Source organism: Euphorbia lathyris, chromosome 3 (assembly GCF_963576675.1).
Source record: "Euphorbia lathyris chromosome 3, ddEupLath1.1, whole genome shotgun sequence".
NCBI classification, from domain to species: domain Eukaryota; kingdom Viridiplantae; phylum Streptophyta; class Magnoliopsida; order Malpighiales; family Euphorbiaceae; genus Euphorbia; species Euphorbia lathyris.
Window position 1 is genome coordinate 17,331,791 of NC_088912.1, and position 71,123 is coordinate 17,402,913.

Here is a 71,123-nt window from a genome sequence, read left to right on the forward strand (position 1 = left end):
TCGCGAATGCTTAGCGGCATGGTGCGAGTACTTAGCGGCGGCCGGCGCGCGTTCGACGACAGTCGGACACCCGCTCGACGACGCAAAGCGCGCGCTCGACGCCCGTCGGACGCACGCATCCAACCAGGAATAGCACGCGCTCGACGTCCGAGCAATGCACGAGCTTGGCAGCGCGAGGCGCGCGTTCGTTGGCCACGGGGCGTGTGCGCCCGGCAGCGCGGAACACACGTTCGGCGGTCACGACGCGTGGACGCCCGACGGCGCGGAACGTGAGCTCGACGGCCGCAGGGGGCGTGCACGCCCGGCGGCGTGAGACGCGCCCCGGCGGCCGTTAGGCGAGCGCCCAACCGCGTCGGGCAGACGCCCAACGGCAGTTGGGCGCGCACGCCCAACCTCGCGTTGGGCGCTCGCCCAACGCAAGGTTGGGCGACTTGGGCGACGCCCGATTTTACTCGGGCGTCGCCCATTTGTCCGGGGACCCGTTTGCCTATAAAAGGCACGGATCCCCATGCATTTGAAAAAAAAAGGAGGAGAGGAGGATTCTTTTGGAGCTTTCTCACTATAAACATTTTTAGAGAGAGAAAGTCAATTTTTTGGTGAAAATATTTTTTTTCCCAAAAAAATCCAAATTTTCCCAAAGTTAAATTTTTACTAAAAAAACACAAAAAAAACGGAAAATCACGACTCGTGGAATCAATCGGCTTCAACTGTCAGATACCGAACTTGAGGTATTATCCGAGGACTAGACTCGCTTTATTTTATTTAATTTATTTCTTCCCTTTATTTATTTTTATGTTATAGTTTTTATTTATTTAGTTATTCATTTATTTTAACACGTTTTATTTAATTTTGCGTATTTATTTAATTTTCGTCTCGTGTTGAATAAAATTTGGTTTTGTTTTTAAATAAAAAATCTCGTTTTGATATCCCGATACGAACCGTGATCCGATAAAAAGGTAGTTCGGGTATTAAAAACGTTGTAATTATAAGTTTTAATTTAAAGAAATTTCCAAATAATGTTTTGAAATAAAAACGTCGTTTTAGGAATTTCCGTTATTGACTATGATCCATTTTTGGTAGTTCGGAAATCCAAAACGATTGAATTAGACTTAATTTAAAGCTTTTGAATAAATCTGGAAACAGTTGGAGTAGTTCTGTAATTTTCCGTAATTGCTGTTTACCGACGGATTTTCCGTCGGTAAATCTGCTGGAATGTAAAAAAAATGCTGTTTTGGTCCCTCCTTCTTAACTTTTGAGCTTTTGATCCTTTATATATATATATGTATAGTTATGTAATATATGTTTTCAAATTATTTTTTTTAGACATTTGGTATATATAATTATTTAGGATGTTTGTATATCATTTTTTTATTTTATTTTTAAATATAAGTATATGCATATATATCTTTTCTTTTCTTCTTCCTTTACTTAAATGGTAATTAATCTCATTTTAAAAGAATATTTACTTGGGGTTTTGGGAGTGATTTATTAGTGGATAAATATGTATTATTTTTTACATTTAAAATTACATTAGTTATGTATATATATAGTTTTGGGATATTTGGGTTATATTAGTTATTATTAAATAAAACTATTTTGGGAATAAATGTTATTTTCTTATCTAGGAGTTTTATTTACTATTTTCACATGTTTAAAGTATAAACGTATTATATTTAGTATTTTCATATATGTATTATATAATCTCTTTTCATTAACTTTTATTTCACGCTTCCTTTTTGGATTAAAATGTATATATATATGCTTATATTATTTTCTTTGTTCTTTTGGGCCATTTAGGGGTCCATGTTTCAAATGGGCTTTATTTGGGAGTGAATTTTGGTTTAAATATGTTTATTATTGTAATTATGACTAGTAGAGAATCCATTAAGGAAAAGGGGAAAATAAATCACAAAAAGAGTTTTCAATTTAATTATTTAAATTAATGAATTTTTAGAGGTTCCTAATGTAAATAAATTGAGTTTTCTTAACATTTCAAATCGTTTCTCAAAACACCACGTTTTAAAACCTTAGTCCGTTCCAACGACGGATTAAGCGAACATTGTAATTAAAATCGTTTCTTTGTGAATAATAGAGTTTTGAATTGTTTTCTTAAAGGATTTGTACAAAATAAAATTGACTTGTATGTTTAACCACGTTTTCTTATTAAAGGTTTTTATCTCAACGTTTTCAAACACTCGAGTCGTTCCAACGACGATTCGGGTGAACTTCATCAGACGGTGTTTTAAAGCGCACCTAAATCGTTCCAACGGCGATTAAGGTGCGAACCATGTAAATAAATTCGTTTTGGGGAAATAAGTTAGCATAGAATTAACACGCAACACGAACATAAATCACGTTGTAAATAAATCAATTCTTCCTTCTCCCCCTCTCTTTCCTATGTATTTTTGAACTGATGTAAATGGGTGATTCTTTACCAAAGTGGCTTTTCAATAATATATGCTCAAAACGGTTTTCAAAACGAGAAAGAAAAGGTTTCAAATGAATTTTAAACTTAAAGGAATATACGATTAGTCCGTTATCGCCTAACACGCTGAGTAGGAGGCCGGTGGTTCATAACCGGGCGATGTCGGGGTGCCTAGTAGCCTTTCTCCGGAAAGGAGCTAGCCTTCTCGGCTCGTACCTAAGTTTTCCGAACCCACACCGGTCTCCCGCAAGGGATCGGTGTTCATTTTCCCATTCGTGGGTGGCGACTCTTCCATATCTCCGAGCTCCGGTCCTGCCGAGCAGCTTGATTCCACGATTGGTTGCTTTCGGCGCCAATCACCGCTTACGTCGCCATGAGGTGTCCACCCCCCGGTCCGCCCGGGAGATTAGGCCGCGGCACCTCGTCTAACAAGTGGCGACTCTGCTGGGGAAGCGAGAAATTTGATTCCGGAAGGCGTGTATTAAGCCCTTAACGGGGACGGATCGTATTATTTCTTTTCGTATGCATTCATGTGCATTATTGCAAACCTTTTGGGTAATTTCCGCGAAACCTCTAGCGAGAGTCCATTCGTCGCTCGAAAGAGGCTAGTGTAAGTTCCCCCTTACAGTAAGGCGCCAAAGGGTCCCCATCCATTCGTTAGGGGCAAATTTGTGCGGTCCTGTGAGGTCCCGCGCTCAGCCGTGTCAGCATATAGTAGCCTTAAAAGTTGCCATAGGATTACCCGTTACTATTTTTGGCGTGATAAATGAATCAGTTCGTGTTTTCAAATCGCCATGATACGTGTCTAAATCCTAAAGTATGTAAAGAAAATGAAATGATGCGTTAATATATACTCTTGAGTCGACATACTAATTACCCTAAAACATCGAAACGATTTAAACTAAAGACGACTTAGTCATCTCGTATGAATGAACATGTGCGGTCCGCCTTGTCCCTTTCTGTGTCCCGACGAAGGCACATGTTCAGGAAATGCGTTACGACGTAAGCACGTATTAGTATGCGTCGGTTTGGTGTTAAGGATAGTTACATTTCGATACAAAAGACTATATTAACAGTAGCCGTTATTCACATTCTTTAAATAAATTGGGATAAAACGAGATCATAACGAAACGAAAACGAAGAACATTTCTGTTTCGAACGACCCTGTCATAACGTGAAAAGTTTCGCGCACGTAGCCCGTCCCTTCCGAATAAAAGATGAGCTTTTACGTTATGCCTTGTGTCGTTCTTAAGAGAAATGGACGTGTCCGCAGAAGTGACTAAGAAAAGAAAAGCAAAAAATGAACTAAACGACCAAAATCATTCCGAATTTACGATATATGTCAATCCCGAGCGTAGTTAAAGAAAATAAACCAATGCCGTTGAATGCGTGCCTCAAACGAGTGTATACCCCGTTTAAAATCTCGAAGCCGAATTAAGCCAAACCATATAATTGCGCCATATGGACGAGACTGCGGGTTTTGACTAACGACTCGATCATTTCGACCGTTACCAAAACTGCAAGAAATATGGCCTGATGTATGTGTTTGTTTAATTCGTGCCTAAAGGAAAGAGAACGGTGATATCCTCGCTTTGAATAGGCATGCGATTCAGCGAAACGTTGATTTTCTATAACCACACTAAGATGATATATCCCGTGGATTGGGAAGAACAACGAACTGTTGCTAGCCGAAAGGTTACCGTGCGCTCAAAATAAGACTCGCCGTCTTTTCACGTAGCTAAAATGAGCAAACGGATCCTCGACGCTAAGAACAAACGCGTTACGCGATGAGTCCGTTCCCTAAAATAAAATCCAAAAGTGATTCCATCACTAAATAAACACGTGGTTACGTCTCTCGATAGATCCAAAAGATCCCATTGTAATCCAAAAATTGAGACACGAACCCGCGCGAACAAAAGGGAACGAGTCATTGACAATAACGAACGATTGGACTAGAAGAATAACTCGTACCACGTCTAAAAACTGAGATGCGCTCAAAGGGAGTCAAAACCCGAATTAATGCGTCTCGCGAAAGGACAAAAGACGAGTTATTCCGAAAGGACAATCCAACTTGGTCGATTTCTTAGTCACTGAACGTTGATACGTCAAAACGAACTGTATTGTCTGGTGACTGATCTACTTTTCCGTAATAATCGACGGCATCATGCGTCCCCTGGACCGCAATGTGAGCCCCAAACCAAAATCCTAGGAAAGAGACTTGGACCATCGAGTGTGTGGAGGAATAAGGGTGGAAGAGAGATGTTGTGATACGTGTAATTAGACTAACGTTTGTTCTTCTTATCTTATATATCCGTAAATAAATAAACGCACACACCACGAATCATGCATATAAAATCATGCATACATACTAATGGATACCGTTCGCGCAGACGTCATCATTAAGCGATTGTGGTACCGAGAGAGCAGTCGGCTAGTTAGGCAGTTTGACCAGTTACAGATTGACAGTTCTGAATCGGCAGTTGTGGCTTCGGAATCATCTTCGTCCGAGTATACTCAGTCGTCAGCCAGTATGTCTGCGACCGACGAAAAAGTGGCCGGATTGGAAAACTCTGTGAACAACATTAATGAGCAGTTAGCGGTGATAGCGGCCCAGTTAGCTAAGCTGGCCATGAGAGATGACAAAAGTGGCAGTAAACACGCTGAGAATGAGGTAAATGATGGACCTCGTTTTGGGAATGAGGAAGACTATCAAGATTATATCCGGAAGCAGCTTGAGAAAGAGAAAGCTAAGGAAGAGGAGTGGAAGCAACACATCACGCAGGAGGTGCAGGATCTACGTGGGGGAAGTTCCGGGAGTCAGGACTTTTATAACTTGAAGAATTGTTTATCGGCAACGGCTTTGCCTTTGAAATTTCGGCTCCCTAACATGAAAAAGTTCGATGGAACTGGGGATCCCACTGCCCACATGAATCAGTATGTCGCTGTAATGAAGCACACGATCCTTACTGAGGATCAAGTCCTAGGGCTGTTTAACACTTATCTTGAGGGGGCTTCCCTCACATGGTTTCATGCATTACCAATGGTGACGAAGAGGGATTGGAAGGAATTAGCGAAGTCATTCATCGTTCAGTATAGCTTCAACACCATGCTTGAGGTCACTTTGAAGGAACTTGAGAGCACTAAGCAACAGGCTGGGGAATCTTTTTCCGATTTTGTGAAAAGATGGAGGGCTAAGGCCGCGGTCATGAAACAGAAGCCGCTTGAGCAAGATCAGATTCGAATGGTGGTTAGCAACATATTGCCGTATATCAAGAATGAGTTGCGGTATATGCCGTTTACCGATTTCAATCAGATGTATAGTTGTGCCTTGACGGTCGAGGGGGATGGAGAGCCAAAGAAAGCATACACTAAATGGACGAAGTCTAAGTATAGTGCCGGAGGGCCGAGTGCGAGTGCAGAATCTGCAGCAGTGAAAGTGCTTGATCTTAATGCTATCGAAAAGAGGCGGTTCGCCAAATTTGATCAGACTTACGCAAAGGTTTTCGAACGTTTGCAGAAGAAAGGACTATTGAAAGCCCTTACCCCTTATAACAAAGCTCCACCTACTCCGCAGATACAGGCTAGAGGGTATTGTGAGTTCCACAACAGTCATGGGCATACAATTGAGAATTGTGAGAGGCTGAAACACGAAATCCAGGATTTAATCGAGGAGAAAAAGATAGCTGATCCTTCATCAGCAAACCCTTCCACTAGGCGTAATCCATTGCCTAATCATAGGGTGAGCATGATCGGAGTTGGTTTGACAGAATGCGTAGTGATGGAATCCTTCGAGGAGAACGTAGAGGAGTTGCTGGATTCCGACGAAAGGAACAATGTAGGAAATGGTCTATATGTGTCCTTCCTTAGCGAGGAACAAGAGGATGAACCGATGGAAGAGAGATTGGATGGTGGAGCACCGTATGATGAAGATAGTGCCGAAGAGACCGGGGAAGGGTCGTCTCGAACTATTGTGCCTAATTTGGGTCTGTTTAGTGGAGGGGGGAATCCCGAGGTGCACTTGCGTGAATATATGCGCGATATGTTTGTTGAATCCTTCGGAGTGGATGAGATTGCTCAGTGGTTCCACCATTCTCTGATAGGCGAGCCTTTGGGGTGGTTTCACTCATTACCCGACTCTTGCAAGTATGATTGGGATCAATTGTCAGATCTATTTCTAGAAAAGTATCAAAGGGCTGAGGACAGGGCCACGGAGCGCTTCGCAATGCAGATTGGACCTATCAAGCGTCCGTTGCCGAGGGTTAGCAAATATAATGGCAATAAGGACCCTATGGAGCACCTTCACTTCTACTTATCGGCCATGGCGCCCTTGGGTTTTAAAGAAGAAGAGATCACTAGCTTGTTTTGTAATTCATTGATGGGTGAGCCGTTGATGTGGTATATGTCACTTCCGATGTATGTTAAGACCGATTGGGCGGCAATGATGAAAAGATTTATCAAGGAGTACACAGTATGGATGCTGGCAGAGCAAACCCCGGATTCCCCATCTTACCAAACACCTGATGCGGTGTTAGCGATGCCTAGGTATGGTGGATACCAGGATCCTGTTGAGCATGCGAGGTTATTCCGCAATCATATGTACGACGCCGGATTCCCGCAATGTGAATTACATGAACATTTCCCGGAAACTTTAATGGGAGAAGCCTTGTTGTGGCACCAAGGCTTATCAGAGGAGGAAATAGGTCATTGGATACCGCTTAGGAGTGCTTTTGTGGCGAGATATGAGATGTATGTTCCATGGACGGGATCCCTGGAAGATCTGGATAGGATCAGGCAATTCCCTGAGGAACCATTCGTGGATTATGCTAGGAGGTGGAGGCACCGGTATGAACAGTGTCACGAAACAATGAGTGATAAGGTGCAGCTTATGTGCATACAGAGAGGAGCTATTCCGTTGGCAGCTAGAAGGATGAGCAGAGTGTCCCTCCGAGATTACAATGATCTGATAGGTTGGGCTTTGTATGGATCAGCGGATCCTTTTTATTTGAATCTGAATGTTCCTCACATTATGGATTTAATGATTGTAGACATTTGGGAAAGTTCCTCGGACGAGGAAGATCCTAATCAGAGGATTCCTATCAATATTTGGGATGAATCGGATGATGAACCAGAAATCGCCGTCATGACAAGGTCAGGACGAGTGGCCGAGGGAAAGGCACCTATGGTTGAGACTGAGATAGGGGAAGGGTCGGCTCCTAAGCCCGATGACCAAGTTCTTGAGCAATTGAAGAAGACACAAGCTAAGTCCACGGTGTGGGAAGTTTTATGCCATTCCAAGTACCATCGTGAGAACCTGATGAAAGAGCTGCAGAATTTAGTTATTAGTACCGATACCGAACCGGCAGCACTAGTAGGGGCAATCATGGCTCGAAAGAAAACTGAAATCACGTTTACCGATGAGGATCTACCAAAAGAGGGGAAGGCTCACAATAAGCCTTTGTACATCCGAGCGGAAATCAACGGGAAGAAGACTAGCTATGTGATGGTCTATGATGGATCGGCTATTAATGTCTGCCCGTTGAAACTCTTGTCTAAGTTGGGAGTGGAAAGATGAGACTTGACGGCCTCGAAAACTGTGATTAGAGCATATGATGACAGCCGTAGGCATATTGAAGGAGTCTTCAAGGCCAAGTTGAAAGTGGGGCCGCATAAAGAAGAAACTGAGTTCACAGTGCTGGATATCCCGGTAACCTTTGTTGTATTATTGGGACGCCCATGGTTCCATAAGTTGGGAGGTGTGCCCTCCACGCTCCATCAAATGATCAAATTCCCCTTTGGGGAAGAGATAGTGACAATCAGAGCTGAGAAGTTGAGCTCGGTGGCAGTATTAGGAATTGAGCCACAACTTTTCTCCGGGTTCCAAGTTTCCGGGATTTACGAGTCAAGCATGACCACCGATGTGGTGAAGATGATGAAGGGCGGTTTCATCCCAGGAATGGGCTTAGGAGCACACCATCAGGGGTTGCCAGAATTTCCGGACTTTAAGAGTCAAAAAACCCGGAGGGGTTTGGGATATGAACAGGGAGGTCCGTCCAATGCAAGTAGTGAGGGAAAGGTGGGCCTGAGGAAGTACTTCGTGAATGAGGGGTATGGAAAAGTTTATTCAGGAACCCCCGAGTCATGGACTAGCACAGAAGGGAAGATCCTGCCGGGGTTCGAAATCTTCAATGATGTTGCCGACTGGGGCAAAGGAAAGGCGAGCTGCTTTGTCAAGGAGATTATGGTGCTAGACTTGAATGCCGAGGAGCAAGTCATCACCATTGAAGCAACTGCAGGAGCGGTGGACGAGCCTAGTACCTCCAAAGTTTATGAAAAACCCGAGGACCTCGATGATGAAAATTGTATTACGGCTTTATTTGAATCAGATGATGTACTCGCCAATACTATCAATGAAATGAATTCTGATTTTTCTTACTTGCTTGATGTTGATCGTGATCATTCCATGCATTCTCATTCATATAACATGCCTACATTTGAAATCAATGCAATAGAAATGTCAACTTTCAATCTTGGCACGGATGAAAATCCTAAACTTATACAAATTGCTCAAGAATTAACTATTGAAGAGAGGAAAGAATTTGAGAGAATAATAAAAAAATACGAAATAGTGTTTGCTTGGACGTACGAAGACATGCCTGGAATTGATCAATCAATCGTAACTCACCGTATTCCAACATATCCCAAGGCGAGGCCCGTAAAGCAGAAGCTCTGACGCATGAGACCGGAATGAGCAGATAAGATCAGAGAGGAAGTGAAGAAGCAGTTAGAAGCAGGGTTCATCGAAGTAATCGACTATCCCCCTTGGGTCGCAAATGTGGTGCCCATCGCAAAGAAGGACGGCAAAGTAAGAATGTGCGTCGATTATCGAGACCTTAACAAGGCATGCCCCAAGGATGAATTCGCATTGCCTCATATTGACGTGTTGATCGACAGTGCAGCATCGAGCGTCTTACACACGAATGTGGACAGTTTCATGGGCTACATGCAAGTTCAGATGGCCGAAAAACACAAAGCAAAAACCTCATTCACAACTGAGTGGGGAACATACTGCTACAGGGTAATGCCGTTTGGTTTGAAGAATGTCGGGGCAACTTACCAGCGAATGGCTACAGCACTGTTCCATGATATGATACACAAGGAGGTGGAAGTTTATGTGGATGACATGATGGTCAAATTAGAGATGAGAGAGGGGCACTTTGCTGCACTCGAGAAGTTTTTGGCCCGAATTGCAGAATTCAAACTAAGGTTAAACCCGAAGAAGTGCTTCTTCGGCGTTTCATCGGGGAAAATCTTAGGCTATATAATCGAAAACAAGGGAATTGAGGTAGATCCCGACAAAGTGAAGGCCATACGAGAAATGTCGGCACCAAAGAATGAGAAAGAAGTGGGAGGGTTTCTGGGGCAGGTTCAGTATATCAGCCGGTTCATAGCAAGACTCACCGCAATCTGCGAGCCAATCTTTAAGTTGTTAAGGAAAGACCAACCCACAATCTGGAATGATAAGTGTCAGCAAGCTTTGGAGAGCGTCCGGAACTATTTGTCTAATCCGCCAGTGCTGAGACCGCCTAAACTAGGAAAGCCGCTTCTCCTCTATGTAGCGATTGAAGAGCGATCTATTGGGGCAATGCTGGCCTAAGAGGGGGACACCGGTGTTGAGCACGCGGTGTATTATCTGAGTAAGAAGTTCCTGGAGTACGAGCTCAGGTACAACATGATCGAAAAGACGTGTGTGGCAGTAGTATGGCTAACGAAGAAACTACGGCATTATTTTCAATCATATAAAGTGATCATTATTTCTCGGATGGACCCCGTAAAGTATCTGTACCAAACTCCGTCTTTGACAGGGAAGCTAGCCCGATGGTTACTACTTTTATCCGAGTTTGACATTGAATATGTAATGAAGAAGGTTATCAAAGGGAGGGCCGTGGCAGAGTTTCTGGCCAACCAACCTCTGAATACGAAAGAGGAAGAGATAAGCTATGATTCCCCGATGAACACTTGAACGCAATAGAAGTTATACCATGGAAAATGCTCTTTGATGGAGCAGTTAATTCAAATGGAGCCGGAGTAGGGGTATTACTTATCTCACCAGAGGGAGAAAGCATCCCGATGGCCAAGAAGTTGTCATTCCCTCTTACCAATAATATGGCCGAATATGAAGCGTGCATTTATGGCTTAGAGTCATTAGCAGCACTGGGAGCATCATATGTCGAAATTTGGGGTGACTCCAAGTTGACCATCGAACAGGCACAAGGAAACTAGGAAGTGAGGGAAGAAAGGCTACGTCCATATCTAGATCAGCTAGAAGGGTTGGCACAAAGATTAAAGGAGTGTCGTTTCTATCACATTCCTCGAGCGCAGAACCAGGCGGCGGATGCTTTGGCCACTTTGGTGTCAGTTTGGGACAACCCCCGGAACCTTGCCTCAAAACCGTTGGTATTGAGGAGATCTCACAAACCATGCTACGAGGACGTAATGCTGTTAGGGGCAGATGAAAAACCGTGGTATTTCGATATCGTGAACTTCATGAAGCATGGAACATATCCGGCAGAGTCAGAACCGAGGGATCAAGCTGTGATTAGAAGGTTAGCTCGGCAGTTCATCATCCACAACGACTTACTTTACAAAAGGCACATCGATGGGTTACAACTAAGGTGCTTGGATGCGGGAGAAGCCCGCGAGGCAATGGAATCAGTACATTCAGGAATTTGCGGGGCCCATATGGGAGGAGCAGTGTTAGCCAAGAAAATCATCAGACAAGGCTTCTATTGGCTCACCATGGAAAGAGATTGTAGCGAGTATGCGAAGAAATGCCACGATTGTCAAATCCACGGCGATTGTAGTCATCTTCCAGCCATGGAATTACAGGTGTTAGCACCTATTTGGCCATTCGCGGCTTGGGGCATTGACATCATTGGTGAGGTAAGTGCAGTCGCCATCGATTACTTCACCAAATGGGTAGAGGCAGAGTCGTTTAGCAAATTGGGATCCAAGCAGATGAGAAAGTTCATTGAGAAGCACTTGGTCACCAGGTTCGGAGTGCCTCATCACATGATCACGGATAATGGGGTCCAGTTTCAGGGGGAAGTAAGAAGTCTCTTCCGAGAATATGGCATTGAACATCACAGATCTTCTCCGTACCGTCCACAAGCTAATGGGGCAGTAGAAGCAGCTAATAAGAATCTTAAGAGGATTCTCGTAAAAACGGTGGAATCACATCGGAATTGGCATGAGCAGCTCCCACTCGCATTATGGGCTTATCGTACGACAGTTAGAACCTCGACTGGGGCAACGCCATTCTCCTTGGTATACGGAACAGAAGCAGTCCTGCCGATTGAGATCGAAAAGCGATCGTTGAGAATCGCAATGGAAGCAGAAATCCCCGAGACGGAATGGGTGAAGAAGCGATATGAGCAGTTGGCTTTGGTTGACGAGAAAAGGATGGAAGCCCTTTACCATGTACAGTTATATCAAAGAAGGATGGCTCAAGCTTTCAATAAAAAGGTCAAGACCAGTCCTATCAAAGAAGGAGATTTGGTGCTGAAACAGATTCGTGTGACGCACACCGACCCTAGGGGCAAGTTTAAACCTAACTGGGAAGGGCCATTCGTCGTGAAGAAGATACTAAGCAAAGGAGCGGTGAAGTTAACTACCATGGACGGCATGGAATTCTCCGAACCTACCAATCTGGATAGGCTTAAGAAATACTTTTCGTAAAAAAAAAGAGAAAAAGAAAGAAAAATTCCTGATAGGTTGAAAACCCGCAAAGGCGACCTATGCAACAATAAGGGAAATCCCAATGGGTGAAAACCCGAAAGGGCACTCATTTAAAAATTCCGGGATAGTAAAAGCAGAGGAGGAAAATCGCCGGGATCCGAAAACCGAAAGGCGGGTCCTGGTAACAATAGTTATAACTTGAGCAGTTACAAAAACAATGTATAAGAGGCTAAGTATTTCTGTTGTTTGTAAATAAATAAAGGCATGAATATATTTGACGAGAATGATTGGAATCATCACAATCTACTGAATGTATGGTAATATGAATCATGAGTTATACATTTCCTATCTTACTGTTCATAAAAAAACCTACCTGCTATCCACCCCACTCCCTATACATCAGCTATACATCGGGGTAACTCTAATGAAAACTACAAAGCAATACAAAATAAGCCTAATATGGAGGGAAGTCCCAGTAGGCCTCAAACCCCCTCAAATGCGATGCCCGCTCCGCAGATAAGGTCTCCTCGGTAACTCGGAGCCTCTCCTCAGCAACTCGTGCTCTCTCCTCGGCAGCGAGGCGCCCTGTGGTCTCAACATGCACCCTCTCCTCGGTAGTGAGGCGTCCAATCGTCTCATCACGCGCCCTCTCCTCAACGACAAGACGTCCAGCAGTCTCCCTCCGCATCACCTCCGATCAGTGGTCGTTCCGCTCTTGGTACACCTGGCCAACCCTGGCATCGGCCTCCTGCACCGACTCACTCCGTCTCCGCTCATGGGCGTGAAGATCGCTCTAAAAAAGGAAAAAAACAAAGAAGAAAAAACAGATGTGAAAAAAAAAGAGAAAAAACGAAGCAGCATAGGCAAGAACAGAAATCATACATACATGCATGCATTCCACTACACTAAATAAAGTAAGGATACATACCAGGTGATCGGCGCAACGCAAGCTGAGGCGGTCTCGGAGGTAACCGGACAGTCCCACATAATCTGTACAGGTCTCTCTCGTAGTCAGAGAAGCGTCTGAAGGATCAAATGGGACCCTCGAGGTAAAGATAGAAGGAGCCGCCTCGACCCCCGCATAAGCTGCCCCAGACTCATCGTAACAAACTGTGGCAAAATCTCTCCCGTAGTCCGGTACGGGCATGCCTAGGGAAGACCTCTCCGGTCGGGCGGCTCTGGAGGACTCGCCGACATAGTAGGGTGGCTCGTCTACGGATGTCTGAGCTCGAGTATCGTCAAAGAAGTCCGACAGGTGAGCGCTCCTCTAGGACCCCTCCTGCAAATAAAAACACAATAAATACCGCTAACCATCTCATGAATAAAAGGTAAAAAGCGGAATCACTTACCGGGACCTCCTCCTGACCAAAGACTGCCGCGACAGCCTCCCTCGAAAATACGTCTGCCACCGGATCCACCTCCATCGCTACCGCCGGGGCATCCCTCGCGCTCAACAGAGTCGATAGGTAGGGATCGTGGCCCCCGGTATGAACCCACACCTCTCTACCGACAAACCGACGGGTCAAGTCCTGACGGATGACCGATAGGGGCATGGTCCGCACCGCGAACATGGAAACGGGAATCTCGCCCGGTGTCCAGTGTGCGTCACTAACCCCGGTGATGCCTCGGTCCCCCAAATACCATGCCCGCACGCAGGGGCCGGTGAGCACGCACTGCTGCTCCTGGATCACAGATACATACATGTAATCGGGACCGAAGTCAAGGTCGTCCCACCTGAACTTAATCTAAAAAAAAACACAAAGAGAAAGTCAGAACGGTTCAAACAAGAATCTAGCACGACTAGACGACATCTACCTGTCCCAGGGTCCGCGAGTCAATCCAATCTAGGAGCCGCGCCACCGTCCGTCTTCTCTCGGCGCCTAGGTCAAAATCTCTCCATCGGGTCATGAGAGGGAGCCTCGGTGCTCGTGGCCGAGGCCGAGACTGGATGGAAAGAATCCGCCTCTCATACGCCCAAACCTGCGGTAAAAACAAAGATTATAAGTGTGAAAAGCGCGAAGAAGATAAAATGGGCGAGTCAAGGGCGCGTCACGTACCAGCAGGGCAAAGGTGTAACCACCGAAGTCCTTGCGCTTCCGGCAAGTCAGATCCAAAAATTTATATAGAAAGGCTAGACCTGCCCCCGCCCAATCATAGGAAGCCGCCGTATCCAAATCACTGAGTGCCTGAATAAGACCCGCGTGTACCTTTCCGCCCTTGGTACGGAAAATCGTCTCGCTCAGAGTATACACTAAGAAACTACGAACTGCCAAGTTAGTATCGTCCGTCTCGCAAAAATCCCGGCGACTCAAAAGGCTCGCAGTAGAAACAAACTTCGCCGGAGTAGATCTGGTGCCTGGACAAACTCCCGGCCCAATCAAAGCAGCAAGCCTAGCGAGGTCAACCCGCGGTCGCATCAGGTCAAAATGAAAGGGAACTGGAGTGCTGCTCCCCCGCAGCCCCGTCAACAAAGAGAAATCTCTGGGCGAGATGGTCATCTCCCCAAAGGAAAGATGGAAGGTGTGGGTCGAGTCAACCCACCGCTCGCATAAGGCACATAGGCCAAAACGATCACACACCCCGTTGGTGCGGGGCAGCGCTGAAATAAAGGGCTCGAAGCCCAACTCGCGCACACGGGCTCTCGCTGCGGCGCCTAGCCTATCATACCACGAATGAATCTCGGCCGTAGTCCCGGAAATCTCGATGAACTAGAAAGAACAAGACAGGAAAATTTAAATACGATTCCTAAAGCGTACGATTGATGAAAACGCGTTAAGACTAGGTATTCTTTCATTATCTAACCTAGAGACATCTGGTCAATTAGGGCCAAATTTCTATAAAAGTCTCTCCTTTAGGGTCGCTCATGTAAGGTTTAGTTAATTCGTTAATCCACTCCCGTCCGCATTGACAAGGAGCATAGGTTAAGTTACTATTCACGTGCATTAGTTAAGTTTTCACTATTCACGTTTTTTTACTATTCACGTGCACTATTCACATTTTTACTATTCATGTGCATTAGTTACGTTTTCACTATTCACGTTTTTTACTATTCACGTGCACTATTCACGTTTTACTATTCACATGCATTAGTTAAGTTTTCACTATTCATGTGCATTAGTTAAGTTTTTACTATTCACGTGCACTATTCACGTTTTTACTATTCACGTTATTGTTTACTGTTAGCATGCATAAATTCGTAGGATTACTATTCACATTCATATAGCGCGCATTCTTACGCAGAAGCAAACAAGTGTTACTTGTAAGTGAAGAAATTCATGTTTTCTAGCTAAAGTCTTCTAAGGCAATCTAAAAGTTAGCATGCAAATCATGTTCGGATAGGAATACTAAAGCCTAGCATTTGAATAACGCAAAAGTGAGAAATCACTTACCTCGTTGCAGCGTGTCCGGCTCAGATGCGTCGTAGGGTCGTGGAAAGGGTCCACTCTATCCAGGTTCACGTAAACCTCATCCATGCCTCTCGTGCCATCGCATTCATCCAAATCCATCCCGAGGATAATCCAAATCAAAGTCTAGAGAGAGAAAGAAGAGAGAGAAGGTGTGGGGTTGAAATGAAACCCCACCACCTTATATAGGAAGAGGGAATGACATTCCCGTAAATAGTGAAAAAGTACGATGTGACATAAAGGTAAAAAGTAAATAATTAATTACCAGGTACACAGACCTCTGATTTGCAGTCCGTTTCAGACTGCATTCCTCCCAGACAGCAACCAATACTGTCAAGATATGAACTCCAGATAACAGCCAATTTTTACAGAACAGTGACACCAGTCAAAATACAGACAACAGTCAACAGAAAAATAATCATTAGTCTATATCATTCCAGACCAAAACACGTTCCCATTAAACCTCCGAGACACTAGCTCCAGACAATGGTGTTTTAAAAGAATTCAGAATCGTTAGAAAGAACTTTCCTGCCCTTGAGCCATCTTACCTACGGTTCACGACCGAGGTAGCTTTTTAGCCATCTTACCTACGGTTCACGACCGAGGTAGCTCTTTAGCCATCTTACCTACGGTTCACGACCGAGGTAGCTCTTTAGCCATCTTACCTACGGTTCACGACCGAGGTAGCTCTTTAGCCATCTTACCTACGGTTCACGACCGAGGTAGCTTTTTAGCCATCTTACCTACGGTTCACGACCGAGGTAGCTTTTTAGCCATCTTACCTACGGTTCACGACCGATGTAACTTTTTAGCCATCTTACCTACGGTTCACGACCGATGTAGCTTTTTAGCCATCTTACCTACGGTTCACGACCGAGGTAGCTTTTTAGCCATCTTACCTACGGTTCACGACCGAGGTAGCTTTTTAGCCATCTTACCTACGGTTCACGATCGAGGTAGCTTTTTAGCCATCTTACCTACGGTTCACGACCGAGGTAGCTTTTTAGCCATCTTACCTACGGTCCACGACCGAGGTTGCTTTTGAGCCATTCTTATCCATAGTCAACGTACGCTAGATTCCGAGAGAAAAACATCCATCGACGGCCGATTCAGAGGCAAGGCTGGAAAGAATCGACAAACAACACCGGAGCGCGCAGCGCGAAGGTCAGGTATTCTCCCTCCTACTCTTTACGTGTCTTTTACTTTTTATATGTTTTACATTGCATGTGTGCGTTAGCAAAAAAAACGTTTTCAAAACACACACATCACTGTCAAAATAGCAAAGTAGGGGCAACTGTAGACACCGAGTCGGAGGACCTGTGACGAAAACCTAAAAACAAGACGGTGGAAGCGATTGATTCCGGAAGTTTCGAAAAGAATAATAAAATAAATAAGTTACGGTGGGTCGTTGTTGTTGATTGGATGGCTCGTGAATGCTTAGCGGCATGGTGCGAGTACTTAGCGGCGGCCGGCGCGTGTTCGACGACAGTCGGACACCCGCTTGACGACGTAAAACGCGCGCTCGACGTCCGTCGGACGCACGCATCAACCCAGGAATAGCACGCGCTCGACGTCCGAGCAATGCACGAGCTTGGCAGCGCGAGGCGCGCGCTCGTTGGCCATGGGGCGTGTGCGCCCAGCAGCGTGGAACACACATTCGGCGGTCACGACGCGTGGACGCCCGACGGCGCGGAACGTGAACTCGACGGCCGCAGGGGGCGTGCACGCCCGGCGGTGCGAGACGCGCCCCGGCGGCCGTTGGGCGAGCGCCCAACCGCGTCGGGCGGACGCCCAACGGCAGTTGGGCGCGCACGCCTAACCTCGCGTTGGGCGCTCGCCCAACGCTGTTGGGCGATCGCCCAACAATTGTTGGGCGGCCGCCCAATAATGTTGGGCGACGCCCGATTTTACTCGGGCGTCGCCCATTTGTCCGGGGACCCGTTTGCCTATAAAAGGCACAGATCCCCATGCATTTGAAAAAAAAAGGAGGAGAGGAGGATCCTTTTGGAGCTTTCTCACTCTAAACATTTTTAGAGAGAGAAAGTCAATTTTTTGGTGAAAATATTTTTTTTTCCAAAAAAATCCAAATTTTCCCAAAGTTAAATTTTTACTAAAAAAACACAAAAAAAAAAACGGAAAATCACGACTCGTGGAATCAATCGGCTTCAACTGTCAGATACCGAACTTGAGGTATTATCCAAGGACTAGACTCGCTTTATTTTATTTAATTTATTTCTTCCCTTTATTTATTTTTATGTTATAGTTTTTATTTATTTAGTTATTCATTTATTTTAGGGTTAATACACATATTTGCCCCTGTATTTTCACGAAAAAACAGATATGCCTTTATATCAAATAAACTCACAAAACTATCCCTAAATTTTCGACAAACCTGCAATTATACCCTAAACTAACAGACTTACTTATTAGGGATAAACGGTGTCATTCCCCTAAACATCAGTGAGAATCTTTTTCTCTCTTCTCTCTTTTTTTTCTGTCTCTTTCTATTTTAATTACTTCTCTTTCTTTTCTTTTAGTTTTTTCTTTTCATCTTTAATGTATCAACTGGAGAAGAGGAACGTACAATTTCATAAAACCCATCTTAAAAAACACACAAACGCTTCAAAATACAGATTTCGAATTCAACAATCACAGAAAAAGAAGAAGAGAAATAGAAGAGGAACTGTGATTTGCGAGTGCCGAATGAATGAGACGAAAGTATGAGATGATTTGAGGAAGGGAAGGGTTGATTTGGTATTTATGTGGGTATTTCTCTGCACGTTTGAACTGGTTGTTCAGCAGATGAATTTTCTTCGAATGTGATTTAGAAGAAGAGAGTAAAAGAGAGTGAGTTTGAAGGCAACGCGTGAGTTTTTGAAAGGCGTTTGAGTGAGAAGGCCATGTTCACTGCTTCAATGGAAGTTCTTTTCTTTCATCTTTGCTGAGAGAGAAAGTAGAATTAAGAGGAGAAGACAAAGGAAACAACAAGAAATGTGGGTCGATTTTGCTGCTAGTGTCAATTTTTAATTTAATCTTCAATGTAAAGAATATGAATTGAGGTAGCACAGTGAATCACATTAATGGGATTTTGCTGGTAGATGGAAAAAATGAAGAAGACACAGATGTGAGGGAGAAGGAGTATATTGGGTTTTGTCTTATCATTTTTTATTATTTATTATTTAGTTATTATAACTTTGACACTTGTCATATTTTGAATGGTCAGACACACAGTAAATTCACTCTGTTTATGCCACATTGATATTCTGTTAGATTTGGGTATAATTGCAGGTTTGTGGAAAATTAAGGGATAGTTTTGTGGGTTTATTTGATATAAGGGTATATCTGTTTTTCCGTAAAAATACAAGGGCAAATATGTGTATTAACCCTTTATTTTAACACGTTTTATTTAATTTTGCGTATTTATTTAATTTTCGTCTCGTGTTGAATAAAATTTGGTTTTGTTTTTAAATAAAAAACCTCGTTTTGATATCCCAATACGAACCGTGATCCGATAAAAAGGTAGTTCGGGTATTAAAAACGTTGTAATTATAAGTTTTAATTTAAAGAAATTTCCAAATAATGTTTTGAAATAAAAACGTCGTTTTAGGAATTTCCGTTATTGACTATGATCCATTTTTGGTAGTTCGGAAATCCAAAACGATTGAATTAGACTTAATTTAAAGGTTTTGAATAAATCTGGAAACAATTGGAGTAGTTCTGTAATTTTCCGTTTCTGTCACTAACTGCTGTTTACCGACGGATTTTCCGTCGGTAAATCTACTGGAATGTAAAAAAATGCTGTTTTGGTCCCTCCTTCTTAACTTTTGAGCTTTTGATCCTTTATATATATATGTATAGTTATGTAATATATGTTTTCAAATTATTTTTTTTAGACATTTGGTATATATAATTATTTAGGATGTTTGTATATCATTTTTTATTTTATTTTTAAATATAAGTATATGTATATATATCTTTTCTTTTCTTCTTCCTTTACTTAAATAGTAATTAATCTCATTTTAAAAGAATATTTACTTAGGGTTTTGGGAGTGATTTATTAGTGGATAAATATGTATTATTTTTGACATTTAAAATTACATTATTTATGTATATATATAGTTTTGGGATATTTGGGTTATATTAGTTATTATTAAATAAAACTATTTTGGGAATAAATGTTATTTTCTTATCTAGGAGTTTTATTTACTATTTTCACATGTTTAAAGTATAAACGTATTATATTTAGTATTTTCATATATGTATTATATAATCTCTTTTCATTAACTTTTATTTCACGCTTCCTTTTTGGATTAAAATGTATATATATATGCTTATATTATTTCCTTTGTTCTTTTGGGCCATTTAAGGGTCCATGTTTCAAATGGGCTTTATTTGGGAGTGAATTTTGGTTTAAATATGTTTATTATTGTAATTATGACTAGTAGAGAATCCATTAAGGAAAAGGGGAAAATAAATCACAAAAAGAGTTTTCAATTTAATTATTTAAATTAATGAATTTTTAGAGGTTCCTAATGTAAATAAATTGAGTTTTCTTGACATTTCAAATCGTTTCTCTAAACACCACGTTTTAAAACCTTAGTCCGTTCCAACGACGGATTAAGCGAACATTGTAATTAAAATCGTTTCTTTGTGAATAATAGAGTTTTGAATTGTTTTCTTAAAGGATTTGTACAAAATAAAATTGACTTGTATGTTTAACCACGTTTTCTTATTAAAGGTTTTTATCTCAACGTTTTCAAACACTCGAGTCGTTCCAACGGCGATTCAGGTGAACTTCATCAGACGGGGTTTTAAAGCGCACCTAAATCGTTCCAACGGCGATTAAGGTGCGAACCATGTAAATAAATTCGTTTTGGGGAAATAAGTTAGCATAGAATTAACACGCAACACGAACATAAATCACGTTGTAAATAAATCAATTCTTCCTTCTCCCCCTCTCTTTCCTATGTATTTTTGAACTGATGTAAATGGGTGATTCTTTACCAAAGTGGCTTTTCAATAATATATGCTCAAAACGGTTTTCAAAACGAGAAAGAAAAGGTTTCAAATGAATTTTAAACTTAAAGGAATATACGATTAGTCCGTTATCGCCTAACACGCTGAGTAGGAGGCCGGTGGTTCATAACCGGGCGATATCGGGGTGCCTAGTAGCCTTTCTCCGGAAAGGAGCTAGCCTTCTCGGCTCGTACCTAAGTTTCCCGAACCCACACCGGTCTCCCGCAAGGGATCGGTGTTCATTTTCCCATTCGTGGGTGGCGACTCTTCCATATCTCCGAGCTCCGGTCCTTCCGAGTAGCTTGATTCCACGATTGGTTGCTTTCGGCGCCAATCACCGCTTACGTCGCCATGAGGTGTCCACCCCCCGGTCCGTCCGGGAGATTAGGCCGCGGCACCTCGTCTAACAGCTGCGCAGAAACTTTATAGAAATGTTGTGAGTGACCCCGACACCAATATGTTGGATTCCATGAAGATAGACCTGGCTGCCTCGAGACAAATGTCAATTGCTTTCAAAAACGATAATCCCTTGCACCTGGTTGTTAACATATACCCTAACTTGCTGGACAAGTTATCAAATGCCTAGAAAAAATCTCTTATTGTGAAATTATTGGGACGTTCGATGGGCTATATAGCCTTGCGGAATCGTGTCCAAGAACTCTGGAAGTCGAAGGGTGAGTAGGACATGATTGATTTAGGACATGTTTTCCAATTGATCAAGTTTTTGATTGATGAGGATCATGAACAAGTTATCATGGAAGGTCGTTGGCTAGTCCAGGGCCATTATCTCACAGTGCGTACTTGGAGTTCTAGTTTTTCTCCCTCAGATGCTATGGTCAAATCAACTTTTGTCTGGGCCTGTTTTTCGGAAATTTTAATGGGGTTAGGAAAGACAATTGGTAAGGTAGTGAAAGTGGATACCACTTCAGCTAAAGCTTTGCGGGGGCGTTTTGCTCAAGTGTGCATGGAGTTGGACCTTACTAAACCCCTAATGGCTCAGTTGATGCTTAATAGGAATTTGCAACGGGTTGAATATGAGGGATTATATACTGCATGTACCAATTGTGGTCGGTATGGGCACCTCAAGGATTAATGCCTTTGGCCAAGTGCTCTAGACTCGTCGACTGCTGATCAGGAACATGTGCCTATTACACTTGTCGCCCTTCAACCAGATGCCTCACCTCTTGATAAAGGAGCGTTAATGTTGAACGGAAATAAATAGGAGGTGAAACACACAACAACTACTGAATATGGTGGATGGACGATCACACCGCATCGCAAATACACGGGTAAGAAGCATGTTATTCCTACCATTTTGAGGATTACAAACAGCCGTTGACAATCATCACCATGACATCATTCACTTCTCAAGCAGGTCATATTGACAAACCAGTGACACTACTCTGTGGTGGACCATCGACAGTCCAGAAAGGAAAGGGAGGAATTTCAGGTCATGGGAAACGGTACAAGTTGACCTCTACTATATCCCTGGAGTTGCGACTCACAGCCCGTTTATACAGTTAGAGGATGAAGTCGATGATTCTGAAACAGGTTCTGGAAGTGCCAGACGTAAGGTCTCGTTATCTGCCAGTGTGGCTCCATTTAAATTTGGGAGAAGGGGGAAACGGTTCTTCTCATCAGGAGGAATTACTCCGACATACCATGCCCTTGGAGCACAACAGTCTAGTGTTTCTATAGGGCGTTTACCTCTGATGTTATTATACTGCGGCCTGCCAATGATAAACATCATGCCAGTGATGAGAATATGGAGGTGGAAGGAGGATCTGATCCTTTTGTGCAACCGTAACTGGTGTTAGTTACTCATCCTCTTATCTCATCTTTTTTATGAAGATTATTACATGGAATGTATTTGGAGCCGGGGGAAAAGCTTTCCAGCATGCTCTCCATCACTTAAGTTAAATAAGTGAGTGTATAATAAAATAGTTTTTTTATATGTAAAGGTTGTTATTACTTATGTGATGGTGGATATACTAACAGAGGGAGGTTCCTTACACCATATAGAGAACATCTTTATCATCTTAGAGAGTGGAATAATGGTCTTCGTCAAGCTCAAAGCATCGAGTAGTATTTCAACTTAAGGCATGCATCACCTAGAAACGTGATTGAACTATGCTTCAGGTTCCTGAAGGGAAGACAGGGAATTCTTATAAGCCCTTCTTAGTTTAGTCTAGAAACACATGGTCACATTGTACTTGCATGCGCTTTATTACATAACTTGGTAAGAGATGCATGCCCCAATGATCGTTTGATAATGACGAAATGCTTGAAGAGGTTGAGAGTGATGGTGATGATAGTGATAAAGATCATGGGGATGAGTACATAACCTCCATTGATGTATCTAAAAAATGGACAAATTTCAAAAATTCATTGGCTCAAACCATGTTTAATGACTAGAGAGCTAGAAATCATTGAGTCTAATTTGTGATTTCCCTTGATATTTGGAACATTTTGTATTTGTATTAGTTCCTTTTCTACACTTGTATTAGTATATTTTATTTGAACTTTTGCTATATTGTTGTATTTGGATTTGTATTAGTTCCTTTTTTTTAGACTTGTATTAGTATGTTTTATTTGAACTTTTGCTACATTCTTGTATTTGGATTCACATTAGTTCCTTTTTGTAGACTTGTATTAGTATGTTTTATTTGAACTTTTGTTACTTTGTTTTATTTGCATGTTTTAGTAGGATGGATGAAAGCATTTCAAGTGGGGATGGAAGAAACGCTTCTAGACTTAAGAAGAAGGTAAAGCTCGTGTAACTGCTTTTTCTGAGTTAGCGACTGATCCACATTGAAAGTGTGAAAATGGAATTAGGAATGAATATATGATTCGGTTAGAGGAGGTCATTAGGAAGGCCCTTCTTGGTTGTGGTTTGAAAGCTTGATCACACAATGATTCAATGCTTAAAACACTTGTTGCCAAGTTTAGAGCTATTGTTCAAATGCTGAATGTACGTGGTTTGAAGTGGGATGATGAGAAGACTATGATTTTGTGGAGAGAACGGTGTATGATGAATATTGCAAGGTATGTTTATTTTGTATTAGTTATATATTTTACTTAACATAATTTATAATTGTTCATTTATAATAACTCATCCTAACTGTAAAAATTTATATGGGCAAGTTTTTCCTCACTTGAATGTTTTGATAGTCATTTATAGTAAATACTATGCCAGTGGAAAATCGGTTGAGGTTTTTGTTGATGCAGTTGTTAATATGGAAAAAAACTGCTCCCGCTCAAGTTATGCTTCATTCAAGTGATGAGAAAGATACTACTGCTAGTGGTCATGCCTTTCAATCAGCAAAATCTATCCCTCCGTTAAAGAAAGTGAAGAGAGAGAAAACATCCAAGCCTAAGAGAGGTAAGAAAGAAAGTGATAGTGTTAGTAATTATGAAGTTAGCTAGCTTACAAGGTTTTATGAAAGACATGAATGCACATCTTTCAAACATGACTAATGTAATATCCCATATTGATGAATGTGAGCAACATGCTTATGACTATGAGCAATATGTAGCTGAGAAAATTGGTGAAGTACTAGATGAGCTAATTTCTATGGCAGGCATAACTTTTGACCAAGTTTTTGATCTAATTGCACAACCACATTTCTAAGCATCCAAATATTTTAAGAGTCAATTATGGCAAACATTTTCTTTTGATGAAATTGACAATGAAAAATCTATCAGCTATCGAAGTGTCATTATGCTTACAGAACTAGTAAATTACATTATTTATTTTTTAGTATGAACTATGATATGTTTATAACTTATATTTTATAGACATATAATCTATTTTGGATATTTTTTTTATGCTTATAGTTTGTATGGATATTTTCAAGAAGTGATATTTTGAAGAATTTTTTTTATCAACTAGTGATATTTGAAAAAAGCATAATAGGTTAATTATTTAAAACAAATCCAATTATATAGTTTGAAAAAGAAAAAATAAATGATGAAACAGGTTGATTCCTCGTCAGAAAGTTCTGCATTCCCTTTTGAGACGGATCCAAAAAAACTAAGGAATTCAAAATCATTCCTTTCCTTTTCCTTTCCCTTTGTCTTTGTTTTCCTTTTTTGATTTCTTTCCATAAGCCAATGCTTCTTCTCGGGTCCGAAAAACGGGTGTCTCCTTATCTAAATGTCCATAGAGCTTTGTCCAATAAGCAGATGCTTCTTCTCGAGTCCGAAAAGTCCAAATATGGGTTTTGGCTTTAGCATCTAGCATTTCCTGCAATTTCAAACTAGTTTCAGGAATATGACAATGAAAATGGACAAATTATGCACAGGAAAAAGAAATTTCAAGGTGCAAGATTTTCAGGGACTGTGAAGTTTTGGGCCAAGAATAACATATAAAATCATATATAACAATATGGGATAAGTTACAAATTTAATCCTCGAAGGGATTTAGTCTTCGCGTACAAAGTAATGCAATTTTAAGCCCAACGTTTAATAGACGTGTAATTTCAAACGTCATTAATGGAAGAAGAATTTATTTTCATTAACTAAAGATGTGAAATTTCAAACCTTATTAAGGTGGCACAACCACTGGAGATTGGAAGGTGGCCAGAACATGAAATTGCAAAGGAAGAAAACTCCAATTTTCGATAATGAAGCTTGAAATTGTACGTCTGATAAACTTTAGACTTAAAATTGCCCTGTTTTGTGTATGGAGGTACCCCAATAACCATAAGACTATATTTGTAACATATCCCTGATATTAATATTTCTAAAATGCGGCAAGTAATTAAATCCTAAATCATATCCAATAACCATAATCTTAATCATTAACATTAAAATGCATGAAATAAATTCCAAATTAACCACTAACTTTTCCATGACCATAATTCATGATAAAAATTCTAAATTTAAACACTAAAGTTTAACCAAATGCTTAAGTTAAATAAATAATAGTTTAACAACTACTTTTCATCAAGACTAAAGTCTCCATTTACAATATTTCTGAACTCTTCAAAATAAAGCGGAGTTTTTTTGTTGTTGTTGTTGTTCTTTGCGATATTTCAACCGTCCAAATCTCTTAATTACAAGTTTACAACTATAGTCCTCCAACTATCAGAATTGAACAAAAATGTCATACATCTTAAATTCTTAGCCAGGAAGCCATCACCAGTTTATCTTTGGTTTCACCCATACTGTTTTGTTCGGAAACCAGTAAACACATTAACTGAAGATTTCACGTGATAACATGTCATCAAACTTTTGTCACATGTAAAATAAAAATAAAAAGTTGTATTGTTTCCAGGAAAATTTTAGAGTACTCATGGAGTAGTACTCCCGACCAATGCATTCACGACACATGCATATATTTTTTTTATTTTCCACATGGCAAAATTTAAATTGGAAGAACTGTTATCAAAATGGCATCTCCGGTGAATTTATGCTAGACAAAAGGACCATTGATAGCTTTCTCATAAAGATTTAAAGTTCATGGCATTTCTGTTCCATTTTTTATAGTTGGAGGACCATGGATGTAATTAACCATTGAACCGAACTGTTTCATGCCAGTAGTATGTGACTTAATGCACGGAAACGGATACGGACATGGACGCGGAAATAGACACCCGTATGTTATTTCTAAAATATATCCTTCATAAAATAGTTTTCAAACAAAAAAAAGACACTGATACTGACATGGACACGAAACAGAGAAGTGCTAATATGGAGAAGTGTCCGTGCAACATAGATCGTCAAAGTATGAAGGCAATTTCACCTTAGATTTCACATATATGATACCAATCTAATCAAGTCAGTACAGGAAAGAAGAAACCACGAGGACGAGTGAGTGAAATAAATAACAAATTGAGTTTATATTATAACTTTACCGCTATTCACTTAATCTTAACTGCTATATTCCGTTCCTACTTTTATCCCAACCTATGTAGGGTTAAAAGTGCAGTTCATTACAGATGTGAAAAGAGCTGTCAAGGAAATTTCAGCAGATGCTCATCAAACCAGCAAAAAGAAAAAAGGAATCGATGGGGTAAATTATGTGTAATTAGCTTGAGATGGTGGGGTAAATTATGTGTAATTAGCTTGAGATGATGGGGTTTTATTGTTTATGGACAGAAAATTGCGACAAAGAAAGGGATGACAATAAATGACCAGGGAAGGGAAATGAGACATGGAAATGTTTCTCAACATGTGCCATTCAATGTCATGATAAGATGATAAAACAGGATTCCGGTAAGAAAATCAGCAAAAAATGATGGATTTGGCTTCAGTGCAATGTAAATGAAATACAACGGTTTTATTGACACCATTTGAAATTATAGGACAATTGTGAAACATTCAAGTAAATTCGAGGTGCTTTTAACCCAACATATGTACAGTAACTTGTACCTAGAGTCCCTCTAGTTTTCTTGGCTGTCCATTTTGTTTTTCAGTGAAACACACCCACATTCTCAGGATACTAGCTTTAATGTTTTTTTTTATTAGGGACTCCATATTTCAACTTTGAAACCTGAAGTTGTTTTCTTGGACTAACTTCTTTACCCATGCCCATTCACAACAAATATACATCAAAAGAACAAAATTGAATTCGAAATTTTAACGAGTCAGAGAACCCTATGTTAGAATGATTTGGCAGTTCCAAACTGAGATTCTACCAAGCTATGAAAAGACTACAGCTGCACATCAAAGCAATTCCAACTCTACACTTCAAGTTAAGCAGCTGAAGCATGATCAAGGAAGTACAAATAACTAGTTAAAATAGCAATTCCACTTCGTTAATGGCATCCAATGTGTATAACACATAGTTGTGAAAGGCGACCGAGGCGATCGCCTGAGGCGAGAGGCGGCCCAAGCGATCAAGCCTCCGCTTTCTATAATGGAAGGCGGGCGAAATTCCAAAGGCAACCGCCTTTCCACCGGAGGCGAGAGGCGGTCGCCTTTGATACTCAGGCGAAAAATTCTAGTTTACCTGCTATAAAAGTAGATATGTGAAATTTAGGTTAGAAATTAGAGGACAGAAACCGACAGTTCAGGATAGAAAGGCTTCTTCTGTCCACTTCGAAGACTTCATCTCCTCCATCGAACGTCCACTTAGGAGATTTCTCCTCCATCGCACGTCCACTTCGAAGACTTCATCTCCTCCAATAGCACCGCTGATCACAACAGAACAACGTTCCTCTTCTCTTCGTATCTAACAGGTATGTACGTCTCTGTCTCTGGCTCTCTCTTCTCTGTTCTAACTTCTATTTCTTATTCCATCTTTTCTTCCTCTCTTACTCTTCTCTGTTATAACTGTTATGCTGCCCAAATTCTTGTGACTTTGTTTGTTCCAAGTGTTATGCTGCCGAAATTTTTATGAAAGTTTACGAAGTTTGTACAAGTTTATTATTAGTTGTTGTGTTGTGCAAGTTTATTATTAGTTTTGTTAAGTTTATGGAAGTTTATTATTAGTTATTAATTCTAAGTGTTATTGCCCAAATCTTGCAGGCTTTTGATACGAGTATTAGTAATTCTAATACATTTGAAGCTACAAAAGGAACCGATCCTTGTTGGAAGTATGTGCAAGAGGTCAAACCCATTGCAAAAACGAATCCTTGATCATGAGTATTAGTTATTATTTTGTGTTTTACAACTTTAGAAGTTAAACTAGTCATTTTGAGTTATGATTTTATTTTTTGTGTTTTCTAATTTTTTTGTCGCCTCAAGTGCAAGAGGCCGTCGCCTCGCCTCGCCTCGCCTCAAGGCGATATTTTACTATGGTATAACATATATGTGATTGTAAAACTTTGATAAGGTTGAATTAGTAAGCTTTCTCATAACCACAAAGATTAAAATCTGCTACTTTTTAGCTTCTCAGGTACTACATGTGACACAGCTCCTCTAAGCTTTCTCTCATAACCATAAAGGTTGAAACCTGCTACTTTTTAGCTTGTCAGGTACTAAATGTGACACAGTTCCTCGGCATAGGGGATAAATTTAACAAGCTATCCTAAAAACTCGACTAAACTGAAACGGAAACTAATACCGGGAAAATAAAGTTTAGCTAGGAAACCGTAGTGGAAAGGGAGAAACAAAAAAGGACACAAAACACGGAAACACTAGTGAAGAAGAGTTTCCATGCAACATATATGGTTATTAACAATACAAAGAACAGATAATTCTTAGGCAATTTCAAAATTAACATAACCCAACACTAACATCTCCCCATTACTCCAGATTCAAAATTACAAACTCCTTAAAAGCTCAAAAAGATGCCAAGACGAAATATGACCAAGCATTCATTCAGCATATAGACAAAGGTTTCCATTGATCAGAACAAAGTAAGATAAAAATAAAAATTGCATGAATACTTTTAAAATGGTACCTGCACTTCGGAAGATTTTTTGGTCTTGAGAAGTAAAGAGTCCATCAAAGCCCTCCATTTCCCCGAACAGTTATCGAGATACCCTATCCTATAATACTGCTGCAACTGATGAACCGGAGCTTCTCACAGTAAAACGAAATTCCAAATAATTTAATCAAAAATAAGTTCTAGAATAAAATTAAAATTGATAACAAAGGCATAAATAAGCGAACACAAATTAGATCTTAAATTCAAGTGACTCGTTGAATTTGTGTAATATAATAATAAACAAAGCAATAGAGAAAGGTAGAAAGATTAGTACAGTAGCAGAACCAGAGATCGTCGAAACAGGTTTTCAAGGATAATTGCCGCCCGGCAGACGATTTTTCGTGCTCTGAAGCCATAATATCCTGTATTACCCACTCAATTGAATTGACTCTCGGCCTGAGTAAACAAAAAAGGTCCTCACGTTGCTGTTGACGGCTACGTAAAAGGGCTGATATAAAGCACAAACAGGACTTGAAGAAGAACACTGGAACGGAGACTATGGAATGGTGACTGACGGCTAGGTAGAGGGGCTGACAAAAGATCGGAGGATGGAGGTTGAATCGAGTTGGGAAGGGCAACGGATTGGGCAGCTCGACCTAACAGTTTAGCTTTTTTTTTTTCATTATTATTTTTTATATTATTTGTGATAAATTGCAAAAAGGTTAAGGTGCAAAAATACCCTAACGTTTTGGTCCACGAGCAATTTTACCCTTAACGTCTAAAATGGTGCAATTTTACCCCTTTACGTTGAAAGCCAAGAGCAATTTTACCCCTAACGTTGATAAATTGGGTCAATTTCAGACACTATTATAAAACACATATATTTTCGTTCCTTATTCTGTACCAATTGCATAACAATTCGTTCTAAAAAAAGGATTTCATGTTTTTTATAATTTAATAATAGAATTTGAGATTAATATTTATAAATTCGGTGAATTTTTTGAATTTTTTTTCTAATTTCGTACAAATAGACAGTATTTTTTTTTTACACATCTCAACGTATGTTTGTGATTTGTTACTGTTAAAATCACACACGTGTGAAATATAGATGACAAGATTCATGACCGAGAAGACAGTTTGATGAATTATTTCTCAAATTGACCCAATTTACGTGAGGGGTAAAATTGCTCTTGGCTTCCAACGTTAAGGGTAAAATTGCACCATTTTAGACGTTGGAGGTAAAATTGCTCCTGATCCAAAACGTTAAGGGTATTTTACACCTTAACCCATTGCAAAAATACCATAACCTTCATGAGTAGGAGTAATTTTACATTAACGTCCAAGATAATTTTATTTTTAACATTCACAGTTAACACCAATTTTACTTCTTTTTGATTTTTTTTCCAACTCTTATAAAATAATTTTTTTAAAACTTTTTTTACATTTAATCATATTTTTGTGATCTGTTATTAATAAATAATAAAATGACATATATGTGAAGTATGAATGATAAAATTAATGTTAGAGATAAAATAGATATTGTTTGCCAATAGTAAATATAAAATTATGTCATTTTAGATATTAGAAGTAAAATTGATTGTAAATGTAAACATTAGTTTGCCCCTTATCCCTGTTTACCACCCTTCAACTTTGTTTTTACTTCTCTTTTTATGGTTCAAAAACATTAAAATACATAAAACTCATTTCTTTAGGTTCCCTTTTAAAGTAACCCTTCGTTGTGAAGTTTATAAAATTATATTCCCAACTTCAGTTCTAAAACTTTTTGGCTTTAGACTAATTTTAGTTGTATTTGATCATTGTTTTAGAAAGCAGTCGCCTTAGGTGTTGTAAATCAAAAAGCTATTTTGATTTTCTTAAATCAGATTATACTAAATGGTTTGATATACTTTTTTCATCTGCTGAATGGGCTAATTGTTCCAACTTCTTTCTTTATTTTTTACTTTATTATAATCATTTTTAAACATTATTATATGGTTATTAGTGAAATATGTTTATTATTTTCGGATTTTTATTTAATACGTTTACAAAATTTATTTTCGTGATATAATTTAAATTTTTAAGAATATCGCTATATAATTTTATAAAATTATATAATCTCTTAAAATTATATTACTTATTCTTTTAAAAGCTATATATTACTTCTGAACATTTTTGTTTTGTTTGAATTTTTTCAACAATATTATTATTATTAAAATATTATTTTTGACACATTTTTAAAAATATTATTATAATTTTTAAATAATACATTATATATTTTTATTGTATTTATATAATAATTTGTTTATCATGAACAAAAAGTTATAAAAATACGAATCCGACTAATTACTGAAATTATGTCCATATGATTAAAGCCAAACATTTTACAACATTAGGACTTGATTAGAAGAAGAAAGTAACTATTTACCAAAAAAAAAAAAGTTGTTAATAATTTGAAAAATAAAAAATAATAATTCAATGATAAATATGCATTCAACTTCCTATCTTAAGATTATAAGATATTCAAAAGAATCATACAAACAAAAAGTAAATAGTTACATTACGGGTATTTATTTCCTACTTTAAAATTCATGATACTAAAAAAAGAGGTGTCATTGGAATCACAGACTTTGGAATACCGAATTAACTTCGCAGATTAGATGGTAGAAATGGCGCACTCGGTTCTCTATGAGTGGCAGCGGGCTCAACAACTCCAGCGACCTGCTAATATTGTTACTGCAAACAGACACGACACGAACCGATGTTGCACGATCTGGCATTCTCCAATCGACGGAGTAGCTATTGTGTTGGACGGATGAGGCGCATTTTGATGAGATTGGAGCAGCGAGCCTTGGGGCGGTGATTTGCGATTCGACAGGAAACTTTGTGAAAGGCCAAAGCGTGCAGTTCTCCTGTTGTCCTACGGTCCGAGAATGTGAAGCGGAAGCACTACTACCGGCAATGAGGTGGCTAGTCTCATTAAATCTCCGAGATGTGATCTTTGAATCTGATGCCAAACAGGTTGTAGATGCTATAAATTCAGATGCAGAGGACGATTCAGAAATTGGCGATCTGATTGCTTATATCCGAGCATTATTAGCTACAAACAACTCTTACTCAGTCAAGTGGATCAATAGACAAGCTAACGGAAAGGCTCATGCACTAGCACATGCATCTCGTTTACATACTTGTCTCACAGTTTTTAATTCTTTACTGAATTTCATTTCTATTGATTTGTTAAACTTCTGCCAAATTACGACGCATTAATTCATTAATTCTTTGATTAAAAAAAAAAGAAAAAGAAAGAAAGAGGTATCATAATTGTGATTTAGGACCGTTTGGTTTAACTGTTGTTTGTTGTTTGGGGTTACTGTTAAAAAAGCAGGGATTCCCTACTTTTATAAAAAGATACTTTTCAACTTAAAAAGACAAACAAGAGTTGGTCCAACCAATTACCTAAAACCCTAAAGTGGAAAGACAAAAATGATGAGAAAATTGAGTAACCAAACATCCCTTTAAGCAAAAACTACAAAAACGTAAATTTTTATTGTTCTAACTTTAATCCGAAAAAGAAAATAAAGAACAAATTTAACTCTAACGTTTTAAAGAAAATGCAGATTTAGCCTTAATGTATAAAGTTGTGCAAATTTAACCATAACGTTTCTCAACAAGAATAATTTTAAGCCTATGTTATAGAAAATTAGAAAAATCTTTTTTAATAGGTATTTAACTGTATCTTCAAACTTTCCAAAAATCAATTATGTCTAATATATTTAGTGTATTACTAGCAAAATTACAAAAATTCAGTTAAAATGTTTAAAAACCAACTTCTACATATAATTTTTTTTATGAAACTGTCTAAATTATTTATTTTTCTATTAATATAGTTACAAAAAAAATAAACAAAAAATATACGAAGCTGTTTTAATTTATCGACAAACTTGTTTGAAAAATCTAATATGACAGTTAAATAACAGTCAAACCAGTAATTTCAACATTTTAATAATACATGATTAAAATTGTTTTTTCTAAAAATCTATATATACTATAAAACAGTAATGATGGAGCTGAAGTGTCGGCTCCTCGATTTTTGTTGATTAAAATAATATTAATTAATTATTATTAAGTATTTTCAATTTTTTTTATATATAATGTGATAAATCCATAAAATAACTAATCCAATTATTTTTTTCGTAAATCAAATGTTTAATGAGATAAATCCATAAAATATAATGTGATATTAGTTTTTTGGGTTAAGGTGCAAAAATACCCCTAACGTTTTGGGTCTGGAGCAATTTTACCCCTAACGTCTAAAATGGTGCAATTTTACCCTTAACGTTTGTAGCCAAGAGCAATTTTACCCCTAACGTTGATAAATTGGATCAATTTCAGAAATAATTTATCAAACTGTCTTCTCGGTCATGAATCTTATCATCTACACTTTATATATGCGTCATTTTATCAGTAACAAATCATAAACATATGCTGGGATGTGAAAAAAATAAAAAATATAAAAAATATATTGTCTTTTGTATGAATTAGACAAAAAAAATTCAAAAAATTCACCGAATTTGTAAATATTAATCTCCAATTCTATTATTAAATTACAAAAAAAACATGAAATTCTTTTTTTAGGATGAATTGATATGAAATTGGTGCAAAATAATGAATAAAAATATCTGTGTTTTATAATAATATCTGAAATTGACCCAAATTACCAACGTTAGGGGTAAAATTGCTCTTGGCTACAAACGTTAGGGGCAAAATTGCACCATTTTAGACGTTAGGGGTAAAATTGCTCCTGACCCAAAACGTTAGGGGTATTTTTGCACCTTAACCCTAGTTTTTTTTTATATAATGTGATAAATTCATAAAATATCTAATCCAATTTTTGGTTTAATGTGATAAGTCCATAACATATAATGTGATACTATCATTAAATATTTTCAGTTTTTTTTATATAATGTGATAAGTCATAAAATATCTAATCCAATTTTTGGCTGTGAATCAAATATTTAATGTGATAAATTTATAGTGGTAATTATCCAATAAACATGATTAATATGATTTAAACAACGTTGCCCAATCTTCTACTTTCTCTCTTTTTGCTTAAACCGTATGAACAAGTTGTAATTAAGCCAATAACAATAACAATTTATATTATTTACTTCATAATTTCTTCTCCAAGTGGTGTGGGACTCTAACTCCTCTTTTAATTAGTTTCTTTTCTAATTTTTCGAAAACAATTTGCACATTCCTGTTCAACCTCTCTTTCAGGTAAATTCGAGCTTTTCTCTCAGCCTAATCAAACTAAGTATGGACAGTTTGCTCGAATCAACTTGAATAACTTTATAATTTTCTAGCAATTCAATGTGACTGTTATTTTACGTTGTTAATTTTACGTGTTTTATTCTCTTTCAGGTAAACTCTAACTTTTCTCTCGGTCTCTTTCTTCCTTTCTGGTACACGGTATGTATAACAATATTATTCTAAACATTATAAATATTCTTTTTTTAATTCTAATTCTGATTCTTAACATTTTGCGTTGTTATTTTTAATATTTTTTAATTCTGATTTGTTATAATTCTGATTTCTTAATTCAAACTGTAAAAAAATATATTTTATATAATTTCAAATACAAATGAAATTAATAACATCTTTTTGACAGAATAGGATGTTCATAACTTACTAATTTGGTTAGCAATGGCTTAATAAGACAAAAAATAAATGATCACGGGTTTAATGTATTCAAATAAAAAATCAAAGGCTTAATGAACAAAAAAAAAAAAAAAAAAAAGATGACCTAATCATGTTTTTGCCAATAATAACGTGTTTTAGTTTTATGCCCATGGTTTATTTAATTGCTTCCTTATAATGTATAGTTCATTGCTATTGGTTTCTTGATTGGGCCATCAATTAAGTTTCTTTTGTTTATGTTCAGGCATTGCTGGTTTATTTGTGTTTTAATCATATTTTTCCCTCTCATATAATTGATTATTCATTTTTTTATCTTTTGTATAGCTTGGTTAAACTTTGTACTGCATTGATGTGTAAAACTTGGAAACACGTATTATCTTATTAAGTGATTTTTAATCTAAAATTTAAAATTGTTCATAACAGATACTCTTTTACTTAAATGATTAGTCATCGATAAGTGATTAGGAATTGTACTGTTAGCATTTCCCTAATATTAAAAGTTTATGCCTTATAGATTGATATTATATGAAATTAATGATAAGTTGAAATTTTTTTTGACTGTAATATAAAGTTTCTTATTTGACTGTAAATTTTTTTCCTTTGTTTTTGTCTGATATTTTTTCTTCTACTAATTGTTCTTATTTTTTTGCTTTTCCGTTATGAATATCATCATTTTTTTTAGAAATGGTTGGTGTTGAATTGATTTGGGCTTTAATATATCCTCACACCTCTTAAAAAATGAAAACAAAAATAAATTTAATTATATTATTGAATATTGTACATATTGCACATTTTGTATGGTTCAGTTATTCCATCTAAATCATATTTCAAAAAAACAATTTTTCTTACAACATACTATAGGGTAGTGTTTGACTCTTTCGTGGGAAATTACGGACGTGTCAGATAATTATAGTATTATTAAACTATGAAATGAAATTGAGTGCGCTTTCTAACTTCTAAATATCAAACGACTGTAAGAATTAAAGAGACCGAAAATTCCTAAAAATTCGATTATCAAAACGATACCGACCTTACAGAAAATGATTGAACAACAAATAAAAATAAAAATGTACTAGAAGCTTGAATGAACTTGAACTTGAATGAAAATTAAATCTAAGGGAATAACTAAGAATTGTAAAAAGCTGAAGTCTAGAGGTAATTTGCTAGAGTTTTTGCTTGGGTTTGTTGAGTTGTTGAGTTGGGCTTTGTTCATCGTGATTTCTTCCTTTTATAGACGTTGGAGGTAACTTTCTGCTTCTTTCCACTAATCTACATTCTCCATCACAATGAGTAACCGCTCCACTTTGACTTCCACGATGAAATTGATTATGGCGCTTTCTATTTTTCCTGAGTTTCAATTGGCTCATAAAAAACACGTTAAAATATTAATTGGCTCTTGGTTCCCCTAAGTTTACTTAAATTTCCCTTGATGTCCACTTCAGGAAAATATACTTAGACGTAGCCAATTAATATATTAAAAGTAATTAAAAGTCAAAAAATTAAATTATGGTGCAAACAGGTAGTAATATTTTTGTTTCAAAATTTTATTTTTGTTTTCTAATTATATTAAAATATTACATAAAATTATAGTTATGTAAAATGATAAAGATATCCCGTACATTGCACGTGCCAAAGACTAGTATTTATATTAAATTTACACATTTTCATATTTTATAGTTAAATCTATACTTCGGATAAGAATGTTCGAATTAAATTTCATCATTATAGAAAAAATAAGTAAAAGAAATAGAAAGTAGAACAAAGAAAAGCAAATTACAGGAAAAAGCAAACTAAAGAAGTGGCGGGAAATACGACGTCAGACTGAGATGTGTAATTCTCTTCCCTTTTATACTCCACGCCGCCCCCGCCAATTCTAAACTCACCCGCCGTTATTTTCAAAACTCTTACACCGTCGGAGTGCTGAGCAATCGCTCTCCGTTCTCTTCCAATCCTGCTCCAGATTATCTGCATTCCTTACCCAATTAACCCTCAGCTGGTTAAGAGATTTAGGGTTAGGGTTTTATATGCAAACAACGCCAAAATGGGGAATAAAGTCACTGACGAGCTGCTCTGCACCGTCCGGTCTATCGTGGGTCCTGAATTCTCCGATATGGAAATAATCAGAGCACTCCACCTCTCTAAATACGATGCTACTGCAGCTATCAACGTAATTTTCGATACCCCTAACTTTAATTCAAGACTGAAACCGTTGACGCATAAAACTCCCAGTTCCGGTACTAAACCCAAAGCTATAGCTTCGGCTGAAAAACCTAAATTAGCAGATGGAGAGAATGGGGATCGCAATTTGGGCGATAGCTTGAATGTTTCTTGTAGTGGAAGTGGTGAGAGAGGGGTTGTTGATAAGAAGTTGAGGCTTTCAGTTTCTGTTGGAATTGCTTCGACTGAAAAACCTAAATTAGTAGATGAAGAGAACGGGAATCGCATGGGTGATAGCTTGAATGTTTCTTGTAGTGGAAGTGGTGAGGGAGGTGATATTGATAAGAAGTTGAGGCTTTCAGGTTCTGTTGGAAAAGAGTGGTGGCATGTAGGGAGTGGTACAGTGGCGGGGCTGTCGACGTGTAAAGGGAGGAAATTGAAGGCTGGTGATGAAGTTCTGTTTACATTTCCGTTAAAGAGTAACAGTACAAGTTCATCTTCTTCAGGGAAGGTTTTTGGGAAGGGAAGGCAAGGGGCTGCAGCTTGCTCGGAGATAGTGAGGTTTTCTACTAGAGACAGTGGGGAGGTATGTTAAGCAATCATTCATGCCTCAGCCAATAATTTCAGTCCTTTTATTGGTTTAGAAAGAGAATGACCTTAGGTTTGTAGTTTACTTTCATTTGCGGATATGCTTTTACACTGCTGATTGGTTACTATGTTGTGGCTGTAGGTCAATTTAAGATGCTAACTGAGTTGTTCGTTTTCATATTCTTAGGAACTTGATTTTTTTTTTTTTAAATGTTATGTTCTTCAAATGATGCGTTAAGAGTGGCTCAGGTTGGTCGAATACCTAACGAGTGGGCTCGGTGTCTTCTTCCACTTGTGAGAGATAAGAAGGTTAGAGTGGAAGGTTATTGTATGTCAGCGCCTGATATACTCGGGATAATGGAAACCGTCCAGTTGTCAATAAGGTGAGTTTAACTTGGGGATGAAACTTTATTCATGAGTTCTACAATTCTAGTTGCGGAATTAGTCTTGTGCTGATAACATGGTGACTTTGCTATCTCATTATTTCATAATACCCTTCCAAGGTACTATATAAATTTGCTGATGAACCTTAATTTGTCCCAGTGTATACATTAATAGTGGTATGTTTCATATGAACCGTCAGACCTCACTTAAGGCAGTCAGCAACACTTCTGAGGAAACAGTTCTTCATCCTCTTCCAAATTTGTTTCGATTGCTTGGGTTGACCCCTACTAGGAAGGTGATAGTTTTTTGTCGACTTTGCACCTCATTTATGCTTTCTGCAAAGTTTAAAATTCGGAACCATGAATTTGCCACATGGCACTGAATTTCGTGTTGCAATTGTTTTGATGGATCCTTTATCATATTCAGGCAGAATTTACACCTGCTGATTTGCTTACAAGGAAGCGACCCTTGAACTCAAAGGTGAAAGAACATAATGCTATCATATTCTTTCTCCTTTCGTTTTTCTCTTATTTGGATTATAGTTTGTAATTTGATATGTGCAGGATGACTCTGGCATTCCTGCATCATTGTTGCATGTCAACACATCTAAGAATCAATCAAAAAATGGAAATGAAGTTGAAAATGAGGAGACCATTTCAGATGCTGATCTTGAAAACATTGTTGGTGTTGGAGACAACTCTGAGTTAGAGGTATTGCCGTATATCGAAATTTTTTTTGCTGTCTATGAAACTGATAATCATTATTTGGAATTACTTAAGACTTGTTATAATTTAGGAAATGGATCCTCCTAGCGCACTTCAATGTGAACTTCGGCCCTACCAAAAGCAGGCTTTATATTGGATGACTCAGCTTGAGAAGGGAAAATACACAGATGAGGGAGCAACAACTCTTCATCCGTGTTGGGAGGCTTACCATCTATCAGACGAGTATGTTGGATTTCTCTAGCTTGGAGTTTGTTTTTCCCTAAACTTGAAGGACTGTAATGGGCTTTAGTCTTGCAGGAGGGATCTAGTTGTCTATCTGAATACGTTTTCAGGCGATGCAACAGTAGAATTTCCAAGCACACTTCAAATGGCCAAGGGAGGGGTATGTCCTATGCAACCCAAATTTGTTGATGTCTAAATAGTTAGTTGATAACTATGATGTGTTGACTGTAATATGCTTTTCTTTGAAGATTCTTGCTGATTCTATGGGACTTGGAAAGACAATTATGACCATATCCCTTCTACTTGCTAATTCAGAAAGGGGCAGGTCATCGAGTAGTCAATTTTTGAGTCAGCCCTTAAGTCAAGATGGTGAAGCCAATGATATTTTGGATCAATTGACGAACCCTCCAGAAAAGGCATCAAAGTTGTCAGGCTTTAATAACCTGATGAAGCAAAAGCAGGTTCTTGTTAATGGTGGTAATCTGATTATATGCCCAATGACTCTTCTAGGCCAGTGGAAGGTATTTGTGTTGTCATGTTAATGCATTATGTGGTTGACTTTTGTTTGTTGCCTCCGTTTCCATTTTCCTGTATTAGGGTATTTATGTTATTTTCTTTCTAGTCACATGTGAGTGTTTTACCTAGTTAATCACACACTTGTTATTCCTGAGAAACAATATAAAAACTTCAAGCATATTATTGTCAGGCAGAGATAGAAACTCATGCACAGCCTGGTTCTCTGTCTGTCTATGTTCATTATGGACAAAGTAGAGCAAAGGATGCGAAATTTCTGGCGCAGTCTGATGTTGTGATTACTACATATGGAGTATTAGCTTCAGAATTTTCTGCAGAGGTAGTTTAAAAGGATCTTTATTCTACATTTGATTTACAATATCACAGATATTAATGGACTCTTTTATTTTCCTGTTTCCTTGCTAGAATGCTGTAGAGAATGGAGGAATCTACACAGTTCGCTGGTTTAGGGTCGTTCTTGATGAGGCTCATACCATAAAGTCTTCAAAGAGTCAAGTTTCCTTAGCTGCTGCTGCTTTGGTTGCTGACCGTCGCTGGTGTCTCACTGGAACTCCTATCCAGGTGATGCCTTCAATTCACATTTATATAAGAACATTTTAGGCTTCAGAATACTCGTATTGCTCCATTTGTGAAAGGGTAGATCTGTATAACACCTTTTCCATATTTGATACTTAGCACATACACTTTTGTTGGTAAGATTGTAATCTTAGTTATTTTTACTTAGTTGAATCTGACCTTTAGCACGAGACAAAGGCATCAATCTCAATACTCTTAAAATTCTAAAGCTAATATTTTCCTTCCGTGGATTCTTTATAATGTAGATGTAAAATTTGCCTACTGATTCAGCACCTTTCTACATTTAATATAACCTGATGCACTATTTCATGTTGCAGAATAACGTGGAAGACATCTATAGCCTTCTTCGGTTTTTGAAGGTGGAACCTTGGAAGAGTTGGGCATGGTAAGTTATCTCTAGTTCTTTACTACATGTGTATCCTTGTAATGTGATTCAAAAGTGATAAAGCAAATTAGTGTGAACTGTTGAAAATGGGTTTGGACTTCAAGAGGATTCACATTTAGATCTTTTGCTAGATATTTATGGAATAAGGTAGAATATCTAGAAGTTCTTTCTTGAGAACAAAGTATTTTTGAAAAGGAAGTTGTGGGCCTTCAGTGTGAGGGAGAGTCCCTGTCCAAAACGCCCAATGCAATGTGACTTACTGCCCCTCATGCTTCATCCCATTTTCCACGCCAGCCTATTTTTCTGCCTACTTCTGATTTATTGATTTTTTTAATGAGCCATATTCTGTAACACTGCCCATCAAGTCTTAGTTGGCCTTTGCCCAATAGAGACTTGCTTCATAAGAACCTTGTACTCCCTTTATGAGCTTCAGATTCATAATTGTTTGTGGTATTCTGCTCTTAAGTCACAGAGGCTTTCAGATCTTTTTGTCTTTATTGCCTAGGCCTATACTCTTCAAACCTCATAGGCCATAACTGCTTCTTCATTTTCTGGGTTAGCTAGATAGCAGAATGCTAGTTCAGTCAGTCAAGTCATTATGGATCCTCTCTTGTTCGGCTTAAGGCTATGATATATTTGTTGGCTTTTATAGAAGACATTTTTAATCCATTTACGGCGTGATCCATATTGGATGGCGGAGTTTAGTCTGTTTTCTGCATAGGCGTTCATGCTGGGCTTTCTCCATTCCTGGGTTAATGTCCCAAGAGGCGGGCCTTTTCTGTCCCCATGGAGATCCTCAAAATTATTAATAAAATTATATATACATTCTTTAAATATTAATACTAAATTTTATCTTTAATAAACCTAATTATAACACTAATTGAAAATTTTATACATCTTGTATTTATTGTTTAATTAAAATATTGAATTATTATAATTTTTTTAATTAATACGATGTTTCATTTTATACATATATAAAAATTAATTAATACTTTTAAAAAAATTAAAAATTCCTGCAAGGATTCCTGTCCCTGTGGAGATCCCTGCAAATCGTGTGCAGGGAGAAATTTCTCTTTGATTCATATATGAGGACTGGGTTGGAGATTCCTCATAACATCATTCCCCATCCATGTGCTGCCCCATTAACAATCCTACTTTGCCAGCAATACATTCTTACTTCATTGAGGCATTTCAGTTTTTCAACTCATTCTAGTAATTTACACTGCAGTTCAGAGAATTGCAAAAGGGGCAGACACAAACAAAATATTCAAAATAAATTAGTGGCTTGTTTTGTTGCATGCTATAAATACTATTCTATTGGTAGATAAAGCTGTTATCAATTCTATGCAGATTGTGTATCCTTTAATTGATTATTTCACCCTCTTAACTTCAAGTAAAATTTGTGCTCCTATGACGGTTTGCATGACAATTATTTATATATTTTTCTCTTCTGAAATAGGTGGAATAAACTTGTACAAAAACCATTTGAGGAGGGTGATGAGAGAGGACTTAAGTTGGTTCAGTCCATTTTAAAGCCAATTATGTTGAGGAGAACAAAGTCTAGTACAGATAGAGAAGGCAGGTGAGAGTAGCACATATGAAGTAATCCACATCCTCTTTTAGCCTTTTTCCAGTTTCATCTCTGAAAGCTGTCACTTTTTGCAGACCAATCTTAGTTCTTCCTCCAGCAAATATCCAGGTGACTTACTGTGAACTGACAGAAGCTGAAAGAGATTTCTATGAGGCTTTGTTTAAAAGATCTAAGGTTCGTGATTGTATTCATAATTCTATGTTACGTTCTATTTTGCTTGGTTCATGCTGTTTATGTTGTTAAGAATTTCCTCAGGTAAAGTTTGATCAGTTCGTGGAGCAAGGGCGAGTTCTTCATAATTATGCTTCTATATTGGAGTTACTCTTGCGTCTCCGTCAATGCTGTGATCATCCATTTCTTGTCATGAGGTTTGGACTTCACCTTTCTTAGCTTTCTTACTGATTGAGCGATGGTAGTTTCCATAGACGTTGGGTATGGGAGAGAGGTGCTTCTGTGCTGAATATTAGTATATGCTTCCCTAGATGTTTCTGTAGATAGGTTGTCTGGATAAAGAAACCTTATACTCTACATTTTGTTACGAAAGGAGGAAATCTGTTCGTTGCAATATTGCTAGTTCTCATGGGGACTGGGTGTATTTGGCCACAACTACAACAGCGGAATAAAAACAAACTATGCCAGATTCTTCTTGTATCATAATCAGCTTACTGTAGATTACTTTCTTTTTACATCTTTATCTAAAGAAATTTATCATTATTTTATGTTAATGGGTGACTTTGACTTGTTCAGCCGAGGCGATACACAAGAATATTCTGATCTCAACAAGCTAGCAAAACGCTTCCTTAAAGGTGGCCAGAATGCCCTGGAAGGAGAAGTCAGTGATGCGCCGTCACGGGCATATGTGCAAGAGGTTGTGGAAGAGCTCCAGAAGGGGGGAGAGGGAGAATGCCCTATATGTTTAGAAGCATATGAAGATGCAGTATTGACACCATGTGCTCACCGCTTGTGCCGGGAGTGTCTCTTGGCAAGTTGGCGAAATTCTACATCTGGCTTATGTCCTGTTTGTAGGTATCTTCAAGCAGACGTTAAAGTTTCATATTTGTTATTCGTCTTTTTTTATGCTTCATTTGAGTTTAGACTTCGTTCTACATAAATTTCTTCAATTATGACCTCATCATGTTCTATAAAGCTCAGAGTTTTGTACTGTTCCCTCAGGAAAACTGTCAGTAGGCAGGAGCTTATTACAGCTCCAACAGTCAGTCGGTTTCGGATTGATGTTGAGAAAAATTGGATAGAATCATCCAAAGTTGCTGCACTATTCCAAGAACTTGAAGGTTTTCGTCCATCAGGCTCCAAAAGCATTATATTCAGTCAGTGGACTGCCTTTCTGGATCTCTTACAAATTCCTCTCTCCAGGTTTGGTTTCTGAGCTGCCTCGAGATCTTGAAGTAATGTATAAGCACCCTAGTTATTTGTTCTAATAAATTGGCAGTCATGCTCTAGGCCTAGAGATTATCTAACTAAATATTTGATAGGAATTGACAACCCTGACCCTTTAAAATTTTATGGCATAGGATGAACTGCTCAAGTATTTATTCATTAAAATTGCATTTCGTGGTATAAAGATGTATTTGGGTTAAAGTATTGAAAATATTTTAGCTTGATATTTTTTTTTGTGTTTTTCTTTTTCTCCCCTACATGTTCATGCAATTTAATCCGCATTATGTTATGTACGAATATATGCTTTTCTTGAAAGAATTTCTGGAGGTTCCCTCGTTCAAATATCTAATAAATGTAGATACTGACAAACAAACACAATTCTCATGTTCGCTAGGACTGGCATTCCATTTGTTCGCCTAGATGGGAATTTAAACCAACAGCAGCGAGAAAGAGTGATTAAACAGTTTTCAGAAGATGAAAACATCCTGGTCTGTCCTTTTCCCCATTGTGATAGAGGTTGGGATGAAATATTTTATAGTAGAAAGCATGACTTTGATCATATGACTGTTTGTCCTGCAATCAGGTATTATTGATGTCTCTGAAGGCTGGAGGAGTTGGGATAAATCTAACAGCAGCTTCTAATGCCTTTGTTATGGTATGCACACTATAGAAGTTTTCATTTTAAAGCTGTCGTATAGAATAAAATTCTCACTTCACACTTATGCTTGCATGTACATGTATATAGGAAGCATCTCTTAGACTCTTACTCAGTTTATCTTGTTTTAAAGGAGTTCACTTTGTTTGGGGGTTCACAATATACATGATTTTCTTGGTTGTTTCTGATTTTTTTGCACGGACACTCCTCTTTAGTATCGTTTCTGCGTTTTGTGTCCATGTCCATGCCAGTTTCATGTCTGTGTCCATTTTTGTTTGAAGGCTATTTTATGAAGGTTATGTTTTGGAAATAACATTTCCCGGTGTCCGTGTCCGTGCAACATATACTAATTTTTTTTATACATATTTACTACAGTGTTGTGCAATTAATAGTTGCTTCTTCAAGTAATTTGCGAGTTACACAATTATGAACACATTTTGTATAGCTGCATGTATTAATTAATGATTCAAAAAACTTTACGCAAATTAGTATTCGTTGCATATACGATTTCCCTTTTTTTTTTAAGGCTTGATTCTTCTTCTTTCTGTCATTTTTTTCGGAGGCGATGGTTCTTTAGGCCAACCTCTATGGTGCTACTTTTTTTTTTTTTTTTTAATGTTCATTATACTCGTTATGATCCATAACTAACATTAAGTTCTCTCTAGGATCCTTGGTGGAATCCTGCTGTAGAGGAACAAGCTGTCATGCGAATTCATCGCATCGGACAAACAAAACAAGTGAATATCAAGCGGTTCATTGTAAAGGTAAACTTATGCTAGAGCTCGGTTATTCACCTTTTACTGTTTTAGCACTAGTAATATTTAACTGACGAACTGATCTGATTAAGCTATACGCTTCTGTGCCTGCAAACTTTAGGATATGTTTTAAAACAGAATAGGCCCTTTTTTCTTTCCCTTTAGCAGGAAGATTGAGCTTTGAAATTTGCGTATTATCATAATTTTCTAGTTCTGAATATTCTCGTTTCTAATCTTCAATTATTATCACTTCAAAAAAATATGGAATGGTAGGGAACTGTTGAGGAAAGGATGGAAGCAGTCCAAGCACGCAAGCAGCGAATGATTGCTGGTGCATTAACCGATCAAGAAGTTCGAACTGCACGTATTGAAGAACTGAAGATGCTTTTTTCATAGACAACTACAGCCCATGGTGTTCTATGTGTGTTGATTCAGGAAGAAGTGTATTCTTATTCTTCAAAGAAAGAGCTCCTGAGATCAAGCTGCTTTATCCGCGACAAGGTTTTCGGAGTTATTATTGTTGAGTTTTGCTCGAAAATCCGGCTTTCCAGTTATTCATCTGATTTATTATAATATTATAAAGCTTGGGTTTATTTTGGGAGAAAATGCAATTAAGCTGATGAGATTATGTTGAACCATTTCTGAAGAAACCAGGGAAGACATGATATGCTGAGCCTTCAAAAACTGAATGTAGTAAGAGAATTTTGCATCAGAAGATGTGGAATGCAGGATAACAATATTGCAATGTAAGTTGTATGTATCAATTTGCATTTATAAAAGAATAATTATTTGTTAACATTGATACATAATATTTGGAATTATACTTATGCATACAATCAAGCCTACTTTTTTGGGAGTTAAATGAAAAATAGGAAAGAAAATAAATTTACTAAATAGTAGCTTAAAGTGAGGGGTGGTAATCATGGGCGGAGGTAAGGGAGGGTCAAGGGTGTCAAGCACTTCTGTCGGAAACAACCCTTCCTCTCTCATGAAGGGCGCTGCTGGGGTGTAAATTGCACCCTCAACCAGAGAAGAAGAGGATAGTCCTGGCATTCTCTCCTTGAAGATGTTGGCCTTCTCGTCTGCAGAAAAATCTGCAGACATTGTTGGATCAACTATTTAAGACTTGACTTCTATCTCCCATTGAAACTCAGGACCGCTGAGAGTAGTAGTTTAACACCACCTCCCCCACTTTCATAAAGGGCGCTGCTATCTTGCATTGAAACTCCTTTTCAATAGCGTTTTTTTTGCATTTCGTGTCTATTTTACTTTCTATTTTCTAGCTATACTTTTTTTAGAAATAATGTTTCTCGGGATTAAACCTCTGTTTGGGGCAAAAAGTAGAGATTATTATATGGTTGGTCATAGTTGAAATTTATTTTCATCAAAGGGGTCGTTTCTCAACTGTAGTTAAATATTGTATTTTTTTTAGATTTTTTTTACTCATTATAGCGCTGCCATAATGAGCTAGTGGACAGGAATGGATTCCTGTCCACAAATGGGGCCACTTCCTTACAAATATATAAAAAAAAAAATTATTATTTAATAACAATAAAAATAAAATTTATAAAACAATTATAAAGAAAAGTAATGAGGTTTGGAGGAGAATTCTCCCTAGGGATGTGCTATCTTCCTTTTTAGTCCATTCTGAGAATGATTGGTTTGTAGATGGAATTAAAGGGATTCTTGGAATCAGGGTGTTCTTCTTTTTGTGGTGGTTTGCCATCAGATTTGGAGATGGCGGAACGAGGAGATCTTTGGAGGAGGAGTGGTTTCTCAGCCAAATGTCCTTGATTTCTTTTCTAAAAAGATTAGTACCTTGGTTGAGAGTTTTGTTGAAGACCCCTTGGCTAGGGCTGTTTAAAGGAAGAAGGTCAATCTTTTAGGCTAGTGTAGGCCGAGTGAAGGTGTGGTTAAGCTCAACACTGATGGTTCTTGTCTAAGAGACGGGAGAATTGCCGTAGGAGGGGTCCTTAGAGATAATGGTGGCAGGTGGGTTTCTGACGTCTCTCAGAATTTGGGTATTGGTTCTTCATTTTCTGCAGAGCTTTGTGGGGATTTTCTCTGGCCTGAAGCTTGCTAAGGATCTAGGGGTGAAGAAGCTTCTAGTTGAGTCAGATAACCAAGAAGCGGTTAAAATGATTTCTGAGGGCAATGCTGTTTGCCGGAATAGCCTGAACATTATTAAAGGCATTAGAAGGATTGGATCCTCCTTTGAGTTTATTAGGTTCCCTCATATTTATAGGGAGCAGAACCGCGTAGCGGACCGTCTTGCGACGGAAGATCACTCTAGTTTGTTGGGTCTTTCTACTTTTTCTTCTCCTCCGGTCTTTCTACCTTTTCTTCTCCTCCGGTCTTCATCTCTTCTTTGATCCCGGGTTAAGCGGTTTTTGTTTGTTTGTTTTTCTTTTCCTTTCCTACCAAAAAAAAAAATAAAGAAAGAAAATATTAAATTTTTTTTATTATTATTTAATACAAATAAAAATAAAATTTATAAAACAATTATAAAGAAAGAAATTAATTTATCATTTTATAAAAATAAAATTATATATTATAATGATGTTATTGAATTTTTATTTTATAAAATTTTAATTAAAATTAAAATTTAATTTTGCTTGGAAATGTTAGAATTAAATTTGCACAATTTCATACGTTAGAGTTAAATCTGTACTTTACTTGAAACGTTACGGTTAAATATTTAGTGCATTACTAACAAAAAAAAAATTTAGTATATTAATAACAGAGTAAAATATTTTACCGAACCAATCTTGAATAGTTTATGAACAATCAAGGCTCGTTTACACCTCTAATCTCAGCCATGGTATTTTATGTGAGTTGTTCATCCCAACACCAAACCTTCATCTGAAGCCATCTTCCAAATCCGGTTGCTTGCTTTATGATCATATTCATTAAACTTCAAGATTGATACCAAAACACGAATCGAATGTTGCTCTTGATCTTACTGTTGCATAATTAGAAACATTGTGTGTCAAATTCACTATTGACAAAGAATAAACTTCCAGCTCTTTTTCAAGATTGATACCAAAAGTCGAATCGAATGTTGCTCTTGTTCTTACTATTATATTTCTTCTTGATCGTACCAAGACTTGGACTTGATTTCCTTTTCAATTCATTCATCTATTAAAAAATAGAATTAGACCATGCTTACTTTGTTTTTTACAAAGTAAAGTTTACTTTGGAAAAAACAAAATATGCATAGAAGACACCTAAAAAACAATAAAGATTAAAAAAAAGAAACGGTAATTAAGAATTTGACTTAATTGTAAAAATATTCTAATACAACATTATACAGCGTGTCGTCTTTTTGATCGTAACAAAGAATTTGATTTGATTTGCTTTTCAATTCATTCATCTATTAGAGCACGTCTAATGGGTGTAATTTGGTTGTTACTGTTGGTCCCTTATAACGTGACAAGTTAGTTCCAAGGGGGGGATAGAAACTATTTAAAATTTTGTCCTTTAAGGTTGACTTCTTTTCTTATGAAAAGGTTTACACAGCGTGACTAAGCAGTTTGAAGACACAAGCTTAGTCAACTTGTGACTAAGTCTGTTTCTTTCCTTGAGTTAGGAAATAGCACTTAGAGTCTATTCCTAAACTCAGCTTCTTAGTATACTTAACTTAGCGTGAGCTCGTTACTTAGTCAGTTTTATAGCAAGCAATATGCAAAGGAGTTTAAGGGTAAGAAAGATATTACTCAGCAGACTTATCCTGATTCGGCCTCTCCGCCTACGTCCAGTCCCCGGAACTCGTTCCGAGCTTTTCGAATTCTCTACTGAGCTCTTTAAAGGTAGAGCACGAAACCTTTTACAATAGAAGCTGAGTATACAAGAGTACCTTCCTCTATACCTCTACTCACTCCTATATCTACCGCTGAGTACTATAACCGAGTACTCAGCCTCTCCTTTCTATTCTTCTAGAAATGATAAAGTGTTTGTCCTAAACAACAATTGCTAAGACACTTTAGATGATTGAAAATCACTCTAGACTTTTACACAATAATATGGAAATTGGTGTAAGGTTTTTGCTTTGCTTTTCTCACAGAACTTCGTGTATGAATTTGGACAGCGTTTCGGCTAATTGAAGATCTGCCAAGAATGAAGCAAATGAGAGGCCTATTTATAGTGACACTTGAGGCACCTAGTCATTTCGAATTTCGAAATAACCGTTGGAGGGAAACGGCTTCCTGTCGTTGTCACTCAGTACGCGCTCAGTGTCGTTGGCCAATGAGATTCATGCATCTTCTGTTCACGGCAGTGCTCGACAGCTTTTCGTCTGGCAAACAGAATGTTTCGACATTTTTGGCAAAGTCTTCCAGACAGCTTCCTGCGCCTTCTGAATTTTACCCAAAGTAGAAATACTTTGTCTAGAAGTTGATTCTTGTCTGCCGCTGTCCTGACTGCTTGTCGCTTGACTCAGCAGCTTCCTCTTGAAGCTTTTGCTAGGAGGCTTCTCGATCCTTCTACACGCTGAGTCGTCGTTTTGCTTGAAACGGCTACATTTCATCTTCTTGGGTCGTGAGGTCTTGATCATGTTGACTTGGGCTTGACTTCCACTCATGGGCTTTTAGACTTTTAAATCTTAATGTCTTATAGATAAATAAACTCAACATTGAACAAACACATTAGTATAAATAAATTAAAGCATTTAAATTTAATGTGTTAGAATATTTTTTATCAATTACTTAAATAATTTTGTCAAATCAAAATCATGTGGAAAGGTGTTTCAACAAACTCTCCCATTTTGATGTTGGCAAAAATATTCAGTCAAGAACTCAGTGTTGAGCTCCCCCATGATTGTTGACCTTATCTTACTCAGTATACTCCCCTGTAAGGGTTGAGCGGCTGACTTAGATTTACTTTAAATATTTCAAGGTTTAATCAAGTAAGTCTAAGGTCAGTTTTCAGAGTTAGGTCAGCTCATGGAACATATTCTATTTAACTCAGTTTATGCGGAAGATTTAGATATCAGAGAGCGCTGAGTATTTCTTTGTTCAATGTGTTTAAGAAGACATGTAAAAGTGGTCAACATATTGATCAACACAGCATGCAATCATAAAGCAATGTAGACAATTAGCACAGTTGATTTAGTGAAGATGCGTTTAACTATTCAATACAAAACATAAGTAAGCATCACATAAGATTGGTTAATTTAAAAGGATAGATGCATCAAAGTTTTGTATTCAGGGTCAGCACAACAAAAGTACATAAAGGAAAGACTACAAGTTTTAACAAGATCTAATCTAGTCAATCCTAGTAAAGCTAAAGCTATTTCTTCTTGTAGTTGAGTTGGGCTTCATGCTCTTTAGCTTTACCCTTTCCCTTTTGTCTTTGCTGACTACCTGAAGCTTCTTCTTCTGAATGTTGGGTTCTTTGAGCTTGTACTTTCTCCCCCATTTTGCCACCATCAGCAGGAGAAGGAATGAAAGTGTCTTCAATGGCAGCTTGAGTTAGGCGTTTTGAGAATGCCTTTAGTTTTCGTGTGCTGGTATTTATGCCATCGAAAATGGGAACACCATCATCCAAAATATCCTGTGGAATCTTGACATCAGCAGCACTCAGCATACTCAGAACATATGCTTGAGACTTTCCAACCCAGTGTATGCTGTCAGTAAGCATTACAAAAGCTTGATGAAACATCTTTAGCAAAGACGAATCAAAATACTGGCGCTGAGCGTTGGTGTGGCGCACGTGGTTGAAAGTAACTCGAGAGTACTTCAGGATCTCGTTTGTTTTGAGCTGGTCAGTTTCCATCTCTTCCTTGCTTAAGTTTAGCAGACGCACAACCTCGCTAATTTGCTCAATGGAGCATTGGGAGGAGGAAGAGAGTTGGTGATTGGTTTTCTCTTGCTCAGTATGAAGCTGGTTGAAGAGATGATGAACTTCGGCAGAAGTTGCATACAATGAGTTCGCAGCTGACAATTGATGAATTTCACCCTGTAGAGAGTTTATGTGGTTTACCATGGTCAGCTGGAGTTCGGCCAGCTTCGTTATAGAGTCCTGCCTGGGCTGTTGAGATTATAATGAAGTCATGACACTCAGTAGATCCTTCAGACCTTTGATCTCAGTAAGAAGCTGAGTGACAGACGAAAGCTGAGTAGGCTCAACATTAGTAGACCCAGCGACATTGGTGTAATATTGATGAAGGTCCTGGATAAGAGCTTGAGCTGAGTCAACGATTCTTCGACCAGACTCAGATGCATTTAGATAGCTAAAGGATCTATCATTTGTTGGCCCAGATGCCGAAGGAGGAGTAGAACTGAATAGAGGCGGTGTTTGGTTCTGCTCAACATTTGAAGTGCCAGCATTATCAGCAGCTGGTCTAGAATTAGGATTTCCAGTAGAAACTGACTGGATTGGATTCTGCACATGGAGTTGTGGAAGAGGAGGATCGACAGAATGTGTTACTTGCTCAAGGTTAGGCTGAAGCTGACTAGGTGTTGGAAGTTGAGGAAGTTCAGTGTTCACCTGAGCAGGTAATGCCTTAGCTTGCTCAACGTGTTAAGGAGCGGAATCTTCGAGCACTTGCTCGGCATCATTTTGGCTGGGGGAAGCAGTTAAGTCGGCATGTTCCTTCGGCTGAGAAACAGAGGCTTGATTTTCTTGTTGCTCTGGTTGAGACTCAGGAGGGTTGGAGAAGAACCTTAGGTGTACATCTGTAAGGTCAGAGATCTCATCCCTCAGCGGTGAGTCACCCATGAGGTCAATGACGGGTGCTCGATAAGCCTTCTTCTTTCTCAGTCTCTTCAGCTTTGGAGGAGTAGGGTCAGCAGGAATGGACTCAATAGAGTCAGTAGGTGAAGCTTCCCTTTGAACAGCGGGATGATTTGCCGTTAGCTCAGCGTCTTCTTCAATCTCCTCAGTGTAGATTGTGCCATGTTGGTCAACGTCTGATGGCTCATCATCCTCATCCTCCACTGTTTTCTCATCATTGAACTGACCACCCAGTTCTTCTTCTTCTTCAAACTGACCACCCAATTGGTCTTGTTCTTCCTCAAACTGACCACCCAATTGGTCTTGTTCTTCCTCTGCATCAGACTGTTGTTCATTGTCAATGTCTTGACTCTGTACATAATGTGAGTTAGGAGGAACGACAACGTCAGTTGGAAGGGCATCGATGGGTCTTAACTCAAAAGAGAGTTTCTTTTTCTTCCTCAGAGGTTGCTCCCCTGTGATCCTTAAGGATTTTGGTGATGATGGAGCCCAGCCTTAGAGTTCCAGTACTCCTTTGAAATGCGCCGATTATGAACACAGGCATGTTTATCGGCGTATAGGTCAGTATGTGCCATATGAAACACTGCTCGAAGTTTGTCGCTGAGTTAGTGCAGTTGATTTTGGGGAAGAGGAAATTGGTCAGTATGTAGTGGGCCATCTTCTGATTTCGACCCATGGAGGTACTTGGAATTTCCCCTACATGACCAGGAGGTTTGCAGAACTCAACTTTGTATTTGGTTTTGTCTTGGTCACTAGATTTACGAAGAATTGCTCCTTCGTTTTTCAGTTGGAGTAGTGAGGCAAGATAAATAGGGTTGATGAAGATGTCCTTCCCTTTGACCTTGGTAGCCATATAGTCCCGGTCATCATCCGCGACCTTTAGGTTACCTTAAAATTCCTTAACTAGCTCTGGGTAGGTATCTTCGCGAACTGAGAACAGCTCGGTCCAACCGTTGTTCTTGATCCAGTCGCAAAAGGGTTGCTCAGCTTCCACAAAACCCTTTGAGAACCATCTGGAATGGTCTACCTTATACCCCCTCACACTCTCGTAGACTTGAGTGTAGGTGCGTTCTACAGGCTTCTTTGCCTTATCCTTCTGCTGTTTTCCCTTTGAGGAGCCAGCTTGGTTAGCTTTGGTTTGCTTGCTCGGCGTAGTGACCCTAGAGTGGTCACGCTGGGCAGTAGATGAAGGATTTTCATCGGAGCGATTAACGATACCGGAGACCTTCTGAGAATCTTTCATCATGATTATTAGAGAAGTTTGAGAAGTTTGGGAGATTTTAGAGAGAGTATGAGAATACCAGAAATTTCTAAGCATAAAGAGATAAAAGTGGGAAATCATCCACTATTTATAGAGGTGTCGAATTGATCCTAAGCGTTGAGGTGGCCGTTTGACCTCGAGATACTCAATCGATAAATATTCTGGCATTTATGACACATTCGGCGCATGGGTTTTATAATCATCGCGCTTACGTCATCCTAGGTGGCTATTAATTCGCGTGTTATGCATTAAAGTTTGCAACAGATCTTTACTCAGTGTTTAAGAATTTCAAACGTTTGAAGTTCTGAGTAGTCAGTGTTACGCAAAGGAATAATTCTCATGCTTAGTTGCTGAGCTTAAGATAAACACTCAGCATGTGAAAGTTATTGATTTAGCATAAATCATTCAGCATGGTAATTCACTCAGCATGCATACATTCTATACTTGGAATTTATTGAAGAGGATTAAACATACCAATGGCTTCTCTAAGTATGTTGAATTGCTCACGAGCTAGTGGCTTTGTGAAGATGTCAGCAAGCTGCTCATCCGTTGGGACATAGGTCAGCTTGATCTCTCCCTTGAGTACATGATCTCTGATGAAGTGATGTCTTATGCTGACATGCTTCATCCTGCTGTGCTGGATTGGGTTCTTTGATAAGTCAATGGCACTCTTGTTGTCACATTTGACTTTAATTGTTTTAGTCCGAACGCCAAAATCTTCAAGCTGTTGCTTAATCCATAGGACTTGAGCAACACAGCTTCCAGCAGTAACGTACTCAGCTTTAGTGGTTGACAGGGCTACTGACGCCTGCTTCTTGCTGAACCAGGACACAAGACAGCTCCCAAGGAAGTGGCATCTGTTAGTCCCTTGTAAGGTTGCAAATATAGTTCCAAGGGGGGGTTAGGAACTATTTTACCTTTTTCTTAAGATAAGTTGGGCAGATTTCTTTTCTTCAAGAAAAGTTTATCTAACAGCGGCGCTTACCACTCAGCAAGACACTGGCTTAGTCAACTAGTGACTAGGACAGCTTCGTTGCTTAGGTCAGGAAATAGCACTTAGAGTCTATTCCTGAACCTTCTCGTTGGTAGCGCACAACTCAGCTTGACCTCTTTTACTTGGTCAGTTTTAGTTTGTTTTAAGCAAGCAATATGAATAAGGAGTTAAGGTTTAGAAATACTTCACTCAGCAGATTTATCCAGGTTCGGCTTCTTCTAAGCCTACGTCCTGTCCCCGGAACACCTCCGAGATTTCAAATCCTCTACTGAGCTCTTTAAAGGTAGAGCCTCAAACCTTTTACAATATCAGCAATTGAGTATGACAAGAGTACCTTCCTCTATACTTCTACTCAATCCTAATCTCTCCGCTGAGTACTTAAAACCGAGTACTCAGCCTCTCCTTTCTACTTCTAGAAATGATAAAGATTTTGTCCTAAACAACAATTGCTAGAACACCTTAGATGATTGAAAAACAATCACTCTAGACTTTTACACAAATGAATAGACTTTGTAGTGTAAGAAATTTGCTTTGCTTCTTGCTTGCAGAACTTGTAGAGATTTGGTCAGCGTAATGGCTTGATCAAGTTCTGTGTATTGTGAAGCTTGTGATGGCACTATTTATAGAGACGTCTGGTCATTCGGTCATTTCGAATTTCGAAATAACCGTTGGAGGGAAACGGCTATATGTCGTTGTCATCCTGACTTGCACAGAGCTCTTGGCCAATCACAATCGTGTATCTTCTGTCCTCGGTCAGCACAGCAGATGGTCTCTCCTTTTATGGTAAAGTCAACTGGACAGCATACTGTGTCGTCTGAACTTTGCTAAAAGAAGAAACACTTTGTCTGGAAGTTTTCCTCTGCCGGTCTGCTGTCTTGTACGCTTTGTCGACACTACTCAGCAGCTTCATTGTGAAGTTGTTCCTGAAGGTCTTCTAGATCCTTCCGTTTGCTGAGTTGCGTTTTTGTCCAAAACGACAACGTCTTGACATACGCGGGCCGAGTGTACTGAGTTGTTTAACTTGGGCCTTGGTTTCCGTATTGGGCTTGGGCCTTCCAATCCTTATGACTTATAACATTTATACTCAACATTGAACGAACACATTAGTAGAATAAATCAACGCATTTAAACTTAGTGTGTTTAGAATATGTATTCTAATTTATACTTAAACAATTTTGTCAAATCAAAATTATGTGGAAAGGTGTTTCAACAAACTCCCCCATTTTGATGTTGGCAAAACTGTTCAGTGAGGAACTCAGTATGACTGATGAAGATGCCATTTTTCCCTTGTTTGATTTGAAGTCCAAGGAAGAAATTGAGTTCTCCCATCATTGACATTTCAAACTCAGTCTGCATCTGCTTACTAAATTCCTTGCACATTGACTCGTTAGTGGCACCAAAGATAATGTCATCAACATATATTGACTTACAATTCTCAAGTTCATACTTCTTCAATATCTCCTTAGCATACTTAGTTTGACTGATGAAGATGCCATTTTTCCCTTGTTTGATTTGAAGTCCAAGGAAGAAATTGAGTTCTCCCATCATTGACATTTCAAACTCAGTCTGCATCTGCTTACTAAATTCCTTGCACATTGACTCGTTAGTGGCACCAAAGATAATGTCATCAACATATATTTGAGCCAGCAGGGTATCTTTACCCTTCCTCTTAATGAATAAGGTTGTATCAGCTTTACCTCTGACATAATTTTTAGTCAGCAGGAAACTAGTCAGCCTCTCATACCAAGCACATGGTGCTTGCTTGAGACCATACAGAGCCTTTTTGAGCTTATAAACGTGGTTTGGGAATTTAGGATCCTCAAACCCTGGGGGCTGATTAACATAAACTTCCCCGTTTATAACTCCATTAAGGAATGCACTCTTAACATCCATTTGAAACAATTTAAAGTTCATATAGCTTGCATATGCACATAAAATTCTAATAGCCTCTAGCCTTGCCACTGGGGCAAAGGTCTCACTGTAGTCAATACCTTCTTGCTGACTGTAGCCCTGAGCTACAAGTCTTGCTTTGTTTCTAACCACGTTTCCTTGTTCATCCAGCTTGTTGCAGAAGACCCATCTTGTTCCTATGGTCTTCTGGCTTTTTGGTTTTGGCACTAAGTCCCATACTTCATTTCTTCTGAATTGATCAAGTTCTTCTTGCATTGCATTCATCCAGAATTCATCATACTCAGCTTCAGCGAAATTCTTTGGTTCCTGGATTGATACGAATGCTACATTGCTGAGATATCTCCTGAGTTGATTCCTCGTCATCAGGGTGTTCTCAGCGGCGTCAAGAATGGCACTCTCTGAGTGACCTCTTGGTATTCTGATCTCTTTTGGTAGATTGATGTCTTGTGCTGGTTGTGTTTCAACAATCTCTGCAGGTGTAGATTGGTCAGTGAAAGTAATTTGAGTTTCACTTTTACATTTGGTCAGCCCTTGAGGCAATGACCCAGCGGCTGTTTCTTGGTCAGCGGGAGCTGAGTGTGGATCATCCTCAGTCAGCTACATGTCTCTTCCTGCAGGGTTAGTTTCATCGAACTCAACGTGTACTGACTCTTCTAAGACCTGAGTTCGTTTATTGAAAACTCTGTATGCTTTGCTGTTTGTTGAGTAGCCTAAAAAGATAGCTTCATCAGCTTTGAGTCAAACTTAGCTAGGCTGTCTTTGGTATTCAAGATAAAACATTTACAACCAAAGGCACGAAAGTATCCAATGTTGGGCTTTCGTCCTTTCCAAAGTTCGTAGGGGGTTTTCTTTAATATAGGTCTAACTAGAGCCCTATTAAGAATGTAGCACGCTGTGTTAACAGCTTCTCCCTAGAAGTACTTTGGAAGCCTATGCTCACTCAGCATTGTCCTGGCTATTTCAACCAAGGTTCTGTTCTTCCTTTCAACAACCCCATTTTGTTGAGGCGTTCTAGGAGCAGAAAAATTATGGTCAATGCCGTTGGCTTCACAGAATTCAACAAACTGTTGGTTCTTGAATTCTCCACCATTATCACTACGGATGTGAGCTAACTTAAGGTCTTTATCATTTTCAAGTTTTCTTACCAAATTTCAAAACGTCTCAAAGGTTTCATCCTTGCTACTCAGCAAGATGATCCAAGTGTACCGAGAAAAGTCATCTACAATGACCAAGGAAAATCTTCTTCCACCCAAGCTCAGCGGCTGGACTGGACCGAAGAGATCCAAGTGTAGTAACTCTAATGGACGCTTAGTTGAGACAATGTTTTTACTATGAAAAGATTGTTTAGTTTGTTTTCCAGCTTGACAAGCGTGGCATAATTGATCTTTTTCAAACTTAAGTTCTGGCAGTCCCTCAACCAATTGCTTTCTTGCTAATTTGGCCAGGAGGTCCATGCTTACATGACCAAGTCTCCTGTGCCATAGCCAGGAATTTTCTTCCTTTGACACTAAGCATACAGTTTTTGAAAACTTCTTTTCTAAGTTCAGCATAAAGACATTATCAATACGGGGGGCAGTTAAAATTAACTCATTTGTTTTACCCTCGAATATTTTACATCCAGTCTCATCAAATATAACTTTTCTCCCATTGTCACATAGCTGAGCTACGCTGAGTAAGTTATATTTGAGTCCGCTGACTAGGGAGACTGACTCAATAGTAGGATTACCACCAATGGTTCCTGACCCTACTATCTTACCCTTTTTGTTGTCTCCAAAACTTACACTTCCTCCTCGTTTACGCACAAATGTGATGAACTGAGTTTCATCACCAGTCATATGCCTCGAGCATGCGCTGTCAATGTACCACATCTTTGACTTCTCAGCACACCTCAGGCTTACCTGCAATATAGCTAGTTGCTTTTAGCTACCCAATTCTTTTTGGGTCCTTGTTTGTTAGGTTCAACAGGTAAAGCATCATATTTCATTTTATGACGACATACTTAGACAGTAGGTCCATTCTTTCCACAGAAGTCACAACTGACCTTCCGTTTAGGATGTCTTATTGACTGGTCAGCACCCCAGTGTTGAGCGTGCCAGCACACCTTCGTGGTGTGTCCTTTCTTCCCGCAGAAGTCACACTAGACATTCCGATGAGGATTCCATCTCTGCTGACTAGTACTTCTGTACTGAGTGTTCAGAGGAATATTTCTTTTATTCGGAACCTTAAGTTGGTTCTGAATAGATGTGACATCCTTTCTCAGTTTCTTAGAATCTGATTGGACCTCAGAGACAAACTTTTGCATAATTTCTACATTACTATGCAAAGTTGAGTTGTCCTGGAGAAGATATCGAAGGTCACTCAATTTGACCTCCTCAACCTCGTCACATCGCCTGCTGAGTGCTCTAACCTTTTTATTACACTTTTTGACAAGTGTATAGAGGTCACTCAGGACATTAACCATTTCATTTCTGAGCAAGGGTAGTGATATTACCTCAGTTGAGTGTTCCTCATCGTCAGATGCAATGGAGGGGTCAGCATGCTCAAAAACACAAGGCTCAGCAAGCTCATCTGCCATGAAGCAGATCTTTGCTGACTCAGTGGCATCAACTTCTGATGATGATGACTCATCACTATCACTCCAGGTTGCCACCATTGCCTTCTTGCCGTTCTTCCTTTCTTTCCTCAGCGTGTGACAACTTGACTTGATATGACCAGTTTGATGACATTCAAAACATGTAATGGGCTTTGAGCTGTCCTTCTTGTACTTGCTGTCGCTGGACTCAGCTTTGTACTTATCAAACTTCTTGTAAGGCTTCTTAGAATATTTGTCATTCTTTCTGAACAACCTTTTCATCTTTCTACTGAACATAGCAATTTCTTCATCGTCTGTTGAGCTCCCATCAGTGGAGTCAACTTTCATGACAAGAGACTTTTGCGTCTTGTCTTCAGACTTTTCCTTCACCTCGAAGTTCTTCATTGATATCTCGTGGGTCAGCAGCGAGCCAATGAGTTCATCATACTTATAGGTGGTTAAGTCTTGAGCTTCCTCAACAGCAGTTTTCTTTGCTTGCCAGCTTTTAGGAAGACTCCTAAGAATCTTCTTGACTTGCTCTTCCTCAGTGAAGATCTTTCCAAGTCTCTTGAGCTCGTTGATTATGTTTGTGAACCTTGCGTTCATGTCAGAGATTCCTTCATCATCATTCATTTCAAACAGCTCGTACAACCTCATGTGCTGGTTGACCTTGGATTCCTTCACCTTATTGGTTCCTTCATAGGTGACCTCCAGCTTCTTCCAGATCTCCTGCGCTGACTCACAACCTGAAATCTTGTTGTATTCTGCAGCATCTAACGCACAGTGAAGCATGTTTATAGCCGAAGCATGATTTTGTAGCTTCTTGAGATCATCTTCTGTCCATCTAGTCTCAGCTTTAACAACCGTTTGGCCGTCAACAGTTTCAACATGAACAAATGGGTCTTGGACTATAGACAGCCATGCACTCATATTTGTTGCATGAATGAAATTTTTCATTCTATTCTTCCAAAAGGTATAGTTAGACCCGAAGAATAGAGGAGGCCGAGTAATGGACAGCCCCTCAGGTAAAATCTGAGTTGTCTGATTTCCTGGGAGGAACCGAGTGCTGTTCTCAGCCATAGTGGGGATCAGCTCAATATAGTTATATCTTGCACAGTGAGCTATTAAGATCTAATACCACTTGTTGGTCCCTTATAACGTGACAAGTTAGTTCCAAGGGGGGGATAGAAACTATTTAAAATTTTGTCCTTTAAGGCTTACTTCTTTTCTTATGAAAAGGTTTACACAGCGTGACTAAACAGTTTGAAGACACAAGCTTAGTGAACTTGTGACTAAGTCTGTTTCTTTCCTTGAGTCAGGAAATAGCACTTAGAGTCTATTCCTGAATTCAGCTTCTTAGTATACTTAACTCAACGTGAGCTCGGTACTTAGTTAGTTTTATAGCAAGCAATATGTAAAGGAGTTTAAGGGTTAGAAAGATATTACTCAGCAGACTTATCCTGGTTCGGCCTCTCCGCCTACGTCCAGTCCCTGGAACTCGTTCCGAGCTTTTCGAATTCTCTACTGAGCTCTTTAAAGGTAGAGCACGAAACCTTTTACAATAGAAGCTGAGTATACAAGAGTACCTTCCTCTATACCTCTACTCACTCCTATATCTACCGCTGAGTACTATAACCGAGTACTCAGCCTCTCCTTTCTATTCTTCTAGAACTGATAAAGTGTTTGTCCTAAACAATAATTGCTAAGACACTTTAGATGATTGAAAATCACTCTAGACTTTTACACAATAATATGGAAATTGGTGTAAGGTTTTTGCTTTGCTTTTCTCATAGAACTTCGTGTATGAATTTGGACAGCGTTTCAGCTAATTGAAGATCTGCCAAGAATGAGAGGCCTATTTATAGTGACACTTGAGGCACCTGGTCATTTCGAATTTCGAAATAACCGTTGGAGGGAAACGGCTTCCTGTCATTGTCACTCAGTACGCGCTCAGTGTCGTTGGCCAATGAGATTCATGCATCTTCTGTCCACGGCAGTGCTCAGCAGCTTTTCGTTTGGCAAACAAAATGTTTCGACATTTTTGGCAAAGTCTTCCAGACAGCTTCCTGCGCCTTCTGAACTTTACCCAAAGTAGAATACTTTGTCTAGAAGTTGATTCTTGTCTGCCGCTGTCCTGACTGCTTGTCGCTTGACTCAGCAGCTTCCTCTTGAAGTTTTTGCTAGAAGGCTTCTCAATCCTTCTACACACTGAGTCGTCGTTTTGCTTGAAACGGCTACGTTTCATCTTCTTGGGCCGTGAGGTCTTGATCATGTTGACTTGGGCTTGACTTCCATTCATGGGCTTTTAGACTTTTAAATCTTAATATCTTATAGATAAATAAACTCAACATTGAACAAACACATTAATATAAATAAATCAAAGCATTTAAATTTAATGTGTTAGAATATTTTTTAGGGTAAATTCCAAAAAAAACCCCTGTGGTTTGGCCGATTTCCAAAAAAAACCCTGTGGTTTGTTAATAAAAAAAACAGGACTGTGGTTTACGCCGTTACCCGAAAAACGGAAAATGGCTTAACGGTGTTAAAAAGCTGACGTGGCACATGGGTAAAATTGGAAAATCGATTTTTTTTTATTTTTTTACCCTCTCTCTTTTTCTCTCTCTCTCTTCTTCTTCTTCTTCTTCTTCTTCTTCTTCTTCTTCTTCTTCTTCTTCTTCTTCTTCTTCTTCTTCTTCTTCTTCTTCTTCTTCTTCTTCTTCTTCTTCTTCTTCTTCTTCTTCTTCTTCTTCTTCTTCTTCTCCACTTCATTCTTCTTCTCTCCTTCTTCTTCTTCCTTCTTCTTCTTTTTGTTCTTCTATTTTTTTTTAATTTCCAGATTTTCAAAGAAATCTGAAAATTTCCAGAAATCTGGAATTCGCAGCTTGAACCTACAATTGTGGGAAGAATACATGTTTTCTGTGGAAAATTGACACTGCCAGATAAACAACAATCATCAAAGGATGAACTTTCATAGTCCAATAATTTGATACGTTTTGCATATGGTATAAGAACCCATTTTTCAGAACATTCCACCCGATCAAATCTTCTTCTTCACTATCAATTCCCTTGTTGCCCTCAAGTTTCAAGTCTTCTTCATTATTCAGTCCAGTCTCTTCTTTCTCTTCGGCTTCAACCTCGCATCGGGCAGAGACAGAAAGTCCTCAACGTCAGACCAGCTCCACGATCCCTTGTGTCGACCAGATCTTCCTTGAGCACTGCACTCCTCGTCTGGATTTGGGCTTTGTTGTTCCATTGATTTGAGTTTAGGTTAGTTAATTTAACCAGTTGATTGCATTAATAATTTAGAATGTCTTCAATTGGTATTTATACAATATGAGGATTGAGTTACAGAATTGGTTGGATAATTTAGAATGCATTAATAATTTAGAATGTCTTCAATTGGAATCCAGATTTCTGGAAATTTTCCAGAAATCTGGAAAATTTCCAGATTTCGAAAATTAAAAAAAAAAGAAAAAGAAGAAGGAAGAAGAAGAAGGAAGAAGGAAGAAGAAGAAGAAGAAGAAGAAGGGAAGAAGAAGAAGAAGGAAGAAGAGGAGGAGGAAGAAATGAGGAAGAAGGAAGAAGGAGGAGAGAGAGGGAAAAAAACAAAAAATAAAAAAAAATCGATTTTCCAACTTTACCCCTTGCCACGTCAGCACTTTTAACACCGATAAGCCATTTTCCGTTTTTCGGGTAACGACGTAAACCACAGTCCTTTTTTTTTGTATTAACAAACTACAAGGTTTTTTTTTGGAAATCGGTCAAACCACATGGATTTTTTTTGGAATTTACCCTATTTTTTTATCAATTACTTAAATAATTTTGTCAGGAAAGTTGTTTCAACAGTTACCAAATTGAAATTGGTAACAACCACCACTTGTAACTAAATTGGGTTTGTTACTTTTTTTTTTTGGTAACAACCACAAAATTAGCCAACATTTTCACTTGCCTATGTAATAAACATCACTTGCCCACATCCTCAGAAATTGAAGACCACGCTCTCCTCTCAAACCCGCGAGCATTTTTCTGCTTTTCTTTTTACTATCAAATTACATTATCAGTCCTCTACCATTAATTAATATATTTATTTTACCTACCAAATTCTCAAATAATAATAACTATTGTAATTAATAAATTTTTTGACGCTACAAAATTTTAAAAAACTAATTCTAGTAGTATATCACCAAACCTTGTTACTTTTCCCTCTAAAATCAACAACCATTGAGGATGCTCTTAGAGCAACTCTAATGGTCTTATAAAAGGACCAATCTGTAATTTACCAAGAGTCACTAACCACTAGAGTATAAAAATTAGAAGCCTCCCAAACCAAGCGAGTCGCTCGATTGGAAGAGTCGCTGAGATTTTAATCCAAGAAACATCATCAACGCGCTTAAAAGCAATCTCACCAACACACAAGGAGGTAGGCGAATAGAAAAGCTGCGTGGGATGAAGATGCCATATAATTCCCAAAACAATCCAAAGTTTTTTTAATGTTTGAGAAGAATTGTGGGGCCACCACTAAAAGTTTGATTCCTTCAACTTTATGGTTTAAAAAGTGGATCCTCCACTATAATAAAAACCAACACAAATTTATTTATTTTACATAGCAAAAAATTGTTCAAAATTGTGTTGAAACTGTTTTTGTTCAAAATTGTGTTAAAATTGTTTTTTTTCAAAATTATAATCAAATTTTTTATATTTTTGCACAGAAAACAAATGTTTAAAATTATTTTTTAAATAAGTTAATCAAATTATAAATATTTATTCAATTCATAATAAATATTAATTGATATTTTTTATTTAATTAATATCCATTCATTATTAATTATAGTATTATAAAATAGATTAATTGATTAAAAGTAAATAAAATTAAATATTATATGACGTGTGAGACCCATTGAATAATGTGATTGTGATTAACCACTAGAGAAGATTTTTGGAGAGAGTTGTTTTGTAGGGAGGATTATTAGAAATTGGTGATGTGGAATGGTTAGAGGGTGTGCAACACTTCAAACATTAGAGTTGCTGTTAGTCATAAAAAAAAACCCTAATTATCATCATAGCAGATCAAATTAAAGAATTAAACAAAAGAAAGCTACTTACATTTAATCGAGAAAGCAAGAATCCTTCCTTTCCCAAAAAAATAAGTTAGGGTTCCAGAATCTGTTTATTCTAAGTGGATTTCTTCTTCAACTTCCCCATTGATACCAAAACTCGAATTGAATGTTGCTGTTGTTCTTTCGGGTCTTGCAGTTTATGTTGCTGTTGCATATTAGAAAGAAGCAACAGAACCAGCAACAGCCGAAAAAACAACAACTGTTATATTCATCGTCTTCCAGAAAATCAAACTTCAATCACAATCTGGAGAAATTCGTAAATGGAGAAGGAAATGGGTTTAAGGAAAAGAACACCTATTTATAATAGAAGAGCAGAGAACACCTATTTTTTTTTTTTTAAATTTTTATTGATTTATTTATAATTTTTTTTATTACCGTTATCAATTTTGAAAGAATTTAAATATGCGGAATGTAAATTGCAAGATATCATCCCAACACAAAACCTTCATCTCTCAAAACGTTTCCAGCAATTTCTTAAAAAAAAAAAAAGGTTTTCATGGAGCACTCTGATCAATTTCGCATTTTCTGTTTTCCATTTCTTAGCCTCTGGTTTGTTTCTTGGATACGGTTGCTATTGTATAATTACTTCCAATTAAATTGATGATCATATTCATAAATAACAAAGTTTGGTATAATGGCATAATTACTTCCATTCGCTGTGATTTCCAGTTAGCACATTTAACAAAGTTACGAGCTGTCACTTTCACTGTATAAAAATAAAAGCTCCTTCTCTTTTGTTTTTCACATTTCTCAACTTCAACCTCAAGAATCAATCATCAATGGAGGAGAAAAAAATTATTGATTACACATTAATTCCGGCAGGATTTGGTATAATGATAGCATATCACATATGGCTATTCCTTCGAGTCATATACACCCCTTATAAAACTGTTATCGGTGTGAATGCCGTGAACAGGCGTTTCTGGGTTCGAGCTATGATGCAGGATCCATCTAAAAACGGAGTTCTTTCAGTACAGACACTACGGAACAACATAATGGCATCAACCCTTTTGGCGTCGACTGCAATAACTCTGAGCTCGGTAATCGCAGTGCTGATGGGGAACGCTACCAAGGATCGGAGGGCGTGGATGTTTGCTTACGGAGATACAAGTGAGATGGGTTTGTCTGTTAGATTTTTTTGCCTGATGCTATGTTTCTTGGTGGCATTCTTGCTTAATGTCCAATCCATAAGGTATTACAATCATGCAAGCATACTCATTAACGTCCCTTTCAATAAAATATCTCCCGATCACCATCTCACAGCGGCCACGGCGGAGTATGTGGCTAAGTCTGTTAATTGGGGTAGCTATTTTTGGTCCCTGGGTTTGCGTGCCTTCTACTTCTCTTTGCCTCTTTTCTTGTGGATCTTTGGGCCTATTCCTATGTTTATATGTTGTGTTCTTCTAGTTCTCTCGCTTTACTTCCTTGATGTTGCCTCTCAATGTGATTGGGTTGTTGGCTTTGATGATGATGATGACGATGACGACCACCGCAACGATCAATAAAACCCAGTCTGATTCTGGTCACGAAAAGGAGAAAAAACTGCACCTTCTTATTCAATTCAATATTAAAGTTGAATTCTTAATACTTGTATGTGTATCACCTTCTCTCTCTTTTCTTTTTCTTAATTGGTGTAAAAATTAATCATATTTAAGAATCACTGTTTGGAATCTAATTACTACTCTTATTCCGTTTGTCCGATCGATGTGATGATGAAATATGATTTTGTTCAACAATGGTAAGGCATTGAAGTATATATAGATAGAAAGAGAAAATAGTAAGTACCGAACTTTGAGATTTCTTTGCTCATTTGAAGCTTGTAGCAGTAAAGGCTGAAACTATCTCAAATGCAGGCAGCTTCCCGTTGAAGTCCACCACAAGACAACAATCTCATTCACTATCCTATGAATTTAACAAAGGAAAAAGGTAAGATCATACAGGAAAACTAAAGCAATGCAAATGTAGCATGGCATGAAATGAAGTTGAAGTTAACATATAACCCAAATGAAGATGTTGTCATATTTTAATCAAGCACAAAACTGAAAATGATGAAAGTTAAAGTTAATCTGTTTTAATAAGAAGTTTAACTGTATTTTCAGAGATTCCTTGTCCATGTGTTTCAGTAAGATACTGCCAGTAATGCTTTTCAGTAAGAAAAACTACAAGTTATTAGTTATTGACTGAAATAGATAAACAGTGTGTTTCAGTAAGAAATACTACCAGTTATTAGTTACTGACTGAAATAGATAAACTGAAACACACTGGTGTAATAATTCACAGACACCACACACAAGTTGCAACTACTAAAAAGCAAACATGTTTTCTCTTTTATTGCTCTATATACATAAATAAAAATAAAAATTCTTATATTTTTTTTCAAGTTTGAACATCCAAAAAATCTGTAATACTCATTTGCGGTACAATTAGGTAACCCAAATTCAAATGAAAGCATCATCTGAGTAAAGTGCAACCTTTTGTATTCTACAAGGATACTAAAATTGTGTTCAAACTTTAATTGGGAGAGTTCTATCTAAAAATTGTTTGACCAACTTATTACACCAAAGATCCTAAAGAGAGAGAGAGCACGCTTGAATATTAATTATGGATCATAGAAGAAAGCAGTGCACCAGAGATTGGCCTGAATAAGCATCACATCATAGAAAAAGGATTCAAACCATTTATGTTGAGAATGTAAGCTCCATTACAATTAGATAAACCAAGAAAGAGTCTTAAAGAGTTTATTGCCTTTTCCATCACAATGTAAGCTCCATTACAATTAGATAATCCCCATGCCCTGTGTTGTCGAAATGGCCTGTTAAGTCCCATTCTTTGCATTTGAGTAAATAAGCAAACAATTTTCAGATTTTAATGCCTGGAAGAAAGCATCTAAGGAAGCTGTGCAATTGTATATTACATTAGATGTCTAAAGAGATGCAATAGTTTTCATCTAAGGTTCTTGAGAATTGATATTTACTTATTGTTATGCATATGCTAAAAGTTGAGCAGAATATGTCTAGTTTCTCAGCCAAGCTGCTAGGAAAATATGACTTTGTTCAACAATGGTAAGGCATTCAAGTATATAGATAGAGAGAGAAAATAGTGAGCACCAACTTTGAAACCAGAAATTTCAAGATAGGTTAAAGAAGTTGGAAGCAGTAAGCCGTCATTATCTGGAAAGGAGTCTTCTAAGAGAAGTGAGTGTGTGAGTCCCCACTCTGTCATTGGCTGACTCAGCTTTTTACAATCTTGAATCCAAAATTCAGTTAGGACGATATTTCAGCATAAGCTAAAAGGTTAAGAATAATATAGGCAAATGTGAGCCATAAATACACCATTGTTACATTTTGAATGACTCGGCTCATGAGCCAAAACAGCCAAATGGCTAAAACATATGGATGAGGAGCATCATGTCTTAGGATTGCTGCAACCTCAGTAAGTAACTGATAGAAGTTCAAAAAGCTAATGAAGAATAAAGGAACAAGCCAGCATGATTTCTCAATATGCCAGAAAATAAACTTCACAAAAAGGACCCAAATTTGGAATGCATAAGCTGATTGGGTACAACTAAACAAAATAATATTAAAATGCCCCTATTGCATACAAATAAGAAACTCAAAAACAAAATTGGAAAAGTTACAAAAACATAAATTGTAGACGAGAAGTATAGACAAGGACAGGGCGTGCAGGAGTCATCAGAAGAGCTCATCGAGCTCGAGTGATGCTTCTGTGGTGCTACGCACGGTAGGTGGCTGTCCTCAATGAGTGGACCGACGTTCCAGGCTTGTTTGAATCCTCTAGTATGGATAGATGGTATCCTCATCAATCTGTACTAAACAAACAAATATGATAGAATTCATATTTCAAAGGGGCTGCTTTTGGATCTGATTCACCCAAATAATTTCAGTGAAGATTAATGAAGGGGTGTCGATTAGCTTTTGCCTTAAACCATAAACCAATAGTATGAACAACTAATAAAGTTGGCTTTCGATGACTACTTGCCTATAGGATTTCTGTTATGGGCCTGCTTTCAAATTAGCTTATCCTCCTACAACTTGCTTGATAACGGACTTGAACACTCCCTTTGACTGATCAGGAATGGGAACAAAACAGAGTGTTCACTGACTTTGCCCAAATCCAAAACTTTTGTAAGCACAGATTGACGGCTTTCCTTCAAAAAAAATCAAAACCATTCATTTTCATCAAAGCAGAAAAACAAAAATGTGTAACTAAATCAATTTGCATCAGCCACAACAGCTTAAACACAACCAACATATCATTTCCTACTTCAGACAGAATAAACAAACAAACAATTTTTAAAGTATCTCCACCTACGAATGAATTCCTCATAGGCCAATCATATAACTCATCCTAGACGTTGCTTTCGCAGAAAGAAAAAACAAGGAAAAAAACCTAAAACTCAAAAGATTTCGAGAGCAAACTTCAAACTAAATCAGTATAACTTTGCATCACAATGATCCCAATGCTTTATATTTGTACATGCAGGTTTCAAGCCAACAAAAAAAGCTTCATAAATACTCATTTCAAAAATATAAATAGCAGATTAATCTACTGAATATTCTGAAAAGGCTGTTATCTCAGATTTTCAAGCATTGCAATAAACTTGAGACTCACCAATTTCAACTGAAACAATAGTGATGCTCTTGTGAGACAAGGTTAGTTGCTTTCCGTTGTGGTTATTGCGACATCCTCCCAGAAACTGGATTCACAAACAGATGCTTAGATGTCAAGATAAATAATCAGGATCTGAAATCATGTAATAATAAGCATGAGAAATAAGTATCATAAACTCATTCAGTAGCTTGAAACTAACAGTAGATGCTCAACTATCATGCAAATGAAAAGAAAAGTTTAAGCAATTAACAACTACTTTGATTTACAGTAGCAATCCCATTATTCTATTTTGACATTGCAATTTTACAGATTCAATTGCTTAGTAAGCTGCTGCCTCGTGCAAAACTTATCAAAGTTGAAAAACTTATCAAATCATGCATGTTCTTCACAAAAACTTTCATGTATTACAAAAATCTAGATCCCTAGCATAAACTCCCTATAATGGGCATCAGACATCATCTGTATAAAGGTAATAAATGTCAATTTCAGCTCATCAATTCACCTGATATGCGCAAGACAATTTATAGTAATTTCACGATGTCATTATTCTCCACTAGCAATACTAATGTGGTGTTGCCTGCAGAGAAACCCTTGTCACGCATTTCATGAATGAGTTTTGCTGCAGTCACCAAATCCTTGCGCCTAAGAAATCCATGAATAATCACATTATAAGAGCAATTATCTGGCGAGCAGACATTGTTTTCCATATTTCTGAAGATCTGATATGCTTCATCTAGGAATCCTTTCTTGCTAAGTCCATCAATGATTATATGCTAGAGAGGGTCACGGAGGGTCGGCCGACCCTCCGGCCCTCCGGAAAACCCCACAGTAGGGGTATTCCGCCCCTGGTAAGAACAGGAACCGCCATGGCTGGGAGCCCCCCAGCCATGGCGATGCAGAAGATGGAGCCTCCATCTGTGTAATTTCAATTTTGTTTTTTGAAATGTCATTAGCAAAACGACGTAGTTTTAGGTGTATGTTAGGGTTTTTTAAAATTTGGGGAAATGACTTAATTGCCCTTAATTAAATATAAAACCTTGCACCAAAATATTTGGCGTCCACACCAACTTTTTCGCGATTTGCTCCTGTGTGCGAGAGGAGGAGACGTTGCTGCCCGCGCCGTTCAACCTGCTGCTGCCGCCGTTCGTCGCTGCCGGTGAGGGTGATTCCGCTGCCGTCGCCGCCGGAAGTTGGGGAAGAGAGATAGAGGTAAGTTTTTAATTTAAGGTTTTGATTTTAGGGATTTTGATTAAATTGAATTGATAATCTGATAGTTTAGGGTTTTAATGAAATTGATAATATGTTAAATTGTAGGGTTTTGATTAAATTTTGAATTGATAATGTGACGGGTTTTAATTCAATTGATGATATTTAAGTGTTTTGATTAAATTGAATTGATAATATGTTAAATTTTAGGGGTTTTCATTAAATTGAATTGATAATGTTATAGGGTTTTAGGGATTTTGATTATAAATTGAATTGGTGATATTTAGAGATTTTGATTAAATTGAATTGGTGAATTGAGTTCAATAAGTGAAATTTAGGGGTTTTAGGGATTTTGATTGAATTGAATTGGTCATGCTTAGGTAATTTTAGATTTTAGCTCATCAATTACTACTGAACAGTGAATATATAAAAAAAAATCCAAAACAACTTTTGTATATAAATACATTTGCAGTAGAAATCAAATTCTTGAGTTGTTGTACCAAAAAAAAAATCTACATACAATGGAGCCCCGAGGTTTGAGTCCTGGCTCCGCCACTGACCACCAATAGGATTCCTACTTTCTAATTAACGTCAGACTTGTCCTCTATCAGCGGTAAAATCAAGCTAAACTGGAATCTTTCAATTCATATTAAATATTAGTGCCGTAAAAAATGACACATAAGCAAATGAGTAATGTGAGAATGATACATTAGTTCAAATGTCTACAGATTTAAAATATAGTAATAGATGGGTTCAGCTGTGTGGTCAGTGGGAGTGGTTTCTGTTTTCTCTTTGCATGGAATACGACGGCGTTTGCCCTTAGTGGGGGCGTTTTGCATGTTAAGCCTTGGGCTTGGCCTTTCCAATCTCGATCAATCTCGCTCCTTTGTTCCTCTGTTGAGGTAATTCCTTTTCCTTTGATTCCCTCTTCTTATTGATTTTGTTTAATTGTGTTGAAATCGTTGGATTAGATCAAAGTTTAGTAGCCAATCGCAATCGCAATCGCATGCTAATACCATCAGAATCAAAATGGAAGGAAGTAGCAACATCGTGCCCAGCATTGTTGTATATGTTACTGTGCCTAATAGAGATGCAGGTTTGTTTTCCTTTTCCCCCTTTAGTCGGTGTAAAATGATCCAAGTTTCTTTTTTCTTTTCTTTGGTTGGGGCGGTAACTATATGCAGCGATATTCTAATTACTAGGTAATTATAATTCAGATTACAATTAAGGGTATTTGATGTATTGTTGAATTATGCTCTTAGCTGTTATTATGTTGAATAAATGTGAAGGAATTAAATGAATAAATTTTTTCTTTTTCTTTTTTTTGAACCAAACTCATGTCATATGTTTTTTTTCTAACCTATACAATTCCATTCAATTATTTGATGCACTCAGCTCAAATCCAAACATAACTATTTATATATATATGATTTTAGGTCGGTGATCACGTCAAATTACAAATTATCAACCCACCTAATTATTGTTGGTGAATAACATAGAAACACTTAGATTTAATACTTTTCCTCACCATCGACTTTTAATATCTCATATTTCGTTGACATTCCAAACTGCCTTCTAAATTGTTCGAATTTTGCATCGTTAAATCCTTTCATAAATATATCAGCAATTTGGTCTTTTTTCTTCACATATAACATCTTGATATCTCCACCTAACACATCCTCTCGTACCAAGTGATAATGAATCTCAATATATTTGGTTCTCGCGTGGAACATTGAATTTTCAGTCAATTGAATATCTGACAGATCATCACAATATAATTGTATCGAGTAATCGATTGGCTGATGAAGATCCTTCATATGTGTATATATATATAGCGAAAAGAAAGACAGCAGTTATGATTATGTTTGTTTGCAGGAAAGAAATTGGCTGAAAGCATAGTAAAAGAAAAACTAGCAGCATGTGTGAACATAGTGCCAGGTATTTTGTGAGCTTTGAAGTAGGGATAGATTATGTTGTTTGAAATAGTAAAGCATTTGGTGATAAATATATATTGAATTCAGGTATTGAATCAGTGTATGAGTGGGAGGGAAAGGTATGGATGATTTGATTTGATTTGGTTGAATATTAAAAGATATTTTGGAATGTAATTTGTTATGCGAGTGTGTTGCAGATCCAG

At 38.1% G+C, this 71,123-nt stretch overlaps 4 protein-coding genes and 1 long non-coding RNA gene across 9 annotated transcripts in view; 3 read left to right on the plus strand and 2 right to left on the minus strand.

The window, feature by feature from the left end:
* Positions 1–24,445: 24,445 nt before the first annotated feature.
* LOC136224869 (uncharacterized) lies at positions 24,446–29,566 on the minus strand. 2 transcript variants are annotated; one of them, XM_066013302.1, is made up of 4 exons: positions 29,232–29,566; positions 28,931–29,049; positions 25,123–25,253; positions 24,683–24,826 (listed from the first exon to the last, which is right to left on the minus strand). In XM_066013302.1, exons 1-4 carry the CDS (start codon positions 29,311–29,313, stop codon positions 24,817–24,819), a joined length of 342 nt encoding a protein of 113 aa, XP_065869374.1. In that variant the 5' UTR covers positions 29,314–29,566; the 3' UTR covers positions 24,683–24,816. The 2 variants fall into 2 exon arrangements, with proteins under 2 accessions (XP_065869373.1, XP_065869374.1); XM_066013301.1 differs by lacking the exon at positions 25,123–25,253 and having other exon boundaries at positions 24,446–24,826.
* A 6,795-nt stretch (positions 29,567–36,361) lies between these two features.
* On the plus strand, positions 36,362–45,455 carry LOC136223900 (DNA repair protein RAD5A). Of its 2 annotated transcripts, XM_066012070.1 has the most exons (20): positions 36,364–37,334; positions 37,586–37,719; positions 37,880–38,015; positions 38,147–38,200; positions 38,284–38,430; positions 38,516–38,667; positions 38,743–38,827; positions 38,916–39,188; positions 39,374–39,520; positions 39,607–39,762; positions 40,095–40,162; positions 41,622–41,744; positions 41,828–41,927; positions 42,009–42,121; positions 42,501–42,779; positions 42,927–43,127; positions 43,546–43,639; positions 43,735–43,806; positions 44,472–44,570; positions 44,835–45,455. In XM_066012070.1, exons 1-20 carry the CDS (start codon positions 36,633–36,635, stop codon positions 44,955–44,957), a joined length of 3,258 nt encoding a protein of 1,085 aa, XP_065868142.1. In that variant the 5' UTR covers positions 36,364–36,632; the 3' UTR covers positions 44,958–45,455. The 2 variants fall into 2 exon arrangements, with proteins under 2 accessions (XP_065868143.1, XP_065868142.1); XM_066012071.1 differs by lacking the exons at positions 43,546–43,639; positions 43,735–43,806; positions 44,472–44,570; positions 44,835–45,455 and having other exon boundaries at positions 36,362–37,334; positions 42,501–42,775; positions 42,927–43,067.
* Positions 45,456–63,817: 18,362 nt separating this feature from the next.
* Positions 63,818–65,027, plus strand: LOC136222200 (uncharacterized). The gene has a single exon (XM_066009740.1). It carries the CDS (start codon positions 63,928–63,930, stop codon positions 64,651–64,653), a length of 726 nt encoding a protein of 241 aa, XP_065865812.1. The 5' UTR covers positions 63,818–63,927; the 3' UTR covers positions 64,654–65,027.
* A 1,524-nt stretch (positions 65,028–66,551) lies between these two features.
* On the minus strand, positions 66,552–68,659 carry LOC136222201 (uncharacterized). 2 transcript variants are annotated; one of them, XR_010685532.1, is made up of 4 exons: positions 68,283–68,659; positions 67,781–67,865; positions 67,148–67,316; positions 66,552–66,972 (listed from the first exon to the last, which is right to left on the minus strand). It is a non-coding gene; the product is annotated as an uncharacterized lncRNA (long non-coding RNA). The 2 variants fall into 2 exon arrangements; XR_010685531.1 differs by having other exon boundaries at positions 66,552–67,316.
* A 184-nt stretch (positions 68,660–68,843) lies between these two features.
* Positions 68,844–71,123, plus strand: part of LOC136222202 (protein CutA, chloroplastic-like) — a 2,966-nt gene continuing 686 nt past the window's right edge. For both annotated transcript variants that reach the window (XM_066009741.1, XM_066009742.1), the window contains exons 1-6: positions 68,844–68,989; positions 69,715–69,888; positions 69,958–70,082; positions 70,862–70,924; positions 71,008–71,039; positions 71,118–71,123. The exon at positions 71,118–71,123 is cut by the window's right edge. In XM_066009741.1, the coding sequence (XP_065865813.1) occupies positions 69,734–69,888; positions 69,958–70,082; positions 70,862–70,924; positions 71,008–71,039; positions 71,118–71,123 (381 nt within the window). In that variant the 5' untranslated portion in view covers positions 68,844–68,989; positions 69,715–69,733. The remainder of the gene's footprint in view (positions 68,990–69,714; positions 69,889–69,957; positions 70,083–70,861; positions 70,925–71,007; positions 71,040–71,117) is intronic.

Bases quoted from the DNA above. Each gene is read 5' to 3' on its own strand.
- LOC136224869 (XM_066013301.1), bottom strand. From the start codon at position 29,313: ATGGCTTCAGAGCACGAAAAATCGTCTGCCGGGCGGCAATTATCCTTG. The intron at 29,050-29,231 runs GTACTAATCTTT...TACTGTGAGAAG, and splicing joins CGATCTCTGGTTCTGCTACT to CTCCGGTTCATCAGTTGCAG. The intron at 24,827-28,930 runs GTACCATTTTAA...TTGAAATTGCAG, and splicing joins AAAAATCTTCCGAAGTGCAG to GAAATGCTAGATGCTAAAGC.
- LOC136223900 (XM_066012070.1), top strand. From the start codon at position 36,633: ATGGGGAATAAAGTCACTGACGAGCTGCTCTGCACCGTCCGGTCTATC. The intron at 37,720-37,879 runs GTGAGTTTAACT...AATTTGTCCCAG, and splicing joins ACCGTCCAGTTGTCAATAAG to TGTATACATTAATAGTGGTA. The intron at 38,668-38,742 runs GTATGTTGGATT...TTAGTCTTGCAG, and splicing joins GCTTACCATCTATCAGACGA to GAGGGATCTAGTTGTCTATC.
- LOC136222200 (XM_066009740.1), top strand. From the start codon at position 63,928: ATGGAGGAGAAAAAAATTATTGATTACACATTAATTCCGGCAGGATTT.